This window comes from Anabrus simplex, chromosome 1 (genome assembly GCF_040414725.1).
Source record: "Anabrus simplex isolate iqAnaSimp1 chromosome 1, ASM4041472v1, whole genome shotgun sequence".
In the NCBI taxonomy this organism is placed as follows: domain Eukaryota; kingdom Metazoa; phylum Arthropoda; class Insecta; order Orthoptera; family Tettigoniidae; genus Anabrus; species Anabrus simplex.
In genome coordinates this window covers 51,332,526-51,404,614 of record NC_090265.1, presented here as the reverse complement: position 1 = coordinate 51,404,614, position 72,089 = coordinate 51,332,526, and the positions used below count along the sequence as shown (strand labels likewise).

The window sequence follows — 72,089 nt, the reverse complement described above, 5'->3', positions numbered from 1 at the left end:
TGTGTGGTCAAACGGATACAGCGATACACCGACTAACAACATGCACACATGGAGATGGTGTAAACGACAGGTGTGTCGCCTCATGAACATGGCCCTGGAAGACATCGACGACAGAAAGCTAATACGCCTGTCCGTGACGGCCTACCCCCAGATCAAAGAGCAAGCGATTGTGTGGATAACAGGACAACACATTAATTACATGTTGGACAGTGTTGGTGTTATACTTCCGGCTCTCTTGTACCACATGAAGAAAGAGCGGTGGAAACTCAGTGAAAGTGGATAGCTGGAAGATAGGTATGGTTCCTATTTGAACTGTATTGAATTATAACGATGTTTCCTTGTGCATCCCTTTTGTTATTGAGATCCTACCAGTTCTTAGGTTCAGTTGTTTCCTTCGCAGGTATAAGAATACTTCATTTTTACTTTTATCTGACATTATGTGAGAGTATATGTGAAACTGCTTAGAACTGCTTAAACTATCATATGTACTGGTTCTTTGGTTCATATTTATTACATGTGTGCAATGTAAATATCGAAAAATAGAATAAACGACTTTAAAAAGTTGGCCGTGTTGTTAAGGGCGCGCAGCTATGAGCTTGCATCCGGGAGATAGTGGGTTCGAACCACGCTGTCGGCAGCCCGGAATATGGTTTTCCGTGGTTTAGCATTTTTACACCAGGCAAATGCTGGGGCTGTACCTTAATGAAGGCCATGGCCGATTCCTTCCCACTCCTAGGCGGTTCCTATCCCATCGTCGCCATAAGAACTACCTGTGTCGGTGCGACGTAAAACAAATTGTTGTACATCATTTGCTGCAATTCCAACTGTGTCCAGCCTCCTGTACTCAAGAAGAACTTCAATATTCCACAGTAAACGCACTGGAAGTAGACAAGTTCTGGTCATAAAGAATATAATATTCGATGTATGTATGATTCTGACACGAGAATATGTAAACAAAGTTATATAATGCAGGATACCTATTCATTAACTACATGTAATTTGTAGTTTCCACCTTCTTCATATTCCTTTTATCATATTCCTCTGATAATGTTGTATAATTGTTCTATTCTTCCTGATTTCTTCCATTCTCTCTTTAATGGCTTAGTAAATGTGTAAATTTCAGGTTCATCTTCAACTTATCTACCTCTTTCCCATCTATATAATGCTATCTGATATTTCTCGTTTCTTTAAAGTCATTTATCAGATGTTCCACTTCCGTATGTGAATTTCATAAGAAAGTTTCAAATTTTTCTCTTTTTTTTTTTTTTTTGCTAGGGGCTTCACGTCGCACCGACACAGATAGGTCTTATGGCGACGATGGGATAGGAAAGGCCTAGGAGTTGGAAGGAAGCAGCTGTGGCCTTAATTAAGGTACAGCCCCAGCATTTGCCTGGAGTGAAAATAGAAAACCACGGAAAACCATCTTCAGGGCTGCCGATAGTGGGATGTTTTTTTTCCCTCTCTTAAAGCTGTATTTTAATATACTCCCATCAAGCAACAAATTATTATATTCCTCTCATTTCCATTTTGGTCTAGATTTGTATCCTTATCACCATATTTTCTAAATTAATAATATACAAATACGTTGGTCTCTGAAAAATTTAACAATGAGGTTGTCGAAATAATGACTTTACAATACTAAACGTCCTTATTGATAACCACCCCAATATCGGTTTATATATTTAAATAATTTCTCCTCATAAAAGTAACGTGCTTACAGCACTCTATGTATTCCACTACACTCTTTAAACAATATGACCAGTCAGCTAATGGAACCAGCCCACTGTTAATGGCTGTTAGAGCTTTCTCATTCTACGTGAACATGGATATATTGTTCGACGTAAGCCGAGCAACGTTGATTCATACCTCAACACCACTGAAACGAGTAATTGTCCGTAACACGGGTTATTATTCTAGTCAGACAATCACTATTTCTTAAATGAAAGTCCCCACTCAGATATACACGACATAAGTCCTGGTCAGTTCTTTAAGGGGACAAAATTAGCTGAGAAAAGCTATTTACACGAATCTCCACTTAGAGTAAGCGGAGCTATTTAATTCCTTTATCCGGCTGCTGTCAAAAGCCACTCCTTTAGTTCTCTCTAATTGGTTCTTATTATCGAGAGCAATCCGTGCTCTTGTGCTGTTTCTTGACAACTGGTGGCGCCGCGCATTTCATTAGCCCGAACCTGCTTTATCTTCCATCTCCCTGAAAGACCAAAACGGAACTTATTAAATTAATCAGTTCCCATCCGTGTATCTGACTGTTAGTGAACGGAATTACTTTAATAGAGGAATTAACCCATCATTAATGATCACTTACGTTCAAGGAGAGGAAATCAAAACCCTGAGATTTGCTGATGATATTGTTGTTTTATCTAACTTTGCAAAAGATCTGCAGAAGCTGCTGAATGTTGTGGACAGAGTCTTAGGGAAGGAATACAAGATGATAATAAATAAGTCCAAAAGAAAAGTGATGGAGTGCGGTCGAGCTATGTCAGGTGATGCAGGAAATATTACAATAGGAAATGAAGCCTTAAAGGAAGTATATGAGTATTCTTACTTGGGTAGTAAAATCACTAATGATGGTAGAAGTAAGAAGGACTTAAAATGCAGAAGGAACGCCTTTCTTAAGAAAAGAAAGTTGTACACCTCCAACACTGATATAGGAACTAGAAATATAATTTTGAAGACTTTCGTCTGAAGCATGACATTATATGGACGATAACAAGCTCTGCTAGAAAGAGAATAGATTCTTTTGAAATGAGGTGTTGCAGAAGAATGCTGAAGGTGAGATGGTTATATGGAATCACGAATGAAGATATTTTGAATATAATTGGTGAGAGGAGATTGATTTGGCTAAATTTGAGCAGAAGAAGATATAGAATGATAGAACATATATTAAGATATCCAGCTGGTTGTTTAGGGAACTGTAGGTGGTAAGAACGATAGGGGTAGACCAAGGTCCGAAAATGACAAGCAGATTAGAGCAGATGTAGGATGTAGTTATTATGAAAAAATAAAAAGCTTACCAAAGGATAGAGTGTTATGGAGAGTTGAATCAAACCAGTCTATGGACTGACGACTCAAACAAGAACAACAAAACAACAACAGCAATAAAAAACAAAAACAATGCATATTCTTATTATTTTAAAATAGTGACCCCCGCACTACATTGGCTCCTTGCGGGAACAGTTTTGAATTTCCGGTGATAGGCCTCATACGAAAAGTCCTCAGTTTTTGAAACTACTGTGTTGATGGGGTTGTAGTATGTCATGGCTAACACTGAACTATGTGATAATGTAAGGAATCCGGTCTAGAAAGCCAAGAATAATGGCCGAGAGGATCCGTCGTGCTGACCACACGACACCTCATAATCTGTAGGCCTTCGGGCTGAGCAGCGGTCGCTTGGTAGGCTATGGCCATTCGGGGCTGTTGCGCCACGGGGTTTGGTTTGGTTTTTAATGTAAGGAATGATCTTCATTGCTGCAAACACATTGGCGAGGCTGTAAAAGAATGTTTCAGACCTCTTCATATTGTTGTTAGGGTATTTAGGGGTTTTAGCAGGGATGTAAAGAAAAGGGCGTGTAAGTCTCTGGTAAGACCTCAATTAGAGTATGGTTAGAGTATATGGGACCCACACCGGGACTACTTGTTACGAGAACTGGAAAAGGAAAGGAGCGCGATTATTATGGATGATTTCCGACGAAGGAGTAGTGTTACGTAAATGTACTGGGAAGAGTTGGGAGTTCGGGAGATAGTAGGTTCGAACCCCACTGTCGGCAGCCCTGAAAATGGTTTTCCGTGGTTTTCCATTTTCACACCAGGCAAATGCTGGGGCTGTACCTTAATTAAGGCCACGGCCGCTTCCTTCCCACTCCTAGCCCTTTCCTGTCCCATCGTCGCCGTAAGACCTATCTGTGTCGGTGCGACGTAGAACAACTTGCAAAAAAAAAGAGGAGTTGGGAGTAAGGAGACGTGCTGCTTGACTTAGTAGCATGTTCTGAGATGTCAGTGGAGAGGTGGAGTGGAATGATATTAGTAGATGAATAAGCTTGAGCGGAGCATTTTTAAAGTAGAAAGTATAATGATACGAACGTAAAGTTGGAATTGAAGAGTACAAATTGGGGGAAATATTCGTGTATAAGACGAGGACTAAGGGATTGGAGAAATTTATCAAGGGAAATGTTCTATAAATTTCTAAATTATCTGAACCATATTTAAGTAAAGGCTAGGTAAACAACTGGTAGGGAATCTGACACGTTGGCGACAGTCGTCGTAAATGCAGACCATGATTGATTTTGACGATTTCGTTATAGATATAATTAATTGTTTCCTCTCCTCATGAATGTCCTGTTGGTGCGACTTTTATCCAGAGCTCTTTCGCCCGACCGTATGTTAGCTTGTTCCTGTTTCCCCACGTAATATTTAAATAATTCACGCCCTTTCACTGACTAAGTTTTAAGCTATTCATACCTCCTTCGTGGGACTATGCAGTGACAGTGCACCAGGGGGAGTAGGCACCTACACTTGTAAGGATGCCTTTCTATGGCCTTTATATAAAAAAATCTCGCATTTGCCCGTTAAAAATAACAAAATTAAGTTCGCAAAAGGAAACCACAATGTAAGCTCATCGAGTGCAAATACTAAAAACATTCAAGCCACGAGTGAGGCTCGCATTAGCCGCCAGCATCTTAGAAACGCGTAGCAATTGAGCTCACTGCTACACTGAAGCGAAACGCTAGTAATTTCACGGCTGGAACTGTCAAGAAAGCCAGAATGATATCGATAAAGATTATTAAACTGCGCCGATTTGTTTCAATATTCCACGGAATTAGGTGATGAGGAGAACATCACTTTAAATTAATGAAAAGATCCACGCTGTGGAAATTCGATGCCAGTTTTCTTAATGATATAGAAATGAACAGGAGATGTGCACGAATATAAATTATTTGTAACATTTTTCCCTACATGAGAAGTAAAGAAATCGATAGTAGGATGATGATAGCGTACTATCTGCACCTTCAAACTATTGAAGGAAAGCTCTCGAGACATTGCAGTGTCATGAGTTAATACTGCCTGAGGTAGAGGTACAAACACGATCTTAAATTTACCTTTGTACATTCCTAATCGTCATACAAAATTCACAGTGAATAGCAAGTTGTTGTTTATTGAACGAAGACAATGCGGTCTAACAATTAAAATATTCACAATTGGCGCATAAGAAGTTATTAGCGCACACTCTACTGTTGTGATGGCGGTAGTACCAGACATGTAGCGTTGGTCCTTTCCAACAGAATTTTTATTTATTGTTATACAATCTTCCTGCAACAGCTGCAGGTTGCCCAAAGACAAAGAGTACCTTTACAACAATAATGGATGTGGATACAATAGATAATGTGATCGTATGATATTAAATGTAGGCAATCGAGTGAGGCATGTCAAACATTTATATGAGGTCCGCAAGCATGGTTCTTGAAGATTATGATGGACTTCTCAGTGTGGGAATCGCGATGTTATAAATGAAATCTCTATTCAGCCCAAATGTATTGCAGAAGTTCACAAAAATGTATGTATAGTTCCTCAAGCACCTAACTTCAATCCGATTACAGAAATGGATGAGAGCTTATACTTTCGCTTATAGAAGTCCACCGTTTCTTCATAAATTCTTTTTTCTGCATCCACCTCTTCCGGCTGGTTTTCGCTGGTCTCAAATCTAATTGTTGGATCAATGATGAAACCTTCAGAACAGGATGGCTTAAAAGCCAAAACTCAATTCGCAAGACCATCCGACGTGAAATGGGAATGTTGAAGTTTCAGATCATACATATAATAATAATAATAATAATAATAATAATAATAATAATAATAATAATAATAATAATAATAATAATAATAATAATAATAATAATAATAATAATAATAATAATAATAATAATAATAATAATAATAATAATAACCTTTCTAGCAACTTTCAACATAAATTCACTTACACAAACTGTCAAGCTGAAAACCCTCACCAAAGCTCTTCACGAAAATCAGATATCTATTATGGCCCTACAGGAAACAAGGGTCCCAGATGAAGAGATTTTTGAATCCGAAGGCTACCGATTTTTCAATAGCAAAGCGCAAAGAGGAATCCTCAATAGAGCTGTGATGATTGGAACCGCGTTTGCTGTTAGAACCAAGATCCTTAAATCAGTTGCAAATTTCGAACTTGTGAATAACAGATTGTCTATACTCATAATTAAATGCGCGAACAAAAACTACGCCCTAGTTAACGCACATGCTCCTACAAACGATAAGAACAAGTCTGATCCAGACGAAGTTGATAATTTCTGGGACCTACTGGATGAAAAATTAAACGAAATCCCCAAACACCATGTCAAACTCCTTTTGGGTGACTTCAATGCCCAACTAGGTCGTGAACAGAAGTACAAGTAAGTTATAGGAAATCACCCTGCTCACAAAAGAACCAATCCCAATGGCAAAAGACTGGTGTCGGCCCACTTTCGCCATCTACTCAGAAAGCAAATGACTTGGCGTTCTCCCGTCCAAACTCTCGAAGAGTTCCAAATTGATCATGTTGCAATCTCCAGGAGAAACAGACGTTGCAGAAATCAAGAGAAGCAAAAAGCATGTCTGGTAGAATGGTACCTGCGAATCAGTCCTCCAAGAAAGACCCAATGCGTGGAAACAGTACTGCTCGACGAAATCAGAAAATGATTGGGAAACCTACAAAACCCAACGTGCCCAAGCAGCTAGGGTGTTCAGAACTGAGAACGTAAATACGGAAAATCTCTCATTGAAAAAATAGAAAAAAACTTTAGGAAGAATGAAAGCAGAAAGTACTACAGGGCCTTCAAACGCAAACTCACTGGCTATAAACCACCATCTCTATGATTTGAGCGAAAGGACGCACACTGGCGACGTCAAATGAAGAAAATTGCAGCATTCTGGCAGACTACTTCAAGAATTTACTTAATTGCTCCAAACCGCAAAGCCCCATTGAGACCTAGGAACCCTTACTCAGGTACCCAGATTCCAGACCATCCGACAGAGATGAAATCAAGCGCCACATTGCCTGTCTCAAAAATAACAAAGCGCCGGGGGAAGACTCAGTAGTAGCAGAACTATGGAAATATGCCCCAGAGGAATCACTTAATATCTTGCAAAAGCAAATAGAAGAAATTTGAAACAAGGAGACCCTACCCGAAGATTGGAAAATAGCTTTGATTCATCCATTACACAAAAAGGCAGCATGAAGAACATCAACAACTACAGAGGAATATCTTTGCTACCCGTGACTTACCAAATTCTAACACTTGCCATCCTGGAGCGTTTGGAAGCACAAGTCGAACATCAAATATGTGAATACCAAGGAGGGTTCAGAAAAGGTCGCTCAACAGCCGAACAGATCCAAAATCTCAAAACGATCATCAGATATTGTACACTAAGGTCCAAGCAGTCTGTCTTTGTGGACTTTAAGGAAGAGTACAACTCCATTGACCGGTAAGTCCTTCCAAACATCTCAAATGAATTTGGAGTTGATTTGAATCTGGTGGCTTTAATTAGAGCCACCCTGACCGATAGAAAATCCAAGGTGAAGTTCCACGGATGTCTCTCGCATTCCTTTGACATCAAAACAGGAGTCCGACAAGGTAATGAGCTATCCCCGTTACTCTTCAACTGTGTTGTTGAAAAGATAATCAGAATCTGGTGGATGAGATTGCAGGAAACCAACTACACTCCATTGAGAATAGGAACCAAATCCAAGGGGATCGGAAGTAATGACTAACATCAAAGAAGCTCCACCAAACCTCCATACGAAATACGGGGACATCACCCGAGTAGACAAATTCTCAACGGTCTATAATGATGATGACGCTTGTACAATGTCAGTTTCATATGACTTCTGGCATTAGCGCAGGAGTGATCAATCCATCAGTGGACATATTTTCTGTTAAGTCATCAGCGCGCAAGCTGGTTGGATCGTCAAATAGCGCCACGAAGGTTGTGCGGTTATAAGGTAACCGGAGAAACTTATGCTGGTACTAAAATAAGACACACTAGGCAAAATGAGGAGTGAGGTTGTTTGCCATTACTTTCATCACCGGGCCAAAAATTGCTATTGCTGCACGACTGACTCTGAATAAGAACGTTTACAGCCTCCGTACGCACAAGTTGTACTCCAGTTCACCACTCGTTACCACTTACCTCAGAAACTTCCATATTGTCACAGCCATAAATGTGACTGAGACTTCAGTGGAAGCTATATTTTGAGATAAATATGTCGTTGAGCTGGAAGTCATCCGAAAATTTGTATAACAAATTGTATGACGCTATGTTACATTGCAAGAATACCTTGAGTGCTGCACTACCTGCGGATCTGTATGTCATGGCCATCAATCAATACTTCACACCACAGCCTTTACGGTTGCTAGGTTGTATAACAGGGGTGGCCACTAACCTTAATATTGGGAGCCGCAAATTTAGGAGCAAGTTAAGGAGACAAAGTTGGGAGCATGTTTAGAAAATGGTTTATAAAATGAAGACACGTTTTTCATTTTATAAAAAATGAATAAATCTTTATTTTCTACACTACACAGAACATTATTGTTCAGGTACACATCAAGGAATGAGATTTTACTTTTGAGAAGCGCTTTTTCGAGTGTTCATTTTTGCTGTTAGTTTTCTTAAATCTGGCTGATAATTGGTAAGCGGAGTTCGCACAAGTTCACTTAAATGTTTATCAGTTAGTTCAGATCAATATATAGATTTAATGAGCTTAAGTATTGAGTGTAGTGATTCACACAGTTATCTAGTCCCAAAGATTGAGATAAGTCACTTAGCACACTCCTTTGTTAGTGGGTATTTTTCTTCTGGAGCATTCTTTAAAAATTCTATGGTAGAAACGCCACTTCGTTTGAGTCCTTTTATACTCCTTCGTCCACTTGGAGTTCTAGTAGCTCCAACTCTACAGCTGCTGTATCCTTTGTTATTGGTGATGAAACAGGACAGCCATCGCCCGCAACATCAACAGCAAAAGGATTTTCCAGGAGTGAAAATAAAGGTTTAAGAGATCTCAAATCATTAAATAACCTTAAGGCGCACATTACTGCTACTGACTGCCGCCGGCCGTGAGACGCTGTTACTTTCCATTAATTATATAAACTAATTTTACTCTACGCTTGGTGTAAGGAGCCGCACAAGACTGACTCAAGAGCCGCATGCGGCTTGCGAGCCTCGTTGTGGCCAACCCTGTTATATAACGTCACACATTTTACTGAAAGACATAAATTTATGATCATTTGATTTTTCCAAAGGGAAATTTCTTATACATTATTTTCTGGTAAGAGCGAGGAGACGGGTGCATAAAATACTGCAACCATAAAAATATCCACAGTTCTAGGTCTTCAGCCAAACAACTCAATGGTTGAAAACATCCCAGAAATATGAGCTATGAATGTTATGTAAATACAATATAATAAAGTACAAGAATATATTCTTTATTTATTCCTAAAAATTGTAATCCTTTTCTTAATCGTTAACCGGTCGATTAGATTAGTAGTTTGCCTTTTTCTACCACCACTAGCGCTAATGTTAGACGATGCAGAGTTTCACCTTACAACTACATTTGATGTGCGCATTTTCAAAAATTAAAAAAAAAGGCCTGAGTATATTGAACCAAGAGTCAAATTACATAAAGAATTATGCAGATAAGTTTACTTGGCTAGAATTTGAATAAAAAATAAAACGGGTAAAGAAACAAGCGATTTGTGGCTGTTTTTCCGGAAATGCACTCAGGCCGGAAGTGATTTTCAATTACTTTTTAGTTTGATAGAGGTATCCAGGACTCACAATTTGAAACCTTTCCGGGTTCTTTGGCCCTTCAATTGTCGGGACAATTGAGGAAACGGCTTAATTTTACTTTTTTCGTAGTATGGGAACTCCTACTTTGTGTACCATGAAATGTGTTCAACATTAAAAAAGTGGCAGGCGTAGGCCATAGCAACGCTGTGTATCAAGCACTTAACGTTATCTGTTCCTGATTATTCGGGGACTCAAGTGTTTTTCACACGTGGTTCGAGCATCTGTACAATCTTATCTCATATATGATTTCTACTCCTTTATCGATAGTACCGTTAGGGCTTGATAAGGAAATTAATCTTTAAGATTAACTGTCATTCAATGGGCAATTTAAATATTACATTTAATTTCACTTCCTAAAAGAACACATCCATCTTACAATAGCAGATACAAGATAACCGTATGCAGTTTATTTATGCATAAGTACAACGGGTAATTACTGCATACACAATGAACAGCAGATGATGCATTCTTCCTCATAGGTTTGCAAATTTGCATTATATTCGAGGCTGGGCGTGTTACTGTGGTGAACGTATTTCCAATACCAGCCAATCTGTGTAAGATTTTCAAAAATAAATCTCATATACACTTTTCTTATTTAAGTAAGTATATTTGAATTATTTTCCTCTGATGGTTCATCCGACCTCTTGGGTCTTGTTCGCTCACACGTATTCGCGACCTTTTTGGACTCTGAAGGTAAGTTTCTTTTCTTGTTTCTGTTTGACCTTGGTCGCATAACAACTATCGCTTGAATGGCAGGGAATTACGCGATAGTAAAAGGCCCTTGGAGAGGTGGAAGGTAAAGGCTTCCACTATCCGTAACCTGGACACTTGATGGGGTTGATTGGTTAGCTATACGCCTGGCCGCCTTTGCCCCAGGAATTAACCTGGCACTCACTTGTGGTGTAGGCTGAGTGAACCACAGGGCCATGTGCACCTCCGGAAGTGGTAGCTGTCGCGTGGTTGTTTTTACTACGGTCTTCTGGCTACTTTGTTTTGTTTTTCCTTCTTGGAACTAGTTGAAGGTTTGGTTTATCTTGGTCTATACAGTGAATAAAATAAGAAATATTTCTGTGTCTGAAGTGTAAGGGGAAATGCAAAATTATTTTGATGTCTAGTGTATACCTTGTCTGTTTCATGTACAAAATGTCGGCCCGGTCTGTCCTACTGCCGCGCATGTTAAGGAAAAGAGGAGCTTCTATATGAATTGGAAGTGCGCTGTGTGGCGTCGTCTGGGTCTATTCCGGGTGATGTTGCATTACTCATGGATTCCCTGGGCCGCGGATTGGGTGAGTCAGTGCAACTTTTAAATGATGCATTATCAGGAATTAGTATTGTCATCAGTGAGTTAAGAGATATGGAACCTTCGGCGTATCAAGTAAAAGGATTAAAATCCAGAACTAGTCACTGCATCAACAGGGTTCAGGATTTGATATCATTATCACCCGAACATGAACTTCTTGCACAGTGTACCTCCTTGTTAACATTGGGAATTAATATTTCTGTTGATATTGATATAATCATGAGTATTAGAAATGTCAACGAACTTTCCATAAGTGATGGATCTAGAAAAGATTAAAATAAAGTCAGGAATTGAATAATGCTACTGTTTGTCGCGTAATGAGACATCTCATTGCTGTGCTCTTATTCATGGGATTTTGTTGGCATATGTTGTAAACCTCAAGGTTTTTTGCGATGTTTTAAAAATTGTTGTCTCGGAAGATGAAATGGTGGCTAGAATTCTTAAGGGAATTGCCCCACAGTACATATCTTTCTTGTCGTAAACTAGAACCCCCTCTACTTTTGCCGAGTTGGAGGAGGCGTGTTCCTTCGCCGAAGATGTTAAGTATAGTGACGAATCACGTCATGTTAACTATCCTCCTCCCCAACCTCCTGGTAATTCCATGTAATTTTCCTCTCAAACTTCTATAGAGATTCAGGAACCGTGATCTTTAGTAACCTGCGATCTCTATCTATTCCTAAATTGTTAAAGTTCATTAAGTCTTCTTCTGTAACTTGTGACCGAGTTACATTATTTATTGGTGTGATATCTTGACAAGGTGTGAACTTATATCAACCTGTAGGTGCCTAATGCTAGTGTCTATGACCTATCGCTGGTGGTGTATTCCTGTTTATGCTGTGCGAATGCTGATCCATGCTGATTGGAGACTGGTGTATGCGTATTGCATGAATAGTTTCTCATTTTTACAGCTGTTTTCTGAATTAGTGTGGGTTGGTGAGTTGCTAGGCGGTGGTTTGAGTTATTTCACCTATGGCATCTAGTTATTGAAGGGTTATTGGTTATAGTGGAACACTGAATCGACATTAGTGTGGATGACCTGTTAGCCTAGCGCTTGGATTTTTTGAATCTTTATTGGGTTTTCCTTTCTGGTTGTTGGTTGCATGTGTTTACTATCTCCTATGTGTAGTGTGCCCTTTTCTTAGTGCGTTTTTTCATCTGGTTATAGTGTATTAATCTGGTGAATGGCCTACCTCAAGTGTTCCTACTCATGATATTTCTGTTGTGCATTAAGCTAACTTGTCTCTTCTGAACTATTGATCTTCTTTTCATCCTGGTGTAAACGTTACTTGGTGCTTTGATATTTCTTGCGCCTGATTGTTCTCTGCATTGTTGGTATTGTGCCCTGCCATAGTCATTGTGAACCTGAAAATTTCCCTTCTGTAAAATTCTGCTAAACTATTGTTATTTTGTCTTGTTCAGTTTGGAGTCGTAGATTACATGTGATGTACGTTGATGTTTGGTTAAAGGTGAGACGGTGAAAGGATTCATGACCTGAGGAGTGTACATACTTTAAGCCTTAATGGTATGGTTTCTGATCCTCTGTTTATATTGAGTGTGTTGCGCTATCGTGGGGGTTGATTTCGGGAATTATTTTGGGTGGCATAATGGTTTCGCTATGAGGTGACTGGGCTCCACTGGAGCCATTATGGTGGTTGTTGTCTGGATTATATTGAGGTGGGCACACTACGATTTGTTGGCATGTTGTCGAGGATTATGTTATATTCTTTTACCCTTCGTGGGATGACACATGTACACTGTGGTCATTTGTGTGGCGTTGTATTGTTGTTGTTATAGTGTGGGCTATGTTAGTGGTGTAATGTCGACACTAAAGGGAGGTTGTACATCGCCTTTCATATGCTTCCTTAGTGTCCGAGTGTATTTGGGGAATACTCATTTAAATATATCTGCAACTTATTTTGGGTGATATTGTTTAGTTAAATGTACTTACTCGTTCCGTGTATGGTTTTGGTTCTACCTCTTATGTTCTCTGGCATAACCTGTTCTTTATATGTCATCTTAAATTTGATTTGTTGTGCTGTAATGTTCATTTTCAATCAACCTACCTATCTATGGTATTTTATCAGTGGAACTTGATATCGGTTAATTTACTTATTAAAATACCTTACCGTTCTGTGATGTGGCTGAATAAGTATGGGATTATTTTGTTCTTCTCGGTCAGTACTGAAGTCATTGACCCTCTATTTGGTTATGGGGCCTTGTAGTGGTGCCCCCATTTCATTGTTACATTGTGCGCTGACTATCGATCTGGCTCGTGATCTGCCATTTATATTTTATTTACCTTGTTCCCTATGTATCTGGAGAGGTACCTGTTTGCTGTGAGGCTACAGTGTGAGTCTGCGGACATCAGTTATTATTAGACCGAGTTTTGGCCGAGATCCCATTGGGATAACCGGTGGAGAATCGTGCTAGGTCTCTGCTCCTGTATTTTCCCTGTTGGTCACTTAATTGAGTTGCATTTCATAACCTTTAATTTAATTTGGTGTTCCATTGTGGATGCATATGTTGGATGATTCTGTGAAGTTGGGGGAATCATGTGATTTCAGATTTGTTTACTTTCCTGTATTTCCTTCTTCTCATTGTCTGTCCCGTTAATCCTATGGTGTTAGTGAAGGTGTTGCTATGAAATTATTATTCTCCATCCTGATATTATTCTTGGCCTGGTATTGTTGATAGTTCTGTTGTCGATGACAAACTTAAACACGTACCCACCATCTGATTGAACTCAAAGTCTCCAACTGTAGCTGTGAATGTTGTCCTTGTCTTGAATATTGATTCCTCTAACCTCAGGATATCTTCTTTTACTAAACCTTGTTATTGGTGTGCGTTATTCATTAATTACTGCAACTGATCCTTATCCTTGTCAATGAGGTTATGCATAGTGTGATATGGAAAATTGAACCTGTGTAAGGTGAAAAATTATTTAATGACCTTAATTGTGATTTTGGAAATTTTTGAAGATTTATTGCTCACTGTTTGGTGGTTCTGATGCTGAAATATTCTAATTTAATTTTGATTTCTTATGTTCTGAGTCTGTTATGTTATTTTAATGGTATGCTTTCTCAAGGTCGTACGTTACTCATTATTCTGGGTGATTGATGTTAATGCTGACTGATACCTGTTGATGAAGCTGTTAGAATGTAATACATGCATTTATTTATTTATTTATGTACATTTATGTGATGACTCATCAGTTTGCGGTGGTTTCTGCTTTATCCCTGTTATTTTTTCTCTTTTGTTCGGTGTGTGGGAGTATAATTTCTATATCAGTTTAGTCATAAACAAGATAACTCTGCCATTCTCTATTATTGAAGCTACAAATTTACTTGATAAGTGAAATTTTAAATATGTTTCAGTGTTGGGATTATGACCTGTTTTCCTTTACGGGGTTAACCTTATGTCAACTCTAAACCTCGTGTAATATTCAGTGCATAAAAAGCTAACTATTAGTGTATTACTCCTTCAAATGGAATGACCGTTTCTGTATTCAGTGGTAGTACCAGTGTTGGAGATATGTGGTCGAGTCGTGCTAAATGTTGAACTATTGGACTCTAATGAGTATCGCCCGATTCATGACCGTCGGAATCTCTCCTCTGCCAACCATTTCAATGTCTGGATCTAACAAATATATCTCCTACCAACCTCAAGCAAGAGTGAAATAATGTATTGGAATTGAGAAAGAAGGATTGTTTCCTCGCTTGTTTGTTGGTCTTTTGGGGGAGGAGACTATGGCGATTATACTAAATTTAGAGGTGTTTTGCCACCCAGCATATTATAATATATTTTACAAGGAGCATTATTCAGTTCCCTTCTCCGCGGGTTGTAATTAAATTCATTATGCTGCCCTGTGTTTTCGCAATAGTTCCGTTGTGCGCCGCTACCGCTCATCTCCTCTGAGCGCCTGACTGTATAGTGGAACCACCTATTTGAGTTGATGGAACTGAGACAGTCGTTTGTAAAGTCATGGATGTGCTACAATGACGAGAGTGGCAGTTGTTTTTGGTTGTTGTCGATCGTTAAAAGAAACGTCCTCCCTTGCCTTGCTGGTGAAATCTAATAGAAATTGATTGAAAGAAGAATAAATGGTGCTGCAGGTTGATCCGGGTTAAACCAATCGTAGGTCGGCGTTATACCGAACAAGTCTTACATTTTATTTTATTTGAAAAGTTTCCTGGAGATTTATAAGTAAGCTACCAGTTCTTCCTAACCTCAAACAGAAATGATGTGATCAGTTCAACCTAAAGTAGAATTGGGGACAAGCTCTTCTGGATTTGGGTGTCTAAATTATGTTTTAGTTGTGTTGAATTTCTTCCGGGATAATGAAATTACGTTGGGAAAGAAATAATATTGTGTTTCGGTCACCATTATCTAGTAGATTTTTTCCAAGTTATTTGGGGTTTATTTTGATGTAATATTTTGAAGAATAAGCTTGGTTGAGAGACCATTTCTAAGATTGTTAAAATCAGGTGTTATTTTTTAAAATTTACGTATTGTACTGGGTCGTAAGAATATGTGTAACTCGTTAACTGTAACGTCATGAAAGTCTATACTGTTATTAAGTGAAGGGTGATTTTACCCAACATTTTCTTAATTATGTTTCGATCTACTAAACCCCGAGCTCGGGTGTAAATTAATGAGTCGTAAAATTGTTTCTTTTGACTAAGTCGGCTAGTTTAAGCGGCCATGTTCCTTTCGGGTGTCACGTGACGTGTTCCCATGGCTACTCTTAGTAAACATATTAGTGGTTGTGTACTTTGTACATTTTCATATTTGACGTACGACATCTTTATTATTGCTTTCAACACATGCAGTGAGACTATTGTGAAAAAGGGAAATATTCGGGAGGTTTATATTTGTGGGCTTGTGAATGCCAAATATGTCGGTGTAGAGTCGTTCTCTGCATAACTGATGTTTAATTTGTTTCTGGAGAGTTTGCCGTTTGGAGATCGCTTGATTTACGTTATGATTTTGCTGTTCCGAGACTTGTTCTCGTGGAACATAATCTTGCTGACCGTTGCGTTGGGGATGCCTTATTTCGCTTTGAGATAGCCATAAGAGACTGTTTTCGGCTCTCAAATTTTAAATGAAGTGTGATCTAAGATCACAGAATTGTAAATAAAATAAATCTCGGTTATCTTGATAATTGATGGGTTGTAAACCCAAGTAATTATAGTTTAGCGTCATCAGTTTGATCGGTGTTTTAGAAGTGGGGTGTGTAAAAAAGGTATTATTTCTCGTGGAACTGACCTTAAAGATTCAATTTGAGTTTAAGTGAACTCGTGATTTTTTAAATTTTCTTTTGGACCTTAAAATTGTCTGGAAGCCCCATTAATTAATTTCAACTTATTAAAGTTATTACTTTCTCAGATACAGTTTTCTTATTTAAGTCAGTATATTTGAATTATTTTCTTCTGATGGTTCATCCGACCTCTTGGGTCTTGTTCGCTCACACGTATTCGCTACCTTTTTGGACTGTGAAGGTAGGTTTTTAAAAAATGTTCTTGTTTCTGCTTGACCTTGGTCGCGTAACAACTATCGCTTGAATGGCAGGAAATTACGCGATAGTAAAAGGTCCATGGAGGGGCGGAAGGTAAAGGCTTCCACTATCCGTAACCTCGGCACTTGATGGGGTTGAGTGATTAGCTCTACGCCCGGCCGCCTTTGCCCCCCAGGAATTAACTTGGTACTCACTTTTGGTGTAGGCTGAGTGAATGTCAGAGCTATGTGCACCTCCGGAAGTGGAAACCTCGTTTCTTAAATTGTTCGACTTCGTGACGGGGATTCGAACCCACGTCTTTCCGGAAGAACAGAGCACGCCTTTACCACCTCGGCCAGGAAGCCCCTAACCTGTACTTTGTATGGCATTTAATCTTGGACTCTGAACACGGTTGAAGATGTTTTCAAAAGGAAACGAAACGCGTACCGCTTTTTAATAGATTACTACTGTTCTTTTAATAGAAGAATAATCAGAATATTGAAGTGGTGAAAAGATGGAATATTTTAACTTGTTAGTTGAGATTTTTACATACAGCGAAACATTGTTAATGAGATCCTTGACTTGGTAATGACACATCACATTATGTTTGTTGAGATACTTGTTTTCTTGTATGTTTATACTGTACCGGTAACGACCTGTACATGCATATTTTTGAGAGTTAATTGTATTTAATCATCAAGCGTATTACTCCGTGCAAGCCTGATTTGTTTACATTCAGCGGGACGAGCGAGCAAGCTGAGGACAGCTGTATATGTGACGTAGCTGCAGGGGCTAGTTAGATCACCCGCCTGTCACGCCATGTGCAGCTGGCCTGAACTCGTATGTTCTAGATTCAAGCGTCACACCTTCCCGAACATTCGACGGAAAAAATTTAAAACTCCTATAATAATGATGGTAGCGACTTGAGCAACATGTCATTTTAAAGGGAATCACATAAACGTCGCAATGCTTGAATTTAAAGAAAATCCGTCGAGGGATTCAGGAGATAACCAGCTTCACGGCATATGTGACGTAGATGTCCCCAAACCGAATATAAGGAGGGCTCAATATAGCCTGATATCTCAGTCAGTCAGTCACAGTCGAGTAGTCAGCGTGGCTCTACTCGCTGCCATAATCGTCGGAGGCTACCTTCGTGTGGTTATAGTCTCACTGAGAATTTCCTCGAAGTCTTTATTTACGAGTGTTGAGGAACTCTGAATTCTTCTAAGTCTTTATAAATGGGACTTGTAATATTTACGAGTGTTGAGGAACGAATTCTTCTCTTTATAAATGGGACTTGTAGTATTTACGAGTGATGGACTCTAACTTTTCTCCAGTGATTTTTCAAAGACTTGTAATATTTACGAGTGTTGGACTCTAAAATTTCACCAGTGATTTTTCATAGACTTGTGATATTTACGAGTGATGAACTCTAACATTATTAAAAATTTTCATGAGCATAGACTTGTGATTTTCACCAGTGATTTTTCAAAGACTTGTAATATTTACCAGTGATGGACTTTAAATTTTCGCCAGTAATTATTCAAAGACTTGTAATATTCACGAGTGATGAACTCTAAATTTATTCTAAGTTTTTATGAGCACAGACTTGTGATTTTTGACAGTGATCACTTAAAGACTTGTAATTTTTGCCAGATGAACTATAACATTATTGAAAGTCTTCACGAGTGTTAAAGAGTGAATTCTTGAAAGTCTTTATGAACATTGACTAGTGATTTTACTGGTGGTGAGAAAACTAAAGTTTTTCATGAACTTTGACTTATAAATTCTGCGAGTGACGGAGAACATTTTCGGGGTTTTGTGGCCATTGATTCTATCAACCTCATTGTATTTGGGTAATGTGATTACCTGCAACATCGCCAGGAACCATCGGAGTTCATCCCGAGCATCGGGAATTTGAGGCGTATTCCATGCAACCAACCTGGATGGTCCGTCCGCATCTTGACGGAGTACTTGGGCATCTTCTGGAACGTGTTCCAGCGTGTGCGGCCTGGAGAGCTGGAGATTCGGGCCATTTAAAGGACAATGTAGAAGACAACCCCTACCTACCATGAGGTGATATGCAATTTAATATGCATTACATGAATAAACTCTTATCAAGTCAGATTCAAACTTTTCTTGTAGATAGGACCCTGCCTCCTGTACCAAGCCCTAGCTAATATTCATCCAGTTTAGTCCTGAGAACTATTCTATGCTTACGTTGAAAATAAATCTTAAAGTCGGGCTCTTTTACTGGTACAATACGTAAGAAGAGGAAGATATATCCGCTAGTTCATTTTTAGTACATGTGAAGAGACAAATTAGGAGTGGGTGTCCAGTATGCATCGGTCAGCATTTAAGAGTAAATTAGCCGAACGTATTGCTTGTTTTCCAAGTAACACCATGCAAATATTCACTGTTAGCTTCGAGGCAGTAGTTGTAGCCGAAAATGTGTTGCATACCTTCTCTTAAGTTGTTCTGAAGTTTCTCTAATTTTCTCTTAGCTTATTTGTAGGTTCATTTATTTTTTGCCAATTCTGATTATTTTCGCGTACCTCTGAACGCCCTGAATGAACCCCCTGGGTGCTACTAATCGGCGCTTGGAAAACACTGCTCTTGGGAACGGAAAATATAGATTAGAATGTACTAGACGATAAATAATAAGCAATTTTCTTGTTAATCATACCGTGTTGATAATTTCCACCACTTTCAGTGGTATTCACACTATTTTTCATTCTAGATCGTTGAGTAGTTACGGTTCCAAAAATGGAAGACGACTTTTTCTAAAATAGTACTGATTTTTTAATAAATTTGTGAATTTTATTTACCTGAAAATGAACTCTGCCTGCATTAGATGTAATGTGACAACGGAGGTCCGGGATGAAAAGACAAAATGCAAAATATCTCATCAGACAATTTTATCTGAATGTATAACACATAGTAAACTTTAAAATTACTATAAAAATGATCGGTCAATACTTGAACAGAATTCGACAAGTTTTCTCGTAGAATGTCCCTTTATTCCTATAAAAATACACTTGTACACTATGCTTTAGTTTGCACTGAGGTCTTGGAAGGATACCGGAAAGGAAGCAACGGTGGTTGATACAGATGTACCATGTGCCTGGTGTGAGAATTATCTTCAGAACTGTCAGAGGTTAGGGGTTTCGAAGCCAAGCTTTTTTTCGAATGCAGAGCTATGGCACGCTAACATGAGCGAAGGGAAAGGGCTTTATGTTCTTTCACATGAAACAAATAACTAAAACGACTAGAACCGGGAGACTTGGCAGTGCGGTTAGAAGCGCACAGCTGCGAGCTTGCATTGGGGAGATAGTGGGTTCGAACCCCACTGTCGGCAGCCCTGAGAGAGTAATTTCGAACCCCACTGTCGGCAGCCCTGAAGATGGATTCCCGTGGTTTCTCATTTTCACACCAGGTAAATTCTGGGGCTGTACCTTAGTTAAGGCCACTTCTATCCCATCGTCGTCTGTGTCGGTGCAACTTGTAAAATAATGTGTAATTAAGTTATTTGCTTTACGTCTCACTAACTAGTTTTACGGATTTTGGAGATGCAGTGATGCCAGAATTTTGTCCCGCAGGAGTTACTTTACGTGCCAGTAAATCTACCGATACGAGGCTGAAGCATTTGAACTCCTTCAGATATCACCGGACATAGCCAGGATCGAACCGGCCAAGTTATGGTCGGAAGGCCTGCGCCTCAACCGTCTGAGCCACTCAGGCCGGAAAAAACAAAAGAATGTTTATACTAGACCTCAATAGCTTTTATAGTATATACAAATTTAGCTACACTTCGTAATGTACAATTTGCAAGGATACCTTTCAGCTAGTAATGCAAGTATCATAAGGTACAAAGAAGAAATTGTTCCCTGGGGTATAATAAATAATTTTACCGAGTGAATTGGCCGTACGGTTAGGGTCACACCGTTGTGAGCTTGAATTCGGGAGATAGTGGGTTCGAATCCCACCGTATCCATCCCTGAATATGGCTTTCCGTGATATCCCATTTTCATACCAGGAAATTGCTGGGGCTATGGTCGCTACCTTCTCAATCCTAGCCATTTTCCTTCCTTCTTTCATTGTAAACATTGGATGAGTTCGTGCGATATCAACCCGTTAGTATAAATAAATAAATAAATAAATAAATAAATAAATAAATAAATAAATAAATAAATAAATAAATAAATAAATAAATAAATAATTAAACAATTGTGGTGGTACTCGTGGGGATGCAATACATTAAAAAATATGACCGTGGATTCCTTTCGTTTTAAGGACTTCCTTCATTATACTTATTTATGTGCACGATTTTTATTCTAATTTACACTTAACCAAAAGAGCCGAGTAGGGTAACTAACACTCGTATTCTGATTCGTGGCCCGTTCGTATGTCACCGTAATTCTCTTTATATCCTTTTCGAACTACCCTTCAATCAGCTGATCGTGATGTTAGCCTCGCGCCGCATCATAGATGAAGCGGCACTATTCGCACTCTATAATTATTATTAATGGCCTAAGATTTCAATTAACGGTCTGCAATTTTGCACCAGTGATTCTATAATGCGTATTTACAATATTGTTTGGTCATTCGGGAGCCACGGAACCGTACGTTTTGTGACCACCGAAAACATGGCGGACATTCGTTCGATTAGCTTCAGCCAGGCAGCGCTTCCACCTCCCTACAGTATGTTATAGCTCTTTGCTGCCACTTCTTATGCCACAGCCTATACAGCTGTACGTTTCAAACATTACTTGTAGATCAAAACCGGTCACTGAAGTCTATCAGCGGGTGGCAAGCACAGTCCTGAGTCAGCAAAGCGGGGAAGTAGAAGCCTATTTTCAAGTTGCAATCTAATATTTAGCCGGGCTGAGTGGCTCAGGCGGTTGAGGCGCTGGCCTTCTAACCCCAACTTGGCAGGTTCGATCCTGGCTCAGTCCGGTGGTATTTGAAGGTGCTCAAATACGACTGCCCCGTGTCGGTAGATTTACTGGCACGTAAAAGAACTCCTGCAGGACTAAATTCCGGCACCTCGGCGTCTCCGAAGACCTTAAAAAGTAGTTAGTGGGACGTAAAACAAATAACATTATTATTATTATTATCTCATATCTTGCAACTTGAAAATAGGTGCAATGAGTATGGTATGAAAATTAGCCTTTCGAGAACAAATTGATGCCTGTAGGTAAACAATTCAACAGAATTAAATGTCATATTGGTGATACAAAGCTGGAACAAGCAGATAATTTCAAGCATTCAGGTTGTGTGTTCTCCCAGGACAGTTTTATAGTAGGTGAGATCGAATCAAGGTGTAGTAAAGCAATGCAGTTAGCTCGCAGTTGAAGTCAACAGTATTCTGTAAGAAGGAAGTCAGCTCCCGGACGAAACTATCTTTACATCGGTCTGTTTTCAGGCCAACTTTGCTTTGCGGAAGCGAAAAATGGGTGGACTCAGGATATCTTATTCATAAGTTAGAATTAACAGAGATGAAAGTAGCGAGAATGATTGATGATACAAACAGGTGGGAACAATGGCAGTAAGGTACTCGGAATGAGGAGATAAAGGATAAGCCAGGAATGAACTAGATGTATGAAGCTGTATGCAAAAAAAACCGTATTCGGTGGTGGGGTCGTATGAGCCGAATGGAGGAGGATATGTTTACTAGGAAACTAATGGGCTCTGTTACGGAGGGTAAGAGAAGTAGAGGGAGACCAAGATGGCGATGGTTAGACTCAGTTTCTAACGATTTAAAGATGAGAGGTATAGAACTAAATGAGGCCACAGCACTAGTTGCAAACAGAGGATTATGGCGGCGTTTGGTAAATTCATAGAGGGTTGCAGACTGAACGCTGAAAGGAGTAACGGTCTATAACGGTGTTTGTATGTATAAATTTTTACCTAATCTAGTTACAGTAGAGATTAAAAAACAATCATTATCTCGATAACGCAGGGAAAATAATACTTAGTAACAAAGAAGCAGCAGATAAAATACTTTAATTGATTTATATAAGTGTGGGGAGCTTTGAAACAATAACAACTACATCACCTATTAGGACTTTTTTTACTGCTAACCGTAACTTATCTTTCAGCAGATAATAAGATTCGAATGCTCCACGAAGTGCGATGTCAATTACGACACATCTATCACTTATCAACAATCAGCTCTTGTCTATAAGAAATTAAAATTTAAAAAAAAAAATCCTTTAAAAATTCACTTGTGACCGTTGATAAAAGTAGAAGTACTCTCAAGACTATCTTACAATTTTTCATAACTGTCTTATATATTCACATCCAGTCAACACGGTCAGCTAGAACTGAAACAACCATGGGCAGCGTAAAGTTAATAGCTGAATTTTGTACGTTATGGCTATTGCAGGCATATCTTGTTGGTGAGTACGAAAATTTGTTTCTTCTTTCTTTTGAACTAGGTCATTCTTATGAAGGATAGACATTCCACAGTGTATAAATATGTTTGCGTCTTCATTGAGGTAATCATACAGGAGAACAACGCCTGTGGTGAGATTGAAACTTTGGGACATGTTGTCGGCTACTGTCCTTTCCTGCTCATTGCTTAGGAATACTCGCCATCACATATTTCGCGTCCTTTTTGCAGAAGCCTTTCGCGACAAGGGGTGGGAAGTAGTGAAGAAGGGAAGTTACGGATTGGAATCACTTACCAATGTTCAATAAATTTCCAATTCCTTTGCAATCATTTAAGAAAAGACTAAGGAAACAACAGACAATGAATCTACCACCTGGGCGACTGCCATATATTCAGATCAGTAATGATTGATTGATTGATTGATATATAGATCGATAGATAGATATATTGATTGATTGATTGATTGATTGATTGATTGATTGATTGATTGATTGATTGATTGATTGATTGATTGATTGATTGATTGATTGATTGATTGATTGATTGATTGATTGATTGATTGATTGATTGATTGATTGATTGATTGATTGATTGATTGATTGATTGATTGATTGATTGATTGATTGATTGATTGATTGATTGATTGATTGAAGAAGAAGAAAACTGCTTAGCTGAACGCGGTAGCACGAGAAGGGTAGATATTCTAGCCATCGATAAACTGAGAGATCGTTCTGTAATATTGGACCCAACAGTACGTCTAGAATCAGGAGAAAAACAGCCGCAAGATGTGCACTCTGAGAAGCAGGCAGTCTACATTCCAGTATCCAATTACATTATAGAGAAAAATCATGTGAACTCCGTCTACCTTTGCGGATTGTTAGTGGGTGCAAGAGGTACCGTACTGGGGATGGTGACCGAGTTGTGGAGGAGGTTTGCCCTCCAGGAAAGCTACCGAGGCAGCTGTGTGTTGGCCTGCGCTTCTTTTGAGGAACCATTTTTATTCAAACACATAATATTTGTACAATACTGTCTCTTACTGCAAATCCGTTGGGGGTTACTGTCGTAGATAAAGGATTATAAATACAGGGTCTTTAACTCAAAGTGGGGCTGGCCGGCCAGCGCACTGCAGTGGATAGATGGCCGAGCTGATCAGACGAGCACACGGCAACTCGCTGAGCTTGGGGCCGGGAGAGCGCCCGTAAGAATCGCATCTAAATAACAAGTACACATAATAACGCATAATCAATGTAAAATAATTTCTCACCTTGTCACAGAAGATGTGAAAAATGTCCTCCACCTGAATCTACACATTTCTGGCTTCATGTAAGGAAACCGTGATTCATACGCATTAGTTCAGCTAGCGAGATAGCCTCAATGTCTCTTGTGATATTTTGTTTGAGTTCATCTAGACTGTGAGGGTTTGTTCCATAAACCTTACGTTTCAATTTTCTCCCATAAATAAACATCGCAACCTGAAGATCTGGGGATCTTGCGGGTAACAATGGTTTTGTAATTACTCTGTTCTCAAAACTTTCCTCAATTAAACCTAATGACTCGTTAGCCGTATGCGAGGTTGCCGAGTCTTGCTGGAAATATCCAGACTGGCTTTCATTGTCCATGAAGTGTAAAAAAATGGTACGAGAATGTCAATTATATATCTCTGCCCAGTGATTGTGGTTGCAAAATCTATAGGCCCTGTTATCTTGTCTTCGGTTACTGCCGTCAACAGTGTAGATATACACAAACGAAGTATCACGAGAGAAATTGAGCCTTTCTCGGTGGATGAACTAATGCGTATGAATGAAAATTTCCTTGGCTGAAACCAGAAATGTGTAGATGCAGACATTTTCAACATATTCTGTTACAAGGTGGGAGATGATTTCATTTTGATTATGGGTTATTATGTGTGCTTGTTATGTACATGCGATTCATACGGGGCGCTCTTGTGGTCCCAAGCTCAGCGAGTTGCCATGTGCTCGTCTGACCTTCAGTTCGTCCGGTTCCATGTCTAAATGGTTAGCGTGCTGGCCTTTGGTCACAGGGGTCCCGGGTTCGATTCCCGACAGGGTCGGGAATTTCAACCATAAGTGACATACGGGTGGCTAAAAGTGTTGTAAAACTGGCAAAACTTTAAGACTGATTAATCCCACTGTAATTAAAAGAGGCGTTGACGTGAATACTTTGAAATTGTGAGACGTCAAATGTTGACTAAACATTACGGTAAACAGTGGAAACGTTTGACGTTCTCAAATGTTACCCAAATTTGTTCAAAACAATGGGGAATGATGTGACAAAGAATGAGGAAGAAGTCATTGAAGGAGATGAAATTTTTGTAGAAACAGTCGATTTGTGCTGAATTCTTTTTTCATCATGATGTTCTGTTATCTTTCTTGCAAATATGGCAATCTCCTGAGAATATATGTTAGTTGCAAACATGTCAGTCTCAAATTTTAATAACGTCAGTGCTCAAAGTTCATCGTAGATATTAGGCTATGTTTCATTTTAAAATGTTTTTGAGTATAAGAGTTATATTCCGTAAAAATTTCATGCATGCACCTTTTCTTGTTCGTTCGTTCGTTCGTAATCTGTTTTCCCTCCAGGGTCGGTTTTTCCCTCGGACTCTGCGTGGGATCCCACCTCTACCGCCTCAAGGGCAGTGTCTTGGAGCTTCAGACTCTGGGTCTGGGGATACAACTGGGGAGGATGACCAGTACCTCGCCCAGGCGACCTCACCTGCTATGCTGAATAGGGGCCTTGTGGGGGGATGGGAAGTTTGGAAAGGATAGACAAGGAAGAGGGAAGGAAGCCTCCGTGGCCTTAAGTTAGGTGCCATCCCGGCATTTGCATGGAGGAGATGTGGGAAACCACGGGAAAAAACTTTCAGGATGGCTGAGAAAGGAATCGAACTCCTCTCTACTCAGCTGACCTCCCGAGGCTGAGTGGCCCCGTTCCAGCCCTCGTACCACTTCTCAAATTTCATGGCAGAGCCGGGAATCGAACCTTGGCCTCTGGGGGTGGCAGCTAATCACACTAACCACTACACCACAGAGGCGGACACCTTTTCTGGTTACAGAATTCTAATAATTCTAATCAATCTCTCTCTCATGTTTTTTTCTAGTTGCTTTACGTCGCACCGACACAGAGAGGTCTTATGGCGACTAGAGGACAGGAAAGGGCTAGGAGTGGGAAGGAAGCGGCCGTGGTCTTAATTAAGGTACAGCCCCAGCATTTCCCTGGTGTGAAAATGGAAAACCACGGAAAACCTTTTCAGGGCTGCCGACAGTGGGGTTCGAACCTATTATCTCCCGAATACTGGATACTGGCCGCACTTAAGCGACTGCAGCTATCGAGCTCGGTCATGTAAAATTGGGTTGATTGGACATTGCCAGGTTTGCTTCTAGATTCCTCAGATATAAAAGCAAAGTTCTATCCACTGATCACGAAATCTCGAGGTCCAAAAGACCTAGAACAAGTTCATCGTTTACCCTAAAGGTACACTAGCAAGGTGGTCGTTGTTATGGTTTTTTGAGTCAATAGTCCATAGACTGGTTTGATATATCTCTACACGCCACCCTGTCCTGTGCTAACGTTTTCATTTGTATGTAACTGCTGCATCCTACATCTGCTCTAATCTGCTTGTCATATTCATATCTTGGTCTACACCTACCGTTCTTATCACCTACACTTCCCTCAAAAGTCAACTGCACAACTCCTGGATGTCTTAAGATGTGACCTATCATTCTATCTCTTCTTCTGGTCAAATTTAGCAAATCCATCTCCTGTCACTAATTCGATTCAGTACCTCTTCATTCGTGATTCGATTTATCCATCTCACCTTCAGCATTCTTCTGTAACACCACATTTCAAAAGCTTCTCTTCTCTTTCTTTCTTTCTGAGCGAGTCATCGTCCATGTTTCACATCCATACAGTGCCATGCTCCAGATGAAAGTCTTCAAAAGCACCTTTCCAATTCAATGTTCGAAGTGAGCAAATTTCTTTTCTTAAGAAAGACGTTCTTCGCTTGTGCTAGTCTGCATTTTTGTCTTCCTTACTTCTGCCATGGTCAGTTATTTCACCACCCAAATAACAATATTCATCTAGTTCCTTTAAAACTTGATTTCCAAATCTGATACTTCCTGCATCACTTGACTTCGTTCGACTGCACTCCTTTACTTATTTATTTTAATCTTGTACTATTTACTCATGACCATTCACCAATTTCTACCGGGCGAGTTGGCCGTGAGGTTAGGAGCTCGCAGCTGTGAACTTGCATCTGGGAGATAGTAGGTTCGAATCCCACTGTCGGCAGCCCTGAAGATGGTTTTCCATGGTTTTCCATTTTTCACTCCAGGCCACGGCCTCTTCCTTCCCATTCCTAGACCTTTCCTATCCCATCGTCGCCATAAGACCTGTCTGTGTCGGTGCGACGTAAAGCAAAGTAGCACCAATTTCTCCAGATCTGCAGTCTCAGATAAAATAATATCAGAAAATCTTAAAGTTTTGATATCCTCTCCTTGGATTGTGATATTATTCCCAAATTTCTCTTTGATTTCCTTTACCGCTTGTTCTCTATAGACATAGAAATGTAGGGAGAAAACTGCTACCTTGCCTCACTCCCGTCCGGATTGCTGCTTCTTATCAAATCCCTCGATTCTTATCACTACAGGTTGACTTTTATACAGATTGTAGATAATTCTTTGTTCTCGATCACATTCAGAGTCTCAAATAGCTTGGTCCAATCAATATTATCAAATGCCTTTTCAAGATCTATAAACGGCATGTATGTGGGAATGTCCTTTTCAATTCGATCCTCTATGATCATACGTAAAGTCAAGATTGCTTCACATGTTCCTACATTTCTTCTGAAGCCGAATTGGTCTATTCCCAACTCAGTTTCAACTAGTATTTCCATTCGTCTGTAAATAATGCGTGTAAAAAGTTTGCAGGCCTGAGATACTAAAGTAACGGGGCGGTATTTTTCCCCACTTGTCAGCACCGGCTTTCTTGATAATAGGTATAGAACATTCTGGAAGGTAATTTTCAAAATTCAGCTTCCTTAGGCCCTTTGCCACAATAGCATAGGCTAATATACGTGAAAAGCGAATTTCTTGTACACGGACGAGACAAATCTTATTTTATGTCTTTCGATACGGGCAATAAATCTCAAGCAGAACTCCGAAATCCACGTCTTCTCTAAAACAAACCAATTTCGAGATACTGGCACCACGATGCCACCATTCTAGGTCAACGTGCTGGAGAGTAGACGTTGACAGACCTACGAACGAGGCGATCAGAAGCGTTACAGCTTTCTTTAGGTCAGATGGCGTAAGACATGCAAAATGATTCCGGGAAGGAGATATTAGTCCGTGAGAGAAGTTTACGGTGCTCACTGTCAGTTGTCTCATTTACAGCAATACGTTCAGACGTGCTTCAGCGTTCTAGCAGACAGCTTTATCCCGTTCATTGAACTTTTATTCGTCACATACATCTTCATTTCCATTTAAATCTATCTTCTATTCTTAATACTTTTCCTCCTTTTAGGGTCATTTTTATCACAACCCTACGTTTTTAACAATTTGTTTTATCTCACACCAACACAGATAGGTCTTGTGGCGACGATGAGATAGGAAAGGGCTAGCAGTGGGAAGCACCGTGGCCTTAATTAACGTACAGCCCCAGCATTTGTCTGGTGTGAAAATGGGAAACGGCGGAAAACCATCTTCAGTGCTGCCGACTGTGGAATTCGAACCCAGTGTCCCTGAATTCTAGCTGATGACTAAGTGGCCCAAAACGCACAGGCAGTTGTTCGTTCACAACGCTATAGTTTCCTAGAGATCCTATACTTTGGAGTTCCTACTACTGTGTACTCTAGTTGCTGGTAGTCATAGTTGACTCTACTTCCCTTTCCATATATATATCTTCTATACTTAGAAACGCACAGTTACGTTTCTGCGCACGGCCGTCTCATTTATTACAGCAGTAAAATCAGATGTGCATCTGCCTCCTATCGTACAGCTTCATACCGCTCCGTACAACTCACTGATGTAACCGTTATTCGCAATACACATCTTATTATTTCTTTATTTTTAATACTTTCAACATTTTTAGACTCAGTTTGGTATACGCTATAGTTGTTCTGTGCGGTCTTCCTTTCTCTTTACCTACGGCTCCTGTATACTGTAGAAGCCTGTTTTTCAAAGCTGACTCCATTTTCTTTTTCCATAATAAGGTCCTACTTTCTGTCACACGGCGTTGAGGCATGGACACTAACTGAGACCATGTGCAAGAAGTTGCAAGCATTTGAGATGTACACGTACCGAAGGATGCTGAACATATCTTGGACAGCTAAAATGACCAATATAGAAGTTTTGCATCGTATGAACAAAGAACCAGTAATTTTCACTCCCATCAAGAGAAGAAAGCTAGAATACTTTGGTCATATGATGCGGAACAGTAAATGCAACCTTCTGCAAGTATCACTCCAATGGATTTTTTTAATTTTATTTTTTATTTTTTTGCTGGTGCATTCTATTCTTGATCCGGTAAAATGACTGGAAACAGGCTGTGGATATTCTTTCATATTCTGCTTTTTATCGTCATTTCATTACTTATAAACCCGTTAGAGCTCCTTTCTTTCTACTCCAGTGCACCACAAAAATAAAATTAATAGATCATTTTATCAAGGTTTAAGGTTGCCTGTCGAGACTACCTGCTGAGGACAAGCTGCAAATAAACTATTTAATTAATTAAATTATAAAATGGGAGATTTTACTAATTACGTTATGTGTATTTTCATACCTACACTATATTATGGCAATGAATCTCCGACACGAAATACAACCGCAGCGTACTCCAACTTCAAAGAAATGATTGCACAGTATAATCATTCGATTAGTATTCCACATTCAAACCATTCATACCCTCTTCCTCTAATAGTCAAGAACACATTTTGGATGAATGTTGAGAAAATATAGCTAATTTTCTCTTCGACATTTTGTCTTTATACCTTTTTTAATATACTCTCACGATAAAGGTAAGGGGATGAGTTTGAAGATATCTCATGTTTTTACCATTAACTGCAATTTATAGAGTATTAAATATCACAAGGAGAATAACACCGGGATTTGTACACAACTCACATGTTATTTCCTTTGTTTTATACAGAGGGACGCACAATCACACGAAATGACGGAAGAGTAATCGGAGGAAGGGATGCTTTGCCTGGCGAATTCCCTTTCCAGGTGAGTAAAAATTAGAGCATAGTCTTACAGAATATGGGTATGAAGAGATTAGCTCAAACACAGAACATTCAATAAGAAAGTTAGGGAATTAAGTATTAACACTGTAGCTATATGTCAGGGTAACAGCCTCAGTGTATTGAGAATAATTCAACATACTTCAATGATGTGATGAGCAATTGAAGACTTGACACGGAAAAGTAAATTTTTCTAGAGGAAGGAAAAACGTAGTTTGAATCTCAAAAATGTTTTATTTGTGCATTGTTCATGCAAAACAAGTCTTGATTTGTGTTTAGAACTATTAATATTATCAATAATTTATATTCATCATAAGAAGGGTAATTATTATCCTGAAGAATACAAAATTAGGAAGAACGGATTTCCTTGGAGAAGTAATGATATTGTGCTTTCATGTTATCCAGCATCACCAGTAAGTCATTTTCCTTGCCGTCACTTACGGATATTTTTGAAGCCTTCTATGTTCCTGAATTCTGCACATTTTTCCTTCTTGAAGACATCATGGTCCTCCCATTCTTCCATTCCACTGAAATATTTTTTCTGTGTTTTTTTTTGTTGGTAAATCTGTCATTCTTACTTTGATCCACGATTTGTTAGTGATCTGCAATGATGTTTTGATTATAAATACATCAGCTGCACCGAAGAAATAGAAGAAATCAAATTTTTCCATTGACCCGAAATGGATGTTGAAGTCGTGCTGTACTCACTATATTCTGAATTTATCATCCAATATGGCCTTGCAAACCCGTCTTAGTTTCTCAATTACGCCAAAGCCGCGGTCACAAGGTGTATAAGAATGTTCGAAGACCAGAAATTTTAGTTCAGTGGAATAATAGTATTTTCTAACCAACAGATAAACGTTATATGACACTCTGCACAAGACCACAGAAAATGTAACAGTGATTAAGATAAAGAGAGAATGTAACACAGAACGTTCAACAACGTTGCTCCAACAAACACGACATGGCATTTGCCTCATTCTCCATGCCAATAACCACGGAGCACCATCTGATGCCATCTGACGGCATCAGTACGAACTACAAAGCAGGTACGCGGCACTTCCATATCTTCCCAAGCGATTGGCGATGGTACATAGTGTGTTGTTCATACAAAATCTGATTGTTGACAAATTTGGCACTTACATCCATTTCCAAGTCAAGTCTTCAATTATTTAAAAGACTTGCTCTTCAATTAATTACCACAAAGTAGCCTGGAGAGGCTTCGTTCTGGACGGAATATCTGTGTTTCCGAAATTGCTCAGATATGCGAGATCCTTTCAATCAAGTATTTCTGAAAGGCAGATCAGCGTACGACATACCTGCTGAGCGATAAATTTTAACGTATCCAACAAACGCCTACGCTCAAATACATATGCTGACCATTCTGGCATAACGATACCTGTCACAATGTAACTCCGTATGAAGTTCTTAGTGAGGTGAATGGCAACAGCCATGGTGATTTGAACTTCTCAAAATCCGAATATAACTTGATTATCTTTTCTACTGAACTGTTTAAAGTTCTCCACTTGAAAATTAGAAGAGAACTCATTTCAGAACTTAATACTGTCAAAATCAATTCCAATGGAGACGTGTCCGTGCGAAAGCCACATATTTCGTTAAATACTTAAAATAAAAAATGAAAATATTTGTATATAGGTCGTGGAATAATGGTATGCCGAACAAGTAGGTAGCTGCGCAATTTAGGTCACGTAACTATCATTTTGCCTTCGGCAGATAGTGGGTTCGAACCTCAATGTATGCATCCTTGAAGATGCTTTCCCGTGGTTTCCCAATTTCACATCAGGCTGTACGTTAATGTCATGGTCGCTTCCAAACTCCTGTACCGTCTTCTCCAAAAAACCTATCTCTTTGTAACCATTAGTATATTGATTTTAAGTTAATTCTATACAGCTGAAGATGGCCCAATGCGGCTGAAGTATATCCTGTAATAATAAGATGTTTTTACAAATTCGAAATAGTAAATGAACTTAAGTATTGACTAAGTGGAACTATTATACTATTTTTCTTTTTATATAACATAATTGTCAATACGAACCTATTATAAAACACACATTTTCTATCCTGATTTAAATAAACTACACTCACAGAAGTATCACAACGAAACTGAATTAGCATCGTATATTAATAAGCATTTGTATTCCGTATGACAAAAGTACTATTACTGAATTAATTTTTGTGACAACAAAATGAGACACACTCAGCAAAGCAAAGACTGACACTGTGTTACACCAGCTGGCTAGTGCGGGCTTACGCCAGTGGACTGGTACAACTGTCGGTTACGACTAGTTGGTTAGCCAAGTGGCTTGCCTGACCTTGCCATGTGTGGGGTGAAGCCATCAACTTTCTCCTTTTTTGCATTGAAGGAAGGTGTTGAGTGTTACTCCAAATTACGAGAATGTGCGTTAGAGTGTGAACTACTTGATTCACACATAACCTCAATTTGGAAATTCGGGATGGTTACGCCAATTGGCCTGTTCACCATTGACATCTTCATTTTCAAAGCATGTCTGTAACTTTTGTTTGTTTTGTCATATACGTTGTTATTTTCTTGAGGATAAAATCAGAGAGGATATTGCAGGTCATTTGGCTTTGTTAACTGAAATAAAAAGCGAGCTCAAGCCAGACCAATCGGGTGGCTCATTCTTGCAAATTATCCGTAGGTGGGGGTGCAAATATTGAGAAGTATAGGTGAAACACATTTCAAAAAATTGCCAAAACCATCAGGGAAAGTTGTGGCTCCTACGCTTCCAGTCACTGTCACAACGCTACCTTTCTCTGCCACTCGCACTCTCCTTCTTTCTCACACTCATATTGTCCTTCCCTCCCCAAACTTGCCTGAAACCATCGGAACAAAGTCAGGTATCGTATCTGAATTGTTGAAACGTGAAAACAGGTGGGTACGTGATTGGTTGATGGATTTCTAGGCATGCTGTTCTTACTAGTCGTTATAAGATGGATGTTCTGTGGCTCACGTTTCTGTTTACTCGCGAAAACTGGTATTGGAGTCCTTTAATGAACGCGATTAGTGCCACAGAACACATGTAGTATTAACGGACAAATAATACCAATCCCATTTCGCCTTGAAGATTGGAAGATGGCTGCGTGAATATTACACATTGTGTACTAGAGTCTCGTATTGAAAAGGTGTTGTGTCGTATTTCTCAGCTACTCCTACAGATCTATAAATGGAGAGTTTCACAACGTCTACGGAAAGTTAAAACACGATTTTTAAAAATTATTTCAGAATGTAAATATTTTTATTATTACTAACAAATACATCGCAAATTGGAAATATCCCGGGGGAAATGGTCACTTACAGTAGTGTAATAATAAAGTAAAATTAATATACACTCATGTTCATAATAAACAGCACACCTTGAAAGACAAGAGATAGGAAGTTCATATTCACAGGTCATGATTATTAGTATGTTCTGCAGAAACGATTACAATTTCAGTCACCAAGGTCCAGCATGTGTCAAGTTGCCTAGTAGGCACTGGGTCCTCCATGGGTACGGATAACTTGTTCCATGCGTGATGGCATCGACGCTTATAGGGCGCGAACGGCGTCCTGGGGTATAGCCATCCATGTTGCATTCCCCTGGTTCCACAGTTCATTTTTGGTGGTTGGCACTGTGTCACAGCACCGCACCCGCCGTTTCACTATATGCCACACGTTTTCGATTGGCGACAAGTCCGGTGATCGGGCGGGCCAGAGCAGCAGTCTGACATCCTGTGACAACAAGAAGGCACGTGTTCGTGCAACAACATGTGGTCGCGCATTGTCCTGCTTAAATATGGCATCTGGGGTGTCGTGTAGAAAGTGTATGTCTACGGGTCGCAGGATGTAATTCACTGGTCACAGTGCCTTAGACATGCACCAAATGTGATTTATGTTTGTACGCAATAGCACTCCACACCATAAGGCCTTGAGTTGGCGCTGTATGCCCTTGTGAGATTGCAGTCAATGTGATGCCTCTCACCCTTTCTGCGGTGACCCAAAATGCGGCCATCATTTTCAAACAAACAGAACCTGGATTCGCCGGAAAACACTATCTGCTGCTATTCCTGTCCCCAGTGACGTCGTTCCACACACCATTGCAGTCTAGCATGTTTATGCACATTAGTCAATGGTTGACGGAGAAGTGGACGACGAGTCGGTACCCCAGACCGTAATAAACGGCGATGGACTGTCACTCCTGATAGTGTACGATGTGTTACACCGTTCCACTGTTGCGCCAGGGGCGAGGAGGACGCAGATCTCTCCTGTAATGCCATTCGGATGAGATGCCCATCTCTTCAGGAGGGAGGGAGGGGGTGCGGGTGAAGGGCTGGGTGGTGCGACCATACCCATCTTGTCGTATTCTATGGCCTTCTCTGTACCATTCTGTACACACCTGTTGCATTACCGACACACTTCGTCCCACGCGAGCAGCAATTTCCCGGATGGATGCATCACGTTCTCTCATGCCAATATTGCGCACTCCTTCAAACTCACTCATTTGACGGTACAGTTCACGTATACGTCTGCGAGGCATCCTGCACGTCTGCTCAAGTCACACTGATCAATTACTTTCGGTTTATAGCAACAACGAGCGCCGCAGGCACATTTTACCAGTGAGTGGTAGTGCCCCGAGATATCGATGTGGACTTTGAACCTGAAGGCCGACATGATTCAAATGCTAATAATTTCTTCAGAACATACTAATTCACATGTCCCGTGAATATGAACTTCCTACCTCTAGACTTTCAAGGTGTTCTGGTTTTTATGAAAATGGGTGTAATTATCCAACAAAACAACAGCAACAAAAGCAACAAAAACAACAAACAAAACAAAAGTACACAAGCAATTCCATGTGGAAAATATATAACAGGAAATACTACTAGTTTAACATTCTAAATTAAGCGAACAAGTAAGTAGCTGCGCAATTTAGGTCACGTAACTATATGGGAAATATGAGGGTCTGGATAAGTTTAATTTTCATACTTAGTGGATGAACTGACTAGCGAGTTCTGAGAGGGTGAAGTGACGAGTGAATTTTCCTACAGATGTTTGTTATATGGTCACTCCACTCTAGTGTGTAACTTATGATAATCCCAAGATGTTTTACCGTTTTCTGAAATGGTATAGCTACACCATGAAGCAAAATTGAGGGCAATAACTTTCTATTTAGGCTATTTAGCTGCCTTTTTGCCCTATTATAACAGCTTGTATCATTTTAGAATGAATTAATGAACAGTTCTTATTAGAATAGCAGATAATCAGACTGAAAATAGAATTCATCTTATGAACTCCAAACTCAATATCAACAGCTTTATAGTGATGATATAGTTGTAGATCATCTGCATATAAATGATATAGTTGCTGAAGTGAGAAGAGATGAAATGAAATGGGGTATGGTTTTTTTTATGCCGGGAGTGTCCGAGGACAAGTTCGGCTCGCCAGATTCAGGCCTTTCGATTTGACTACCGTAGGCGACCTGCGTGTCTTGATGAGGGTGAAATGATGATGAAGACGACACATATACCCAGTCCCCGTGTCAGCGAAATTAACCAATTATGGTTAAAATTCCCGACCCTGCCGGAAATCGAACCCAGGATCCCTGCGACCAAAGCCCAGAAAACTAACCATTTAGCCATGGTGCTGGACCGGGAAGAGATATCACATATATATATAGAGTAAACAGAAGAGGTCCTAGGGCAGATCCCTGTGGGACACCTGTTTGCTTCGTCTTCCAGTGCGTGGTCAAACAGTTTATGACAACACGTTGATTTCGATTGGTGAGGTATGAAGCAAAGTGCTCAACATCAGAGGGACTGAGATTAAATCTTAGTAGTTTCGTTAATAATATGTCAATATTTACTGTTTCAAATGCACTACTGAATTCGAGTAATATAAGCATAGTCACTTTCCGCTCATCTGTAGCTAGTCTAACGTCGTATGTAATTCTTAGTAGTGCCGTCGTTGTGCTATGTCCTTTCTTGAAACCAAATTGGAAGCGGTCACGCAGATAATATTTTTCCAGGTATTGTTCAAGGTGCTTATAGATCATTTTTTTCTAGAGCTTTAGACAGTGCTGAAAGAAAGCATACAGGACGAAAGTCAGATGATATATTAGCTGGCGACATTTTTGGAACTGAGACAACTTGTTCATCTTTCCACTTTTTCGGGAAATAACCGCGGAAGAAGCATGCATTAAATAATTCAGTAACAATCAGCAATATATTACACATAACGCTACTAATATGACTCTGCTGGCAGGACCTAGTGTTTACAGTGCACTATGTCTTCTGGTATGGGATAGAGCAATTTTGTTACTTTCATTGATCTGCCCCTGTCTTATCCTTGGCTTTGGCAGTATGAAAGTGACTGAGGCATGAACAAAGCTAGTAATGCCACTCCTTCTGCAGCCAGTCTCTGCTATGAATGGTGTGAACATGTTGCTCATTGTGTCGGTTGGTGCATGGACTTGAGTGGGCTTGGTAGACTGATATGTAATAGCAAATTCTGGCTCGGTAAGGAAAGCAACGGGAAACGACCTCACTCGTCATTTCCCTGGTACGCCTCTTCAGTGATGCATAGGTCATCTATGACAGCTGATGGCAGAGATATTGAGGATCCAACCAGCCTTAGGGCTGAAGACTGAACATACATACAATGTTAGTAATAAAGAAAATAGGGATTTCATCAGCCCCCGTCGGATGGGATTTAATTTAAATCAGTTTTCGTCTCACTTCCGACTCTGAGACAGTTCGAACTTCGAAACATGGGAGATCAGATGATTTCTTTCGTACTATAGACTTGATGGTGGCCTGCGCTATATCGTGTTCAGGAGTAAAAGCATGTGTTGAAAAGTGTCTATTAATCTCGTCAAGTGGTATTTCCGTTTTAGCATGGTTCACAGGTGGTCTTCCAATACCTAATGAACTAAGTTGTCCCCAAATACAACCAGCGTTTATATTACCTAATAGACGCTAGAAGTAATATAATTTTTTATTGGTTGTAATTTGTTTAATTCGATTTCGCAGTACACGGTATTGTTCAGATATGTCAGCTGATGAATTTTGCCTGTAACGTCTATATAACGAATCACGGTGAGCCATCAGAGATTTAATTTCAGTTGTCAGCCACGGCCAGGGCGGGCGTGTTACTTTCACACAGTGCTTAGGGGCATGCTCATTTTAAAATCTGCGAGTATGAGAAAAATGTTTTCATTTTTTTTAATCTACCTTTATATCATTCATAAGAATTATGCCACCCGAAGGACATTTACGTGCAACTTGTTTTAAGTGTCGGAAAAATATATTTTGAAGTGTCTAAAAGTCACGTATTTTGACCTATATTTAGGAACTCTTAGCGAATACGCTAAGTATATAAGGTCAAGTGTTGATATTTCAGGAACTGGTATTTGATCGTGCTTAAGAACCTTGTGTGGTTTATTGGTTATGGTGTGATCAATGAATGTATCAGAAGTATGAACGTGGTTACTTTGTTCCGAGGTCAGTATTGTCATGTCACAGGAGAGGAAAATATTTCTAAAACGTATTGTTTCACTAGTCAGAGTAAACACATTTGTATTAAACTCGCCCAGAACAATTACACATTTATAAGATGGTAAAAGTCTCATTAAATTGTCCTCTAACTCATCAATGCCCACTGCATTGGGAGGCATGTATATAACCCCAATGAGTACTTAAACAGTGTCTATAATAATTTCAACTAACATACATTCAGGAACAGGATTTGTAGTAGGAGTGGAAATTTTTACCACTGTACTCCTGAGATTAAGCTTACAAAACAGCGCAACAGCACCTCCACGCGTGATTATCCCATCAAATCGAAGAATACGATACACTTGTATTTCAACCATACTGGAATAAATTGAACCACATAGCCAACTCTCCTTTAGCAATTATATGAATAAACTGTCTTCAAATATGGCTTTCAGTTCATCATGGTGAGCTACAATCGACTAATACTTAACATGAACACACAAAGCGCGTGGAATTGCTTTCACTTCCGTTTCTAAAATACTACGAACAGAAAGATCTAGATAGAGAATCTGGGAAGAGAGAGTGGTAAGAGAAGTGCTGTACAACTAGTAATCGGTGCTAAGTAGAGAGGAAGGGTGGTTTCTGTGTATAAGTCTATGCTCGCAACAGGAGTGAATAGCATTCTTACACTTAAATCCTTAGGGCAGGAGTTGAGAATAAACAGATAGCGGCTTACCTCGACATAGCATAAAATGTAACTGCCAGTTGGTTCACACAAACACAAACACTTATTAACAATAAGTAACGCAAAACATGGGATACTATATCATAGCAATAACAAGAACGCAATCATAATTATTTCCTAGTGCTAATTTCGCCTAACCGTCTAACCAAAGTGTTTAATTCTGCAGGAGTGTTTACGTGCATCTACCTTCCATCGGCTGTGAGGACGATAAACATTCCATTTTGCATATAGGTGTTGGGCATTCCAAATATTTCACGTGCCTTGCGGGACATCTGCTTCCTTGTACCTGTCAGAGATTTAGTTATAAGAAATTTAGTGTCTTTTAGCAGACGCTTAGCGTGCCACACTAGATCTCGTTGCTGATATCTAAGAAATATTATGATAATTGGTCTGATTCCTGAGGTCACCACATCATCAGTCAATTTCTGTTGTCGCCCTAATCTGTGACATCGATCAATGCAGTCAATGTTGAGGTCAATTGGAAGTTAATCTCTGATGATGATTTCCAAGGCCTTGCTGTACACATATTCATCAGCAGTCTCATTAAAACCATGCAACAGGAGACAATTGCGTCTGCTGTATTGGGCCGCTTCGTCCGTCAATGTTTCTTGTATCTCAAGAGGCTATTCATTTTTACGTATATGGCTCTTCAAAAAGGATATATCCGCTGAAATCAATTCTCGAAAGTCACAGAAGTCATGTACGTAGCAACTCTTTTATGATTAGTGGCATTGTTAGAGCTTCCTCCAGGCGCCCTTGGAATTGAGACATACGTCTTTCGAATTCATTAATCTTCTCATTCACAGCTTTGAGGGTCATGTTTGGTACACTAATGATGAAACATATATTTATAAAAGTAGTGGATCCCACTCGAGGTAAATATGTGTGATATATCTTGATATTCGGTAGGCGAATTATGAAGCACTTTCACACACTTTCAACTACAGGCGCCATTTTATTCTTTCACAGTTTTTTCTGAAATGGGCACGTAAAAGTGTAAGGAAAACATCGAGGGAGATTATATTTTAGAAATTTTAGCAGCGAGCGAGTTGGCCGTGCGCGTAGAGGCGCGCGGCTGTGAGCTTGCATCCGGGAGATAGTAGGTTCGAATCCCACTATCGGCAGCCCTGGAAATGGTTTTCCGTGGTTTCCCATTTTCACACCAGGCAAATGCTGGGGCTGTACCTTAATTAAGGCCACGGCCGCTTCCTCCCAACTCCTAAGCCTTTCCTACCCCATCGTCGCCATAAGACCTATCTGTGTCGGTGCGACGTAAAGCCCCTAGCAAAAAAAAAGAAGAAAAGAAATTTTAGCGAATTATGGATGAGCTTGAATTTTATTAGCATATTGAGGATAACTTGAAATAAAATAAGCTCTGGACATTTGTCAATTAATTTTATGTTCTTGTAAAAGAGCTGAGAGAAAACTAACTTTGTCGTTCCATAACTGTTCATTAGCTGTGTAAATAGAAGGTACTTTTAGCTTATTTCAACCATTGTGAAAATATCCGTAAAAATCTGGTATAAGACATGCATACGACTGAAACTAACTTGGGAGTGAAAAGGTTAAGAATAATATAACAAACTTCTTCGAAGAAATTACAAAAGTAATTATAAAAATCATCCTTCCTCTTTGCGAAATCGGTGTATGATATATTAAAGTTGATAAAGCAATTCCAGTAGGATTTAAACCTCTACGCAACTGAAAATACCGGACAGAGCGCTTGGTGGCACTGATTCACAGAAAGCGGACCGCCGACGAGTGACGCATTTGTATGACCTGACACATAAGCTGGCATGTACAGTTCTTAAAAAGACTGACGCGACACTTTGGCACTGTCGTTCTCTAGGACACGACGGCATACATTTCACAATTTACAAGTTGCTTTACGTCGCACCGACACAGATAGGTCTTTTGGCGATGATGGGACAGGATGGGGCTAGGAGTGGGAAGGAAAGGCCGTGGCCTAGCATTTGCCAGGTGTGAAAATGAGAAACCACGGAAAGCCATCTTCAGGGCTGCCAACAGTGGAGTTCGAACTCACTTCCGAAGTCTGGATACAGGCCACATTTAAGCGTCTGCAGCTATCGAGCTCCGTGGTATGTATTTCAAAAGGCGGCGACAAATTAAACGCGTGACAATGCATACAACTACCCTTTTTTCAGCTGTTTTAGAGAACGGGCGGCATTTTGCAGTCCTGTGGCACTTGGCGCTAAATGAGTACATAAAAGGGTTCTACTTTGAATATGATTGTAACTGTAACATTGTAAAAAGTGCGTTAGTGTTTTCCACAGACAGAAATTCAGTTCTTCTATTAGAAATAACATTTGAAATCCACGTTTTGTGAATGCTGCTTCCACTTTAGAACATTTCTCAGGACCGAACCTCTAAAAGTACATCTGTTTTGTTCTCGTAGATGAACAAGCTTCAGGAATTCAGCAGTAACATCGCAAATGTCCAAGTTTTGGCTTAGGTGTGTGTTTATTTCATCCTTATGGCATAATATAATGTTTGTTTTATCTCGAAATGATTTTATGTCCCTGGGGAAGAAATGCTATAATAATGTATTCTTTTGAGACGAAATGTGTGAAATCACATCCTTAAACGTCACGATCTATTACTGGCTTTAAGTGATCCAGGCTAATGATGAAAATATTATTATTATTATTATTATTATTATTATTATTATTATTATTATTATTATTATTTATTTTCCACTAATTGTAGTTACAATTTAGGGATGGTGAATGGAGAAAGGACATAGCCCCATATACACAAAAGTGCCTCCATCACCACCATCCTATCGTAAAAGCATGTTGTTTTTATAATAATATTTCTCTTTCAGGTTTCAATAGGATATATAGATGAAACGAACGTTTACCATCATTACTGCGGTGCAAGCATATTGGACGAACACCATGTACTGACGGCAGCTCATTGCGGCGATGTGTAAGTGATAAGAATGTTATATATATATTCTCAATTTTCATGTATTTTTTGGCTGTCGGGACATAGTTTAATGAACAAGGCGGTTCCACACCACATACCGTAGACTCTTCATTGTGTACTTTGACTAATCCTTCCTGCCTTAACCATGATGTTTTCTGTCTCAGATACATCATTATGTTGAACATGTACCGTCCAGTTACCATATTTAGAGTTGAAATAATTCCTGATAAGGGAAGTCGAAATAGTAATGAAGTGAAAGTCATAACAAGGTATTATGTTTGGGAGGATGCACATATCAAACATTTTAGAATTTTGTAAACCGGTTATTTCGAAGACGAAGTTCGGATCCTCGGCTGAATTTCGGTACAGAGGAATTTTGATCTGAAGGACCCCGGGTTTGTTTCCCTGCCAGGTTTGGGATTTTAGCTAAATTCAGTTTATTCCTCTTATACCGAGCTCGATAGCTGCAGTCGCTTAAGTGCGACAAATATCCAGTATTCGGGAGATAGTAGGTTCGAACCCCGCTGTCGGCAGCCCTGAAGATGGTTTCCGTGGTTTCCCATTTTCACACCAGAAAAATGCTGGGGCTGTATCTTAATTAAGGCCACGGTCGCTTCCTTCCCACTCCTAGCCCTTTCCTGTCCTATCGTCGCAATAAGATCTATCTGTGTCAGTGCGACGAAAATCAACTAGCAAAAAAAAAAAAAAGAAGTATATTCCTCAAGCTGTGCGCTCGGTCTTTTTGGTATTTTCAATATTTTTACTTGTTAATGAGACTGCCTACTCTACAGAATCTCCCTTGGGTACTGCATGGAATCTGTGAGTTTGTTAGACCGGGGACTTCCCTTTTATTTTGCTTTTCATCTGGGGTCTTCTTGAATTTATTTGATTTACTGGATGGCGAAAGTATAATTTTTCTATTGCGAAAATACCCCTAAGATACTAGACATTCATCGGCAGGTGTATGAAAGCAAGCTCCCGCGAATAGTAAGACTGCCGTTGCTGATTAATGAGTGTTGAGAGAACGTAACTTATACATGGCGGAGTATTAGAGTAGTGTTGTTGAAGTTGAGAGTTGTTGTTGTAGTCCTTCAGTAGTGTTGGCGTGTTGAGCGGTAGTGAAGTATTTGTCGGGTGTTTGCTGAGGTGGCGCTGTTGCCGTGTCCTGTGGATCACTGATAAAGTGTCGGCATCCGGATTGCAAGATAGCGTGTTCAAATCCGGCAGAGGCAGAGGTATCAATTTAACATGGCGCATTAAACAAGTGGATAGAGCTATATCACTTCTCACGAATTTCCGAAGGAAACATGTAATCCAATACAAATTTCCCTGCGAAGAACGGATACAAATGCTAGTAAATAAATAAATAAATAAATAAATAAATAAATAAATAAATAAATAAATAAATAAATAAATAAATAAATACTTCGTTGCAAGGGAAAAGTGAACAATAGGTGAGCAATACATTTAGTTATTTTTTCCGTACAATTTCCATTACTAATTAACTGGTATTTTCAGATAATACCAGGTGTATGCATGGCACCAGCGAGCAGTACGCAGCGTATGAATTTGATACAAACGTCCGTATGTCCTTCTGACAGTAAACTACCAACACACACAAGTTGAGTCCGCCAAACACTAGCTTCTGTGTTGCATCGTTCAGTGATCACGTCGACGTGTGCCTGAAAAAGAACATTTGCGGCATGCATTGCTTTTCTTATTTAATCAAAAGGAAAAGGCTGTGGAAAGTCGTCGTTTGATGGTAGAAACATAGGGTAATTCCGGGAGAGTTGCCGCACTTTTTATGTCTTTTGTTATATCTCGGTATATTTACATTAAACATTGTTGCAAATTCATCGAGCATAATTTGAAAACATGTACATTTGATCAGGGATGAACTATTGGCAATTGAAAGTAAATGGGAGAAAGGAGTGAACAAAGGAATTGTTGCATCTGCGGCGTCTCTCCCTGGATCCCGGTATAGATGCCGACGTTGCTCAGGAGAGATGCCACGAGTAAAATAATTAATGACAAAATCAAATTTAAGCCAATTTCTTCAACTTTAATATAACCGAACACTAGAACGTACTACAAGACAATTATATCCACATAATATAATCATTCAATGGAAAAAATCTATCTGATAATTTAGAACATTAAAATCATATTTTAATTTCGATTTACTATAAATGTGCATGTACAATGGATTCTTCACTGTGTTATATAAAACCCCACGGCACTTAACACCCTTGAAATGGCTCTGGCCTGCACAGCGACCGCTGCTCAGCCCGAAGGCCAACTATCAGGGAGAGACGCCGCACCCTCCTGTTTTCATACCTCAAGGCTATCATGGCCCAAAATTAGCTTACTCTCAACTACAGTTATGTTTCTGACGTCTACTGTACTAAAAACGTCTGATTTAAGCATTTGAAGCCAACTTAATATACAATAAATTAACACACGCAAAAACTTTGCCAGGAGGAAACATGTACTCGCCTCATGATATCGGCTATAATTGGCGTAATATACGAGCAAATTTCGTCACACTCGCAGACAGTAGTTCTTCCTTAGAAACTGAAAAACCACACATATTGCCATGTAGCTGTAACGATGGGAACCTTTAGCTACAGTGTATGCGGCATCTCTACCGGGGCGGCATCTGTCCCGGATTTACCATATAGTGAAAACGCTCCATCCATTAGGACAAGTAATTGAAATGGCGTATAGCTTTTAGTACTGGGATGTGTCCGAGGAGTTCGGCTCGCCAGGTGCAGGTCTTTTTGATTTGACTCCCGTAGGCGACTTGCGCGTCTTGATGAGGATGAAATGATGATGAAGACGACACGTACGACCAGTTCCCATTCCACGGGGATATAATTATGGTTAAAATTCTCGACCCTGTCAGGAATCGGGAATCGAACCCGGGACCCATGTGATCAAAGGAGAGCATGTTAGCCATTTAGCCATGGACCCGGACATTAGAACAAGTGAGACATGGTTTCGACAATTTAAGCGTGGTGATTTCAATGTGAAAGACAGTGCACGCTCTTGTGTATTGTCATCTCGTGATGCCCGGCGAAACCGTTAATACATAACGCTATCACCAAGAAATGATTAACTTAAATGACGGATTGATCGAAAGACGACCGGAATGTACCACAAGACATTGCAAAGTGATTTTATTACACGACAATGCGCCGTCTCATACAACAAAACCAGTGAAAGACACCTTGCAACGTTTGGATGGGACATCCTTCCGCACCCGCCGTACTGCCCCGACCTGGCGCCATCTGACTATCACCTCTTCGCATCAATGGGGCACGCGCTCGCAGAGCAGCACTACAGCAATTTCGAGGAAGTTGGAAAATGGCTCGGCGAATGGGTTGCGCGCAAGAAACCAGCAGTTTTTCTGGCTTGGTATTCATAACTTACCTGAAAATGGGGCGAAGTGTGTAGAAGCAGATGGCCAATATTTTGAATATTATGAATAAACAAAAATGAATTTCCCTTAAAAATTAAGTGTTTCTTTTACCAGAAAACCCGTCAAAAACTTATGCTTACACTTGGTGTATTGATACAGTTTTTCTTTCAAGTTGCAAGTTGCCTGGAGCTAAGAGCAGTGGAATACCAGCAAATACAACAAGGCACGTGTATTCTCCCATAACATCATGTGATGCGGAGAAATCTAATTCCTCATAGAATACAATATTCAGTGACAGAAAATATAACATTTTGCCAGAAAATGTTGGAAAGCTACTTGCAGCTTTTTCTTAAAACTAGTGTTAAGTCCAGTTAATGTGGAGAGGGACTTACTTCGTTCCATCGGTGCAAGAACTAGAGAATTATTCTGATTTATTGTATTTAATTTGGAACTGGATCATTAAGTATCGCCCGCCGGATAGCCATCGTCGCTAAGGCGTCAAGTCTGTATAATCTGTCGCCGTGGTTAGCAGGTGCAAGTCCCGTTGGCGGAAGAAATGTTCACCATTGAAAAGCTGATTGTCTGTCGAAACACTGGGTTCAATTTAAAATCTCTCCGTGGTGTTTATATGGAGTCAGGACATATTGATAATTATTCCTCTCTGGACGGGGACGTAAAACCTTGGTGTTATTCGACAGAAGTAGGCTGTGTGCTGGGACAAAGATTCATACTCTCCTTACCTCATTGTCATAATCATCAACATCTCACAACCAGTCGCCGGTCGCCCATCGACATCAACTAGAAAGACTTGTCCACTGGACATCGTTCAATCATTAAATATAGATAAAAGTTAATCTATAAAGCCTTATTTTGTAAATAACAATTTAATCATACTTGAAATAGACTGAGAAAATTCGTATATTTCAACATTAAAATAATTATGTATTTCCCATTTTGAAATTTATTTTCATATGTTAAAGTTCTGTACAAATATCCTTCTTACTGTGCTTATTCCCAGTAAGCGAGAGGACCGTCGTTAATTTTGGATGTTCGGTCCTAAAATGGTATGAAAATTTTAAGTTTGTATAAAGTATAATTCACATAATATAAATTCATTTTCCTGTTGCAGTTTTAATAACAATCCATCATATGGATGGTTTGTGGTTGCTGGAGCTCTGAACGTGTCCGATACTACCGAGAAAACCAGAGTTGAACGGCCCGTTGCACAGCTGTACATACATGAAGGCTTCAATTATCCCACTCTCCAAAATGATATCACTCTTATCCGAGTATGTATAATACTAATTTATCTCTACTCAGTAGGTACAAAAATATAAGGATAAAAGACGTGGAATAATTCAATGTAATAGATAACTTTAATGTCCTCCTCTTTTAATCTCATTCTAACAGTAATTTTACAATAACTTTTGAAGAAATACACGCAAACGTTCTGTTGTCAACTAGATTTCGACAATATATTCACTCAGAGTTTAGAATTTTACCTTGAAAAGTGGTAAGACTGTCATTGAGATAACCGTTCACATAATGTATACCTCGATTTTCTTCGCAACCAATTGGATCCATCCCCTCCGTTTGTCCATTCTATCTGCTACTTGTCTTTGGGAGAGAGGGTTCCAGTTCGTTCTTTATGGTGTCGTCATTTCTGATGGTAGCGTCAGAAGGTTTCCTCATGAGAAACTAAGCCATAGGCTTGAAATCTGGACTATATCCGTCTCGTCGAAAGGATATAGTGCTGTGCCCAAGAATCTTGCGGTGTTGCCCTGATGACCGAACCATACCAGCAGAATATCGTATTCTACTTAACAAATTGTACATCTTTTCCTACCCACACGTTCTGCTTCTTCTACGGATTTCAACAGTTTGTCCATGATGGAGTCCTTAAAAATCTAATAGACGTAAACATTTCGTTCGCCTCAAAAAAGGATATTTATTACACGAGAGAAGACTATTTTTTTCTTTCCAAGAGTTTTCGAAAAAGTCAGCGTTGCTGGGGATGCATTTCCTCTAGAATTATCTCCTTCAAGTTAAACTGTTTCCTTTATCGCAGCCCTCACAGTGGGAAGCAAGATTCTGAATACTCACTCCACAAACTGAACCCCGTTCACTGACTGACGAGCACAATATTACAACCAAGTCTTTCTCCTGCTCATAAAATTCTTGAGTCTTCAGTGTTAACTACAAAAGTTTGCCTGGGAAACAGTAAATTTTTGGGTTGCAAATGCAAGTCCTTTTTGATAATTTTTGACACGACGATCTCTTAAATTTCCACTTGTACAGATAAATGTGATTGAGGTTTCATCGGACTTCGTTCTAGGCTTTCCATGAGTCGAGCGATGTTTCCTTGTGCTCCAACTCTTTTCGAGTGGTTACGATTTTTGTTCGCTACAGAGGTTTATTCATTCGTCGAGATTCATCACTCACGTCTCCTTTCGGACATTTTGCAGCAACGCTACAAATCAGTTAGAATTATTTTCAATTATATTTACAAAAACTCAACCTGGTGCTGGTTTTAGGTGTATCACGTGTATCAAAAGGTAAGGCAAGCCAGTAACTCAGTGGGTAGCGCAGTAGCTATGGTTAGAAATCCACATTTTGAGTGGTACCGATTGTCTAACACATAATAAAGGAGAGTACAAATGATCCACCTTATATCAATACAAAATATGTTGCTAATACAAGATCACAAAATTTTTATTAGGGACCGGTTTCGATGTCTTTGGACACCATCATCAGCCACAATAGGTCAAATGAACAAAGATATATATATTACAATACAAAATATAGACCATTAGTAATAAAATTACATAAAATGGAAGAAATATACAACGTGATGGTGCTTAAAAGTCATTCTTACGAAATTTACAAGTTAGAGCTGACGTAAATCATTGTTCCTCTGTTGATAATATGTAACTTGTATCATCGGTTTTTATAAGGTAAACATTAAATTATAAGATAGTTAAGCAAGTGGATCGTGTTTATAGCATTGACAGAAGTATTGTAGTGAAGCCAGAAAGTTCTCGATCCAATGCGAGACCTTGATCGGCCTGTGTGTGCGGAGAACAGAACGAGAACTTTCTTCAGGTATTCTGAGTCTCAGATAAAATAACTAAATCATCAGAAAATCTCAGGGTATTTTTTCTCCTTGGATTGTGGTTCCTTTGTCAATTTCCTCATTGATTCTCTTTACTGCCTGTTCTATATAAGCAATGAAAAATATTGGGAACAATTTGCAACCTTGCCTCTCTCCTTTATGGATTGCTGCTTCTTTTTTCAAAGTTCTCGATTCTTATCATATATTAATGCCCTCCTCTGTGGTGTAGTGGTTAGTGTGATTAGCTGTCACTCTCGAAGGCCCGCGTTCTATTCCCGGGTAAGCCACGAATACTAAAAAATTGGTACGAAGTCTGGAACGGGGTCCACTCAGCCTCATGAGGAGTACTGAGGAAAGGGGGTTCGATTCACACCTCAGCCATCCTCGAAGTGGTTTTCCGTGGTTTCGCGCTTCTTCTTCAGGCAAATGCCGGTATGGTACTTAACTTAAGGCCGCGGCTGCTTCCTTCCCTCCTCCTTGCCAAACCATTCCGGTATTCCATTCCTCCCAAAAAGCCCCTGTTCAGCATAGTTGATGCCTCACGCTCCAGAACACTGCCCTTGAGGCGGTGGGATCCATCGCTGAGTCCGAAGGAAAAACCAACTCTGCAGCGTATACGGATTAAATATATAAATATTATATATAAATATATATTGTGTAATGTTATTATAGGCCCAATTACTCACAAAATAAAGCTTTTGCATTTTGTTTATACTCTCCGATATCCGGATTGTGTGTTATCCGGATCACCCCGCGCCACAGTAGTCCGGATATCAGAAGTTGTATTTGTACATACATATTTTTGTTTTATTTTCCAGGAAATATACCAGAACTTGTGGTGAATATTTCGGCTTTGTTTCGATAATGTTTTTCTTATTTCAGGTGGATGGAGAGTTCCCTTTGGATGGAAAAGTGATCAGCACCATTCCTTTACGAAATGTCACACTGAATCCACCGGCCGAATGCACTGTCTCAGGCTGGGGTCAATATTCTCCCTCTCCCGATGTAAGTAGATATCTCAGACAGCCCGCCGCGAGCTATAGTAAAAAAAACATTGTCCTGCTCCTAGAAACTGCATTACCTGTGCAAAACACTGTATATTCACACCGTATGGCGTTGTATCCTAAATATGCTTTGTGTAATTCGATTCAACAGTTGTCAACAGCAATGATGACACGTTTGAAGTGAAAGAGAGGGTAATATCACTCGACCGATATATTTTTTTAAGGACCCGCTTTAAGGAAACCGTACCACATGGTGATGCGGCTCTGATATCCTTGGCCTACCAAGCGACCGTCGCTCAGCCCGGAGGCCTGCATATTACAAGCTGCCGCGTGGTCAAATTGATGAAACTTTTCGGTCATTGTTGTACACAGGCAGGACCCCAAAACTGTTCTCACGTGGGCTGATTTAACTACGAACAAGCCTGTAGAATCAGGCAAAATACACTGACCTGCCCGGGAATGGATTCCGGGCCCTCGGGGTACTAGGAAGTCTATCCGGCATTCTACCGCTGTGCCGTCATGAAGGCCAGTTACTTTTCTTCAATATAATACATTGTACAAGGTAGTGAAACTTCTACCCAACACTCTGACAGCATGGGAATGGAAAATAATTTATAGAATGAATCTTGTATTGACCCAAGAACAAAATTTAGACATTTCTAACCTATTTTTGTTTTTAATGCTTGAGGTAACATGACTAATCTGCAAAGCCAAACTTTTCTTAGGGAGAATCATTACTAATGCATACAATCAGATTTTTATAATATAAAACACTGAAAATAATCCAACTAAAATATTACAAAATATTAAAAGATAATTTAAAAATTATATATATATATATATATATATATGTCATTGATCACTATATCTCCAGATCCAAAAGAGCTGGAAAGCTGAAATTAGGAACATAGGTTCATCGTTTGCAATAAGAAAGGATTTTTCAAAATTCTATATCTGTCCTAGACTTAGCCGCAATGGGGTTTCAGGAGGTTCGGGGGAAAGAAATCGACATTAACGATGTTCACGTTGTATTCATTTTGATAGGAAAATATTTTTTGGGATTTCTAGTTTTTTCGTTCCTTGGATGTATCATACATCATATATCCGGTACTGTAGTAGAATCTTATTTCTTTTATTTTTATACAACTTGGTTTAAGTCGCACCGACACAGATAGGTCTTACGGAGACGATGTGAGGGGAAGGAGCTAGGGGTGGGAAGGAAGCAGCCGTGGCCTTAATTAAGGTACAGCCCCAGCATTCACATGGTGTGAAACTGAGGAACCACGGAAAACCATTTTCAGGGCTGCCGGCAGTGGGGTTCGAAACCACTATCTCTCAAATGAAAAATCGCAGCTGCGCGCAGCTAACCCACGGCAAACGCGCTAGATAAACGCTTACTTCTAAAAGGTACCATACCAAAAAAAATTACAGGAGAGAGGAAAAACATGCCCTCCTCTGTGGTGTAGTGGTCAGTGTAATTAGCTGCCGACCTCGAGGGCCCGGGTTCGATTCCGGCTCTGCCACAAAATTTGAAAAGTGTTACGAGCGCTCGAATGGGGTCCACTCGTGCTCGGGAGGTCAACTGAGTAGAGAGGGTTTCGATCCCCACCTCAGCCATCCTGGAAGTGTTTTTCCTTGGTTTTCCACTTCTCCTACATGTAAATGCCGGGATGGTACCCAACTTAAGTCCTCGGCCGCTTCCTTCCCTCTTCATTGTCTATCCCTTCCGAACTTCCCATCCCCCAACAAGGCCTTGTTCAGCAAAGCAGGTGAGGCCACTTTGCGAGGTACAGGTTCTCCTCCCCAGTTGTATCTCCAAACCCAAAGTTATACGCTCCAGGACACTGCCCTTGAGGGGGTAGAGGTGGAATCGCTCGCAGAGTCCGAGGGAAAAACATATCCTAGAGCAGGGATGGCGAACCTTTTCCAACTAGCGTGTCAGTTTAAGTCTGGTTTATTATTCTCAACTGTTGACCGTACCACTTGTTATTTTTCTTTAAGGAAAATCTACAACCTACAACACCCCCCCCCCCCCCCACCCTCGTGTTGTCGTAGTTCGCATGCTCAACAATTTAACTAATTTCTACGTCGTCACATTTCCGCAAGGAAACCAGCAGAAACAGCTGTAAGATCACATTCATGCTTTCATCAAAACGTGCTGCATACATGTGGGAGTTATCCAAATTAGCTTTCAATTGCTCCGAAACTTCTTCTCTCATTTTATTAAGACATTCTTGACAGCAGTTCAGTTGGCTGGCATTCCTTTAATTCTGTTAATTATTAGCTGTTAGGGTAGTTTTCAAATAATGTGTCGGCCGTCAATAAGAAAGTTTCTTTCAAGAGCTCACCATTAGAAATCAGTTTCCCATGTATGCTGTACTATGCTGTGAGACATATGGAAACAGCTGCACTGATATTATTCCTTGGCCGGAAAGAAGATACAAAATAATTTGTTATGTGTAATGTTCGATATTTTGTGGTCCGACTCGTTGGCTGAATGGTCAGCGTACTGACCTTCGGTTCAGAGGGTCCCGGGTTCGATTCCCGGCCGGGTCGGGGATTTTAATCGCTTCTGATTAATTCTTCTGGCTCGGGGACTGGGTGTTTGTGTCCGTCCCAACACTCTCCTCTTCATATTCACACAACACACTACACTACCAACCACCACAGAAACACGCAATATTGATTACATCCCTCCATATAGGGTTGGCGTCAGGAAGGGCATCCGGCCGTAAAACACGTCCAAATCCACATGTGCGACACAGATCGCACCCTCGACCCCACAGGTGTGGGAAAAGCGGTAGGAAAAGAAGAAGAAGAAGAAGAAGAAGAAGAAGAAGAAGAATGTTCGATATTTTGTGAAACGAACTCTCTTCTTTCTTCATTTGATATGGAACAAACATTTGAATTATTAGTCTCCAAAACTGCGCTTTACATTAAATGTGGGGGATACAATTGTTTTCGAACACAGGCAACACATTTTTCTGCCAGTCCGAATTCCCTTGTCCACAGTTCGTGAAATATACGGTCACCGCCTTTGTTAAGTTAATGTTCCTTTCGGCACCGAAAACATGTTTGCGATGTCTGTATACAAACCCACCAGAAAACGACACTGTCTCACTTGATTGTTGTTGTTGCTAGTTGTTTTACGTCGCACCGACACAGATAGGTCTTATGGCGACGATGGGACAGGGAAGGGCTAGGAGTGGGAAGGAAGCGGCCGTGGCCTTAATTAAGGTACAGCCCCAGCATTTGCCTGGTGTGAAAATGGGAAACCACGCAAAACCATTTTCAGGGCTGCCGACAGTGGGGTTCGAACCTACTATCTCCCGAATACTGGACACTGGCCGCACTTAAGCGAGTGCAGCTATCGAGCTCGGTATATGTCACTTGACTTTCGGACATGTCACTGTAGCAGTATTGCTATATTCCACGTCCAAATGGAACTAGTATTTAGATTTTCGATATTTATTCCTTACACTTGAAACACCATGAGATATGTATTGTCTGTACTACAATACGTATATAAAAACACTATGTTCACGTGGCGTGCCACTGAAAACGTGTTAACGTGTCACCCAGTGACACGCGTGGCATAGGTTCGCCATCCCTGTCCTAGAGGGTAAACGGATTAAGAAAGAAGGAGGAAAAACATTCAGAATGTTGGTAGGTATAAACATATTTCCGGTGCACGGAACTGGAGAAATGGTACAAAGTTTTAGGTGATTCATCCTGTGTATACAGGAAGGTCGGAAACAACGTGAACAAGGTATATTGGCGTCAGAGGGTTGGTCATACTGATAAAGAATTTGAAAAAAAAATCGATATCTGGCATCGTTGTCATTTTATTAGCTTCTAAATCTTGCCAATCAGATCACTTCGCGGGTGAATTCAAAGGGGCTTTTGGCGGCGCTGTTGCTATATCTGCACGTGACTTAAGAAGAGCTTGAGAGCCATGCCGAGAAATCAGCACCAAACACAAAGACACCGTTGCTCTCAGCCAGTGTCACCTTAGCGTACTTGCTTTCGCGCGATGTTGTCTGCTTGGAGGTATTTATTCAAACCCCTCACCAGGCGAAGTTTCATTCTTCGACTGGTGCTTTCATGCTTGTCTTAGGCCACGTACAGATTTAGCTACACCGCCTAGCAAAGTCCATTGAAATTCGACTGCGAAGCGATCTGATTGGCTAAGTTCATCAGCTGATGAAATGTCAACGGAGCGATACATCGAATTATATCCTTCAGATCAGTTATTAGCATGACCGATCATCTAACGCTGACATACCCTGTTCTCGTTGTTTCCGACCACCCTGTGTGTGTGTGTATGTACTAACTGGCTCATCTTACATTAACTTATATTGTTAAAGCAGACAGTGTTTAATTGTTGCAGTACACACACCCCTTCGGGTGAAGATGTTGTCACATTAAAACACAAAATTGGAGAGGAATAGGGATACTGGACGATCAAAACTAAGATTGTTGAGTGATGTGCAGGGCATTCTCAGGAATGGATGGACATAAGGGAAAAGCTCAAAACCGTGCATAATAGCAGGGAAATGTGGTTGTAGTTATTTCTTCAAGAGGAAATGAAGCTAGTAAAATACAGTCGCTCAACAATAATCAGAGGTAACACTGAAAAGCTCCGACGATTTGAAGAATGAACGTTTTTTACAAAAAAAAAAAAAAGGGAAGGAATACGAAGAGCGTTGAAATGAAAGACACTCCATTCCTCTCAAATTTAATACTAGGGAGAGAACCAGAGTTGACCATGAAAGGTCGGAGAGGAAGGACGAAGCTGCAAAGCCTGGTATAAGATTTTTTTTTTTTTTGGGTCCTTGGCCCGGTCAGATGCAGTTCTTCAGTCTGTCTCATCTTACTCTATACCATTCCTCTCTTCCAATTAATCTACGTACTCCTTTCCCACTACAGACCACCTTGTCTTCCAGATTATACCTGACATTATCTCACAAGAAAGCACACCAGCTCTCCGCGCTTGCATAGATCTGCACCCATACCACCTTTCCAGGACTTAAGTAAACACCCATGCATGTCTCTGCCGGCCATCTGAGGTGAACGTTCAGGTATTGCCCGGCTGCCCTGGTTTGATATTGTTCATTCTCTTAAACATGTTATCTGTGAATGATATGTTTTAAAACAGAATACAAACTTTTTATTTTTATTTTTTGCAGGCCGTCTTTTCCAACGTTCTCCAGGAGTTGGATGAACCTTTCATCCCCCAAACAGATTGTGTACGGGCCTACGAAAACTTTACTTTACACATTTTACCAGGCATGCTTTGCGCAGGTTTCCTCGAAGGAGGTCCTACCGCTTGTCATGTAAGTAGACTATCCAGATGGAGGTGCAGTACATTTCGTCATCGTATTATTATTATTGTTAAAGACTAGATTTTTCCGTAGACGTTTCATAAGTAGAAATACATTTCGAGGTCGCCTATAGAATTTATTAACTCTGGAATCTGTCTCAAAATGTCTTCTTCTTCTTTCTTCCTCCTTCTCCTTCACCTCCTTCCTAGTATTCTTCAGCATATTTGTTCAATCATTGCAGGTCGTCTGCCTTGATTGATATCCTAGATATTTTTGGTTCACAGTATCCTCTTTTGGCACTATTTATTCACGACATCCACCTCAGCTATATCTTCTCACATTATCCTCTACCATTGTCTGGACTTTTAACATTCCACAGACATCCTGCACGCTTCCTTTGTCTAGGCTATTCCCCATCTCTTCACATTCCGTACGCGAACCACGTTAATCTTCCTTCTCCAATACTTGCTAGTACTGGAGCCTCCGAGCTGTACTGCTCTGAAACTGTCCCAAACTACATGGTTGGTGCTGGACTTTGGGTGATTCCGGATTTTACCCAAAGAGAAGAAGACAATAAAGTACCACGAACAACTGCTGTTCCTAACAATTTAACAAGAGTGTGCAGGGTGTACTGTCGCTGGTCCGGGAAGGAAGTCTTTGACTCACTGTTCACTTCCTTCTTTATAAGGGTGGTATTTTCCAGGTTAATAACGTTATTTCTCAACTCTTTAACAGGCTGAGACAGAACTAAGTGCAGGAAAGTTCATGCCCGCTTCAAACCACTGCTTGGTGTTTACTACAGAGATAGTAATTTGTGAGCGGTGAGATGGGTTCCAGCAACTGTATGAGCAGAAATGGCCAGTTAAGATTCTATGGATGTCAGAAATGGAGAAGCACTATAGGACTTTGGAAGCCCCCAATGGTGGCTCTGGTTGTAACCATACATCGAGATGCGAACATCCAATGGGACCAAACTAACTTTCGTTTCGTAGCGTTCTATGCCAGACGTTTATGTTCACACCACGAATATGAAATGAATCTTTTTATAATGAGGAAACTTGAAAAATTGATCTGAGTAATTATTTAGCGTATGGTGATTATTTGACAATCATGAATTTATTGTCAAGACTACACTCGAGACATTTTTGTACCATACTAAAGATAGTTACATACGAAAAAAAAGAATAAAGTAGGTAAGAAATTCTGAAGGTCATTGAACGCATTTTAAAACCAAACTATAGTTTAAGGCCTAGCATCCAGTAATTCGTTCAAGAATTCTGAGAAAGCATGCAGTGGGCATTCTTGACGACATGTTGAATTGGCTGTGCTACTTCACCGCCCAAATATTCAGAGTAGAAACAGTTTTTTTCGTCCCACACTTGATAAGATGAACATTTTGCCGTGTAGTATGAGGGAAATTGAAACTCGGAGATGTGTAGTGGGATTGGTAACTTGCATTAATCCTTGAGGCAGTAATGATATCCACTCTGTCCTCCAAACAACCTTGGAGTTAAAATCATTGGATATAAACCTCAAGGCAGTTCTCCGAGCATGTAGGCGAGACTTTGACATTGTTGAAGCATATCTCCCATTATCCTCATCAATGAGGATTTTCTTATTCTCGGTTACTGAGCAGTCATTTTTCGTAGCTTTTCCTGTACATTGAAATTCATGTCGTTAAGTTTAAACGTGATTCGCTACAGTAATTTTTATCGTAGATATTTTTGTCGTTAAGCTTAGAAGACAAATGTTACACTTATAATTTAAAATTTCGGTTTCCTTGTTTCGAAAGTTATCTTAGTTATTTGCAGGATCAGTTAGTCCGATTAATTTTCAAAACAGCACGGATCATCATTACAAAATCTCCCTTAAGCCTGCCGTAATCATCCATATGGTACTGCCTAATAGTCTTTCTTTTACAACCTTCAGCTCTCCATCACATTTTTTCAACTACGTTGAAAAGAGCTTTGTGATCACTAATACCATATATTACTTCAGTTTGTCTACAGAGCCCTACAGCTCATCTGTCCATAATAGCACCAAGTCTGGAACATTATTCCCTCTACTCCAGGGCCTCTCAAATGCCTAAAATCTCACGCGTGAAAATCGAGGCGCAGAGGTTGTGTGCACCATGCATTGGTCTGACTCGGCTCGGTTCGGACCAGTGTTTGTCTCGGGGCGACTCGGCTAAGCTCGCTCAAGTGACGATGGGGGAAACAGGCGGAGCGAGCGAGAGAGGCGTAGAGAAGGTGAAGGGAAACGCTCAAAATCGAGGAGTAGGGGGTTCTGCACTCAAGGTCAACTTAGCGAAGTCGTCTTTTGCACCTTGCTCCGTGCAATGCACCGGTGTATATGCCCTGAGAGGCCCTGCTCTAGTTGGTTCCATCACTTTCAGATTCAGCTGTCCTTTCCACATCATCTTTTCTTACTTAAGAACAATAGCAACAGCAAAGTAATGCTGGAAACGTTCAATAATGATCAGGCATTTGTCTAGCAGAGCAGACAGTGTTATGTTGGTAAACGGGTGAAAAGTCGAGATACAAGTTTTACAAAGAAAGGAAGTCCCCTCAGTTTTAATTACTGTGTTGATGGGATGGCAGTAATTCATGGGGTTCGCTGTAACTGCCTAAGTGCTAATATATGGAAAGATCTTCACTACGGGGGACGACATAAACAGGATTTTAAACAAAGCTTACCGTTTCAGATCTCTTCATATGGTTATGGGGGTATTTAGGGGTTTTATTTAAAATGTAAAGGATTCCTAACAAAAGGTTAGACGCTGGGTGGTGGGGAGGAGGAGACGATCCAAGAGAGTGATCATCACGTAGACTCAGCTCAAGTAGAATGGTCATGGACTTGACACGTCTAATGTATTTATGTTTATTTTTGTTTATATTTCCTCTACGTATCTGACGGAGAGATCTGTAGTGTTGTAGAAATAAATAATAATAATAATGTTATTTGTTTTACGTCCCACTAACTACTCTTTTACGGTTTTCGGAGACGCCGAGGTGCCGGAATTTAGTTCCGCAGGAGTTCTTTTACGTGCCAGTAAATCTACCGACACGAGGCTGACGTATTTGAGCACCTTCAAATACCACCGAACTAAGCCAGGATCGAACCTGCCAAGCTGGGGTCATAAGGCCAGCGCCTTAACCGTCTGAGCCTGAGCCACTCAGCCCAGCTAGAAATAAATAAATTCATGATATGATATGATATGATATGATATGATATGATATGATATGATATGATATGATATGATATGATATGATATGATATGATATGATATGATATGATATGATGTCCGACTCGTTGGCTGAACGGTCAGCGTACTGGCCTTCGGTTCAGAGGGTCCCGGGTTCGATTCCCGGCCGGGTCGGGGATTTTAACCTTAATTGGTTAATTCCAATGGCACGGGGGCTGGGTGTATGTGTTGTCTTCATCATCATTTCATCTTCATCACGACGCGCAGGTCGCCTACGGGAGTCAAATAGAAAGACCTGCATCTGGCGAGCCGAACCCTTCCTGGGATATCCCGGCACTAAAAGCCATGCGACATTTCATTTCATATGATGTGATGTGATGTGATGTGATGTGATATGATATGATATGATATGATATGATATGATATGATATGATATGATATGATATGATATGATACGATACGATATGACATGATATGATATGATATGATATGATATGATATGATATGATATGATATGATATGATATGATATGATATGATATGATATGATATGATATGATATGATATAGAATGTAAAGGAGAGAGCATCAAAGTCACTGGTAAGGCCCGAATTAGAGTATCGTTCTAGTCTGGAACGTTATTTGCTTTTGTGGTTTTCCTATTGAGGTTAGTAATTGTGAGTGTTGTGTGAAGACAAATTGTGTGACCCTCACCAAAATTCTTGATACAAGTACTGGGCGAGATTCAAATGAAAGCAACACGGGTGTTCTGGGTGAATTCCGACAAAAGAAGAGTGTTGCGAAAATATTGTTCATTTTGTGTTGAGAAGACGAGAGACGAAATGCTCGGATAAGTGGAATGTTTCGAGCTGTCAGTGAAAGGATGACTTGGAATGATATTAGTATATGAATAAGCTAGAGTGGAAATTTTAAACATATAAAATATAGTAACATTATGATCAGCTTGGAGTTCAAGAGGAAAGTTTGAGACAATAATACTCTTTTATGAGAAGAAGAATTGGGGATATGGATATGGATAAAGAAAGAGATGTACATACACTTCCTGCGTCACCTTGTGGACACAGAGAGAAGGAACTGATTAAAAAATTAGAGATCAAACTTCTGGTTTCTTTTGTACGACATTGCACGTGCGCATCGGTCAATCTCGATAAAAGAATACGTTGCGGGCACAATGTAACGGCTTTGAAGAATCCTCCATGCACTTCAGATCTGTCACCACCTGACTTACACTTCTTTATGCAGATATGCAGCGTCCACGAATGGTGAGAGCTGAAGAAGGCACTACAACACTATGAAAACAATGAGAGTAGTTTCACAAAATGGTTCTTAGTTAAGCTTCCAAATACTTTACAATCGTTGGCAGGAATGTGTGACATCGTAAAGGAAATGCCTTTAAGGAAATTTTGTCTAAATAAAGGTTATTATAACTATTATTATTGTACCGGGTGGTACACCTCCACGCCGCGAATTCAAATATTGCGCCAGTGGAAACCTCTCTACAGGAGAAAGCCTGAACTTTAACAAACTGTATTAACTCAACGGTTTCTCGGAAGATGTCACTACTGTAAATTTGGTAATTTTGAAGTGTTCTGAACTGTGTCTATTTTGATTTGTGTTTGTTTGCTCCGTATCAAGAAGTTTGAACATCCTCTAACAGATGTCGCTATCCAAAACTATGGTAACACACTCTGGTGCAATGGAATGAACTTTCTTGAAGAAATATTGTATTCCAAAGTTTTAATTTACTAAATTTTGTTCTGTGGTTTGTGGGTTGGCAATATAAAACCTTTCTTTCCGCCTGTTTTGAATTTAGCCAATCCCAAATTTCTTTAATTTATTTCCAACCAATCATGTATGTCTTCTCCGACATAGATATGTTGCTCTAAGCTATCCAATAAAGGTGAGGGGGTGTGTCTACTCATTCTTGAAAGGTCTCGAATGTTCCACGAGGGTATATAAACTGCTGATTTTCTTGTCTCGGGGCCACTTCAGTAACATCTTTCTTAGTGTGTGAATATGTAGCAGGGGGCGGAAAGCGCCTCTTTCTTCAAGCAGCAGTTCATCTACGAGGTAATGGCCTGTTAACATCTTCATTTCTTGCTAGCTCAGCAGTTTAACTCTCGGGGAGGGTTCGAAACCTTTAGTATGTAACCTTACCTTTTTAAAATGTAAATTCTTTTCTATCTATCTACAAATAACAAATCTGTAAAGCGGGGATAGAGAGTGCTTCACCCTCTCGAACTCCCCTTCATTTTGAATTTGAGGTGACTATGTTTTCGTAACCGTTTTTTCTCTTCCTTCTTATGGTCTTAAACATATTTGCCGACTAGTTACCTCCATAGATTAGGATTAGCCCCTGTATTATCGGCCTAGCGCCACATAGGTTTTTGACACAAACGTTGTGTTGGAGTGCAAGTTATCGCCTCCATTCTATTTTGCACTATGGGCCAGTAACTTAACTTGATGTTTGTTTTCTTCATATGAAGGCCCTGTAGATTGGGTACAAGATACCCCTGTTTCTTTGTATGTGTGCCTTGAGGGCAGTTAGGAGTGAAGTTTGTTGTGGCCTTTAATAGGCTTGTAAAATTGAGAGCAGGACTGCTCTTTCCTAATTTGATCTCTGCGTGCCTCTAGGAGGCTTAACATTGTAATTAGGGGCAAGTGCTCCTTGGCATGATGGGGTTTTCTGCCCCTTTGGTCATTTGGTAACTGGGTAAAGTTGAGCTATTCGCTCAAAGGTTGTGAGTGTGGGGCTCGAGCCCAAAATTTGGTAAAAAACCCCTGACGGGAAAAATCATTTTGTACCTGACTTTCAGTGTTATTTCACCTAGTGGGAATTGTTGAATGTTGTTATCTGTTATTTGTTGATTTTGAAAAGAAAATATAACCTTTGTTAAAGTTTTAAATTAACTTTAATTTGGTAGTTGAGACCTATTCCAACCCGCACCTTCTTTCACCTCTGCTGTTCCACAGTACCCTCGGAACAATTATTATTATTATTATTATTATTATTATTATTATTATTATTATTCCTCTTCTTCTCCTTCTTCTTCGCCTATTCTTCAAGTTGTTGGGTTTACATTTGATATGAGTCTGGCCCAATTTCAAGGCCGGATGCCCTTCTTGACCACAACCATATATGGAAGGATTTATTAGCTATGGTGTTTACTATTGTTGAGTGTTGTACGAAGAAGCACATAAATATTCAGAAACCGATGAGGAGGAATAAACAATACGCAATTAAAATCATCGACCCGGACAGGAATCGAACCCGGAGTCCTCTGAACTAAAAAAGCATTCATCCATGGAGGCAGGCGTTGTATAGTTGAATATAGAATGATTTATATTTTGTGCTATTAACATATTCCAAAAAGTTTTTGATGCAAGTATCCAGCCCCGTGGTGTGTGGAGGTCAACTGTCTGGTATTTTAACTTATATTGTGGATGAAGACTGTGTTACTGGAAACTGACCAGAAAAGTTCGTCAGAATATAATCAAACGAATATTTTTCAAGCTTTTTAGTACGTAGCACAGTGCAACATACATTTCTATAAAAACTGTCGTCATCCAGTAAATGAATTTAGTAGCTTCTTCCATGGAACACGATATAACTCCATAAATGTCAGGCCATCCGAATAACATAAACATCCATTATATAAGCCATGAAATTCTCATATGTCCTGCAATAAAATAGATTTTACCCTTATTCAAGTAATAACCACAATTAAGAACAGATTATTGTAAGATGCCTCTGAAAGTCGGTCATCAAATTCAGAACGGCTGATATATTGATATATTGATATATTGATATATTAATTTGAGTTCCACACATAAATATTACTTAATCTGTATTTATTTGGTCCACAGGGTGACTCAGGTGGCCCTCTGGTGTGTGGAGGTCAGCTGACTGGCGTTGTTTCTTGGAGTGGAGACTGCATTTATGGTACCTACCCAGCAGTCTATGCAGACGTAGCGTACTACGATGAGTGGATTCAAAAATCTCTGGCAAAGAGCATCGAAGATGGTGGTCTCTAAACGTCCACTTGCTAGTGCATCAGTATTATGAAACATGTCTAATCTGTATCTAATATGACCAATAAATAGCGAGATACGTTCTCATTGTCTTTAAGGGAAACAGCATGTGATATTACATAAACTCTCCTTCTAAAGTATTCTGGTTGTTTCTTTGATATCTCCTAAAATAATGATTGATTCTTCACTCCTACCTGATTTTCACAGTTTTAAACAATATATTTTGTTAAGAAAGAAATGTAAACTTCCAATATTTCCTAGCATCCAGGTTGACATTCTGTGAAGAAGCTGTGAAGAAGCGCTTGATATAATTTATGTTAAACCAGCTTGAACAGATGTTTCTCAAACTTTTCACACTGTGTGTCTGTTGAAATGTGAAATCTGTGAAATTTATGTCTTAACATATGTTGTTTTTCAGTTACTAAAACTTTTGCTAACTTTTATCTAGTAAATATAGCAGAAATGAGGGTAGGTTTTTTGAGACTGACGCATGAACTGAGCAATCGACGTTGCGCATTAGCTCAGTGTTCCGGCAGAATCCCAGCGCATGTGCAAGAAACTGAACGTAACGTTTTAATAATACATAATATGTATATTATTATTATTATTATTATTATTATTATTATTATTATTATTACAGCACTGAAATACAGCACTAGTTATACTGTTTCAGTAATTTAGAATTTTCTTCAATTAATAGAACTGTATAGATATTATGTTTTAGCTGATAGTTGTGAGGATATCGCATACATCTTCGTGAACAATCGTGGTGGAATCTACATCGTGTTTTTTTATTATTTCGTGTAGCAAGGAAAATGATACATGAATAATAACAATCTTTCTTGAAACAGCCATTGTGTTACAAAATATACTATACATGAGATATTTAAATTACAATCAGCATATTCAGAGCTGCACATCAGATAAGGATATCCACTTAACAGCTTCTGCGGTGGATCTCTGGATCCTCTCCTGCACAACTCGTGCAACCTATCACCATATAATAGGTAGTTTGTGGCGTATTCCCTAACTCACAGTCGAGATGTCTAGCTTTATTCCGCTTATGAACCCTGAAATGTGACCTTCCGTGATTTGTCGATATCCGTATAAGTAATATTGAATGATTCCTAGCTTCAAGTTGCTTGAAATGATTGCCCGGTACAAGAAGTGTTGTTCCAGAACGTCGTGAGGTACTTTTCTGCTCATAAAATCTTCCCTGAGATACGTATATACCAGTGGCGGCTCTTGATCAAATTTTCAGGGGTTTCACAACAAAGTTTGTATTCATGTCTGAAATATACTAAAGTAGAATGCAAATAAGTGCAAAATCACTTACTTAAATCATTTCACTAACAATTGTTTGTACGGTTTTCCCAAGACTAATCTGTTAGTGTACAAGAAAAATAAAAGTACGACTGCCGGACTGAGTCGCTCAGGCTTTGGCTCAGGTTCTGGCTTTCTGATCACGTGATTATGGAAACCTTTCCGGAATTAGCTACTAGCGAAATCTTCCGGCCATGGAATGCAATAATATCTTCTGGGAGCTGTGACCAACAGTAACAGGTTAGGTAGCGAACCCTTGTGGTCAACTATAATACTATCTCTACTTTGAGGGTGGTTGTAGACGGAAAGGCACATTCCTTACGGTGCTCCTCGCTTATGGATATATGTTTGTGCATAAACCATGACGTACCGAGCTCGATAGCTGCAGTCGCTTAAGTGCGGCCAGTATCCAGTAATCGGGAGATAGTGGGTTCGAGCCCCACTGTCGGCAGCCCTGAAGATGGTTTTCCGTGGTTTCCCATTTTCACACCAGGCAAATGCCGGGGCTGTACCTTAATTAAGGCCACGGCCACTTCCTTCCACTTCCTAGGCCTTTCCTACCCCATCGTCGCCAAAAGACCTATCTGTGTCGGTGCGACGTAAAAGAAATAGAAAAAACCATGACGTCATCTCCATGCGCTTGCGTATAGTCTTAAGGTTCATAGCAAAATCTCCAGTGTATGAAGGAGGACAACAAAAATCTTATGAGGAATGTAAATAAAAAAGGTCGGCATTGTCAGTCGAATCGAACAACTGACAGTGTAACGCAGCTTCGATATAAGTCGAATGCTTTCGATCGATTGACGCAATCAGGTCGAAAAGGGAAACAATTTTGAATTACTGGTATCCATGGATGCGTGAATATGCATTACAACTGGGTGTTCACGTGCTCATGTGCTCCTGAGAGCCCACCGCCACTGGTATACACATTTCCATTTATTAGGAACAACCTCCTGTATTTCGATGCTGCCAATAAAAACAAGGTAAATCATATCAATCTATATCTATATCTATACAGTTCTATTAATTAAAGAAAATTCTAAATTATTGAAACAGTATAATTAGTGCTGTATTTCAGTGCTGTAGAGGTGGTGACCCAGGATCCTGATTGAACCTCGAGGATGAAAGTCACAATTTCGGGGATGTGATTGATTGGAATGCGCTTCCACGTGGCGACAAAGAGACGAAGTATGGTACAATGAGCTCCGACCACTATCCCTGTTATTTCAATTTCCTGAAGGTGGCAATTTGAAGCCACCATAATGACTGGGCATGCCGCGTGTGAAATAGTATTCAATCTTCGGATACAGATCATCACTTTGAATATACCGTTTCAATTTAGATTCTGCAGTTCACGTTTGTATCAGTTTCGTTATATGCATCAACAATGTACAAGAACTCCATCTTACTAAACGGTACCACTCCCATGGTCAACTGTACGTGGATTGTTAAATTGTTGGAAAAGCAAATACACACTATATCGTAGCTCCAAATGGAAAATATACTTTATTCCGAATCTTTGTAAGGATAAAGTTAAAAAAAAAAGAATATGTACTTTTAGGAATATAGCCAGCCAGCCTGTCAGCCAGTCAGACAGCCAGACAGAAATGAAAAGGAAATGTTCCACATTATGTTTCCTCGATGTTCGGTTACGTTAGGTGGATTTAATTTTCAAGCCGAGCGAAATATTATACATCCTCCTGTTACAGTGTTCTTCACTGACTGCAGAGCATGAAGCCCGCATAAAAAGTAATTATCTTCGCCTTATGTACATAACAAAACTTATTTAAAATTAAGGGGCGTTTCACATATAGTCCACAGATGTTATAAAAAATTGATAATGTAAGAGAAAATTGAAAACGCTCTCCTAGTCTTCCTATAAACCCCGGTCTGTTCAGTGATTTTAAATGGTATTCATATCATAAACTGTTGACTCTAAATACGACGTTTGGTCGAGATCTACCCAGCCGTTTCCCAGTGATGGTGGAACAAACAAACAAACAAACAAACAAACAAACAAATAGACGAACAAAAACAGACAAAGATACTCGAAAGCTAAAATCCACTCATACGGTCTTGAGTTGACTTAATAAAGGATAAATATATCAAAATGAGGCAAGATAAATGAAACTACAGACATTTGTGCTAGTTCTTCACGCGGGAATTTGCGTTGGATTACAGTTTATCTTTAGAAATGTGGAAATGTGTGAGAAGTAACATGGCTCTATTCGCACGTTTAATACGACATGTTAAAGTGATATTTTCGTACGAAAGCGCGTGGCAGTAACATGAAGCCGAACAACGACGAGAGAGAATGATGACGATTTCAGAATTTATTGTATGGTACAGTTCCTGGTACGAAGTTGTGCGAAATTCTTCATGGTTCTCAGGTTGCAAACTGTATCTGTGATCGCTGGCGTGGAGCTCTAACATTGATGATACCTCCCTTAATATCTGTCCTAACGAAACGAGTTAAATGGCTCTTTGGTTTTTCTCGTTGCCCACCTTCACGTGATATGTACGACCCGTCGCAAGTGACTTGGACTCAATATCCAATTTATAGTAATAATCTGCGTTATTATCCGTCACAAGATAAATATGTGCATGGCATATAGGAACGGAAATAACATATTCTTAAACGTTTGTTGTATACAGTATTTTGATAGACCTAATGTTAACGAAAATGTTAGAGAATAATCGTCCTATAAATACCAAATCCATGAGATTAACATGACATCGTATGAACTCGACAACACACCCCTTTCAATGTCAGTGGTGTACCATTGTATCATTTTAATTGCCAGGTTGGAAAATATTGAAGTACTACGACGCTGAAAGCCGCGCAGAACATCTGAAGAAGTTTGCAAACCGGATGTACGAATTTCCAGTTCGCATGGAGCAATCCATGGCTGCTAGTGTGGCAAGTGCCGCCAACCCCGGTGTCACTCTAACCGGCCTCCATCAGACTTCCAGGACTTCCGTGAAATCTGTATATGTGCGAAATTAAGTGGTATGAAGAAGGAAGTAGGCTAGCTGCATAATCATCCAGATCGGCACGATATTCAGCTTGACGAGGCAGAACAATACAGCAGTAGGAACTGCCTCCTCCTTCACGGCGTAAGTGAAAACCCCGGTGAGGATGTCTATGCTGTGGTGTTAGAAACTTTGAAAAGTAAGCGGAACATTCAATTGTCTATGTATAGTACGCGAACCTTTTCTTGATACTGAGCTCCCTAGTGCTTAATCGGAACTTGGTATCAAGAAAAGGTTCGCGTACTATAGAGCATGGCACCCACAATGGAGGGCAAGGGGGCGCATGCCCCCCCCCCCAATCATACCAGATTATTTCATAAACTGAACTTACTGACTAATACCTATATTGACGTATGGCCTGGAAGCAGCAACACTTACTGGACCAACAAAGAGTCGTCTTCAGGCAACAGAAATGAAGTTTCTGCGTTCTTGACTGCAAAAAACAAAAATGGATAAAATAAGGAATGCGGATATCCGACAACAGCTGGGATTGGAAAGAAGCTTGTTGGAGACTCTAGAAGTGAAGAGATTGCAATGGTATGGTCACATGAAAAGAATGAACGCTTACAGGACTCCTCGAACATACTTTGACCACAATGTTCCTGGGAAGAGACCAAGAGGAAGACGTCGTGATGTTTGGAAAAAACAGATAATGAAGGGCCTTGAAATTAGAGATGTGAACTGGTGTCGCATATATGAGCAGCATCTATGGGTGGATAGAACAAATTGGAGGAGGCTCATACACAACCACACCCGGCTGGCTGGAGCGAAGAAATGATGATGATGATGATGATGATGATGATGATGAACGTACTGACAGTCATCTAGCATCTGTTATAACCGGAAATTTCTCTAAACAATTTAATGTTGCTGACGTTATATTGGTTTTTATATTTTAGAAAATTGTTAATGTGCCCCCTCCCCCTTGAAAAGATTCTGCGGGCGCCCATGCTATACAGCATAGATTGATGTCACAGGCTGAGTCATATGAAGAGGGCGGTGGATGAGGTGGTGTCTGCATGGAATAGACCTATTATAATTAAATTCCTCAGGTACCATGAACGAGACCGCATCTGGCGTACCAAGCGAAACACTAAGGTACTCATTACGGAATCTCTGACGTCCACGCGGTAGGAACTACTAAATAAAGCACACAGCTTCTGTGGTATGGCCCGCGTTTCGAGCCAGAATGGCCGCATTATTATTCATCTCGATTATGGAAATAAGCTACAGATTAATTCACCTTGTGAACTGAATTCACATTTCAGGTGACTGGAATTAAAAACTGCCTCTGCTAAGATTGTTTTGGGAATGAACATTAATAAAACGAAAATACTAAGCCCAGACAGTCAACCACTGAAAATGGGAAACCAATATATAGAAGCTGTAGATGAGTACATCTATCTTGGACACAAGGTAAAACTTGGAAAAGACAACCAACATGCAGAAATTCCTCGCAGAATAGGTACGAGTTGGATAGCATTCCGAAAACTAAGATTCATCATGACCAACAAGGATGTTGCAGTTAACCTGAAGACCAAGGTTTATAATACATGCGTGCTGCCAGTTACTACTTACGGTCTGGAAACGATGACTCTGACGAAGGAAAGTGCTCGCAAGCTTCAGCGAACACAACCAGCCATGGAGCGACAGATGCCAGGGATCAGCCATAGGGATAAAATCCGTTCAGAGGACATCAGGAGAAGAACGAATGTAACAGACATCCTAGAGAGAGTAGCAAGTCTAAAATAGCTATGGGTAGGACACATAGCTCGACAAGACTACAACAGGTGGACCTCTAGGATTGTTCACTGGAGACCATGGGGACACAAGAGAGGCATTGGAAGACCCCAGAAGAGATGGCTCGATGACATAAAGCTATTGGCTGAAACACGCTGGTTCCAAGTGGCTCAAGACCCAAGACGTTGGAAGCATATGGAAGAGGCCTATATCCAGCAGTGGACTGAAATAGGCTAGAAAAGAAGAAGATGAAGAAAAAGAAGAAGGTGGATTATCGGAGTGAAGAAACCGTTGCTATGAGTCTTCACAGTATTATTGCTTTTATTAGGCTGTTTATGTGTGTATGTGATGTGTGTGTGTGTTAACCCATCGGCGGTCCACTTCATCAGGATATCCAGGTAAGATTGTAACCTGTAAGTAGAAGTATGCCCGTTAGCCTGCTAATTACGCGACCACCCTATGATAATAACCGTAGTTCCAACAATAGTACTCCATCACAGCTCTTTGATGCCGGTAGCTTTCTGAAACAAGAACGGTCACTGCATCCTCACGCTCTACAGTGTTGCCATTTGAACAGTGTAAACTTATTCGCACACTAGGACGAAATAAAGGGTATATTTTCGACCATGTATCAGTGAAGGTTGGTTGACTCCCTCATTTCCAAATAGTATGGTTCACCTTGATGACTATAATCTCCATCGTCATGACCGCAATGACCTCAAAAGCAGTGTCATTTGCACCTCATCGACTGGTGAGATGCCAAAGGCAGAATTCATGTTCTTACTGCCTAATAGTCCTACTTTTAAAACCTTCCCTTCAATCAAATTCATTTTTAACTAAAGGAAAAGCAGCCTCGTAATCACTAATACCAACTATTACTTCGGTTTCCCTATAGAGCTCGTCTGGTTTTACCAGGACCACGTCCAGAATATTCTTCCCTCTAAGTAGTTCCATCACTTTCTGAATCAGCTCTCCTTGCCATATTTAACTTATTTGCCATTTGTTGGTCATGCTTCCTATCGTTTGCATTACCTTCCCAATTGACATTTGGTAAATTGAGATTACCCGCTACAATCACTGCCCTTCCAATATCGTTTCCCACATTGCTGATTACCTTATGAAATAATTATGAATCAGCGTCAGCGCTACTCTTTCCCGGTCTGTGGACTCCAAAGACATCCTTAGAGATGATCCTTACACCTAGAATCTCATGTTATTCATCTTTAACTTTTTCGTTGTTTTATTCTTTCAGATATCATAATTAGAAAAATGGTTACATCCCTGCCTTTCTCTCTTCAGATTACTTTTTTAAACGAGACAGTTATCACACAGTACTGCACTTTGAGACAATAACAACCAATTAAAAATAATAATATTTATTCTTACTCAAATGACAACATTTTTTAGAGAAATTATTGTAGTCAACCTCTCATTTTTAAGCATTTAAGGACACTTATATTATCCGTCCCCCGTAGTAGTAATCCACCAGCTGTAAAAATAACATAACCGGATTTCAGTTAGGAACTGTAGTGTAGGCACGGTATGTTAGATGGTATCTTGCCTGATATAGGCCTATTCGTGAGTACGGATGCCCTCTTGCTCCTTCAGCATTCAGCCATTTAGTTTTCATTTCTATTAAAGCATAGTAGGTTAAAAAGATACTAATAATAATCTGCCAACGTATTTACATTTGTTGGTAATATTTTAGTAGTAGTTGCGAATTTCATACTTTAATTGTAATTTCCATCTCTGTTTGTGCTTAGTAATAACCTATTGTAATTAGGATACGTCTGAACGCATTATAAAATTATTGTAGTGTATTGTAGTATCGTATTAGAAATTAGTATGATTCTATTACTGTGAAATATTTGTATAGTATAGTATGTTTAGTGTCTGTAGTAACTCTCTTACAAGAATTCTGTCATCGTAATTAGGGTAGAGTTAACTGCAGTTTACAATTGTCTAATTCTTGTGTAGGTATTCATTTCGGTTTTCAGTAATTATAAGCAGATTAAATCCTGTTAGGGTGTTGTAGGATAAAAATTTGTACAACTAAGTAGTATAAGAGTAATAGCCTTTGTTAATTACCTTATTGTCGTGCGATTTTTGTGTACTATCCTATACAATATTTCATTCCTTTCATTTTTATTTCGCACAGAATAAGTCGTTATACTTTTCCTTTTCTTTTCATTATTCCTTAAAGAATGGCTAAGGAGTGTAGGTGTATTAACTGTGGGTGTGGCCAAGTTTTAAGGAGTATGAGGGAGGAGTTGGGGAGTTAGACGGAGATTATTGGTATTCTCTCGGAAGAGGCCTTAAGGAGTATGAGGGAGGAGTTGGGGAGTTAGGCGGAAATTATTGGTATTCTCTCAGAAGACAGGAAGGAAAGTAGGCCTCCCTAAAACAATATACAGGATACAGTAGGTGCAAAATTTGGGAAGGAAAGGGGGAATTGTAGAAGACAGATGGTCTAATGTTTTAAGCGGAAGGAGGTTGCAGGCTAAGGGTTCTATTCAGGATCAGAATTCAGGACAGGTGTCTGTGAGAAATCGGTACGGGTCACTGCAGGTAGAACAACAGAGGGAAAATGAGAAGCAGAGAACTGTTGCTGAGAAGTGTGTATGTGGGAGGAAATGGAAATGTAGAACAGAGGATAGGGAAAGAGAGGTTGAACAGGTTCATGGGCGGGAGAAATGGGATGAGGTATTAGCTTCTGCAGCAAGTAAGGAAAGAGATTGCTGACGAGGAGTGGAGGGGACCAAATGAGTTGGGTAGGTTTGAGGCTCTGGTCATTTGATATTCCATTGTTAGACATGTGCGGAAAGTATTGGAGGAAAGGGAAGCAGGGTAGAGTGTTCTTCGGGAATTAGGTGAAGGTAGATGTTGAAGGACGTAAAAGAAAAGGAGGAAGGAAAGGAGAAGGTGGTAGTGTTTCACTTTGGTACCAACAACGTAAGGTAAGACGGTATAAGTACCAACATAGTAGTGCACTTGTGGGATCTGGTAAATGCAGCACGGATGAAGTTTAAGGAAGCGGAGATTGTTATCAGTGGAATACTGTGTAGGAGGGATACTGGCTGGAAGGTGATTGAGGATTTAAATGCGGCTATGGAGTGGGTATGTGGGAATTATGGAGTGAGATTTCTGGGTCCTAGTGGGTGGGCAGAAGGTAGGTATCTGCACTCAGATGGCCTTCACTTACACCGCAGTGGTACGTAGAAGTTAGGAAATTAAATTTGTTTAGATGGGTTATAGGGAGGCACCATCAGGGTAATAGTCAAGTAGGGACGACATAAAAATGTTAGTGTTCTACTGTAGAAGTATTGTAAGGAAAGAAGTAGAGTTAAGTAATTTAATAGATATATACTTACCAGATATTGTAATAGGAGTTGAATCATGGCTGAGAAAAGATATAATGGATGCAGAAATATTCTCAAGGATCTGAAGTGTGTATCGTAAAGTCAGGCTAGGAGTGGAATGAGGAGGAATATTTGTTCTGGGGAAAGAAGAATTTGTAAGCTACAAAAAGGATAAAGATCACAAACATGAAATTTTGCGTGTAAGGCTCTTCTCTAAAGATAATAGGCAACTTGTTGTCTTTGGAGTGTACAGGCCGGCAAACAGTAGCACTGACGCTGATTCAGAATTATTTGATAAGATATTCAGCTATGTGGGAAACGATATGGAAGGGAACGTGATTGTAGCAGGTGATCTCAATTTACCAAATGTCAATTGGGAAGGTAATGCAAACGATAGGAAGCATGACCAACAAATGGCAAATAAGTTAAATATGGGAAGGGCAGCTGATTCAGAAAAAATATGAAACCAAATAGAGGGAAGAATATTTTGGATATAGTGCTAGTAAAACCAGATGAGCTGTATAGAGAAACCGAAGTAATAGATTGTGTTAGTTATCACGAAACTGTTTTTGCCACAGTTAGAAATAAATGTGATAGAAGGGAAGGTATTGGAAATAGAACTATTAGGCAGTAACGCATGGCTGATAAAACAGGCATGGGGGAGTTTTTAAGAAAAAATATGATCGGTGAAAAACGGTAAATAAAAATGTAAACAGACTCTAGGATGGGGTTAAAGCAAATTGTTGAGGAATGTGAAACATGGTTGTACCTTTAAAGGTTGTTGGGAATGGTAAGGACCCACTATAGTCTATTATAACAGAGAAATAAGGAGTCTAAGAAGGAGGTGCATGTTGGAAAGAAATAGAGTTAGAAGTAGCTGTGGAAGTAAGGAAAACTGAAGGAACTTACTAGGAAATTGAATCTAGCAAAGATGTCAGCTAAGGATAGCATGATGGCAAGCATATTCGGCGGTCATACAAATTTCATTGAAAAAT

At 39.9% G+C, this 72,089-nt stretch overlaps 1 protein-coding gene across 1 annotated transcript; it reads left to right on the top strand.

Moving 5' to 3' along the window:
* Nucleotides 1-22,969: 22,969 nt before the first annotated feature.
* LOC136875561 (trypsin) lies at nt 22,970-61,763 on the top strand. Its single transcript, XM_068225485.1, has 7 exons — nt 22,970-23,068; nt 30,226-30,302; nt 41,419-41,522; nt 46,073-46,232; nt 48,938-49,060; nt 54,249-54,395; nt 61,475-61,763. The coding sequence occupies exons 1-7, from the start codon at nt 23,005-23,007 to the stop codon at nt 61,640-61,642; spliced, it is 843 nt and encodes a 280-aa protein (XP_068081586.1). The 5' UTR covers nt 22,970-23,004; the 3' UTR covers nt 61,643-61,763.
* The last annotated feature ends 10,326 nt before the right edge of the window (nt 61,764-72,089 follow it).

Bases quoted from the DNA above. Each gene is read 5' to 3' on its own strand.
- LOC136875561 (XM_068225485.1), top strand. From the start codon at position 23,005: ATGGGCAGCGTAAAGTTAATAGCTGAATTTTGTACGTTATGGCTATTG. The intron at 49,061-54,248 runs GTAAGTAGATAT...TATTTTTTGCAG, and splicing joins AATATTCTCCCTCTCCCGAT to GCCGTCTTTTCCAACGTTCT. The intron at 54,396-61,474 runs GTAAGTAGACTA...TTTGGTCCACAG, and splicing joins GAGGTCCTACCGCTTGTCAT to GGTGACTCAGGTGGCCCTCT.